Source organism: Oncorhynchus mykiss, chromosome 4 (genome assembly GCF_013265735.2).
Source record: "Oncorhynchus mykiss isolate Arlee chromosome 4, USDA_OmykA_1.1, whole genome shotgun sequence".
In the NCBI taxonomy this organism is placed as follows: Eukaryota; Metazoa; Chordata; class Actinopteri; order Salmoniformes; family Salmonidae; genus Oncorhynchus; species Oncorhynchus mykiss.
This window is the reverse complement of record NC_048568.1, coordinates 9,193,782-9,254,729: the sequence shown is the minus strand read 5'-3', so window position 1 is coordinate 9,254,729 and position 60,948 is coordinate 9,193,782. Positions and strand designations below refer to the sequence as shown.

General features: G+C 42.6%; 3 protein-coding genes across 11 annotated transcripts; 2 read left to right on the top strand and 1 right to left on the bottom strand.

Annotated features, from left to right (window-relative positions):
• The first annotated feature begins 1,273 nt into the window (after positions 1–1,273).
• LOC118964406 (TATA box-binding protein-associated factor RNA polymerase I subunit A-like) lies at positions 1,274–12,021 on the top strand. The gene is given in 10 exon segments (XM_036975456.1): positions 1,274–1,456; positions 1,554–1,667; positions 5,342–5,456; positions 7,380–7,463; positions 7,678–7,799; positions 8,062–8,220; positions 8,763–8,829; positions 9,085–9,208; positions 9,386–9,543; positions 9,811–12,021. Coding segments are annotated over 10 exon segments (1,266 nt in total). The 3' UTR covers positions 9,951–12,021.
• An 891-nt stretch (positions 12,022–12,912) lies between these two features.
• Positions 12,913–42,357, bottom strand: LOC110521039 (transport and Golgi organization protein 1 homolog). Of its 9 annotated transcripts, XM_036975572.1 has the most exons (28): positions 42,202–42,357; positions 41,696–41,932; positions 40,716–40,849; positions 39,021–39,107; positions 36,828–38,887; positions 28,407–28,474; positions 27,806–28,108; positions 27,588–27,721; positions 25,713–25,838; positions 25,567–25,588; positions 25,354–25,442; positions 25,171–25,248; positions 24,931–25,041; positions 24,433–24,501; positions 24,210–24,314; positions 23,970–24,092; positions 23,713–23,794; positions 21,720–21,772; positions 21,506–21,608; positions 21,290–21,428; positions 20,919–21,111; positions 20,666–20,733; positions 19,157–19,245; positions 15,658–15,717; positions 15,509–15,555; positions 15,262–15,318; positions 14,021–14,369; positions 12,913–13,877 (listed from the first exon to the last, which is right to left on the bottom strand). In XM_036975572.1, exons 2-28 carry the CDS (start codon positions 41,814–41,816, stop codon positions 13,612–13,614), a joined length of 5,136 nt encoding a protein of 1,711 aa, XP_036831467.1. In that variant the 5' UTR covers positions 41,817–41,932; positions 42,202–42,357; the 3' UTR covers positions 12,913–13,611. The 9 variants fall into 9 exon arrangements, with proteins under 9 accessions (XP_036831467.1, XP_036831466.1, XP_036831469.1 ...); XM_036975571.1 differs by having other exon boundaries at positions 41,696–42,344; XM_036975574.1 differs by having other exon boundaries at positions 27,806–28,078; positions 41,696–42,344.
• A 6,083-nt stretch (positions 42,358–48,440) lies between these two features.
• LOC110522038 (TATA box-binding protein-associated factor RNA polymerase I subunit A) lies at positions 48,441–54,083 on the top strand. Its single transcript, XM_021600104.2, has 10 exons — positions 48,441–48,713; positions 49,749–49,912; positions 50,010–50,123; positions 50,352–50,550; positions 50,760–50,881; positions 51,145–51,303; positions 51,613–51,679; positions 51,937–52,060; positions 52,238–52,395; positions 52,663–54,083. The coding sequence occupies exons 1-10, from the start codon at positions 48,488–48,490 to the stop codon at positions 52,800–52,802; spliced, it is 1,473 nt and encodes a 490-aa protein (XP_021455779.2). The 5' UTR covers positions 48,441–48,487; the 3' UTR covers positions 52,803–54,083.
• The last annotated feature ends 6,865 nt before the right edge of the window (positions 54,084–60,948 follow it).

Here is a 60,948-nt window from a genome sequence, read left to right as displayed (position 1 = left end):
CTTGCATGGAATAGCCTTCATTTCTTAGAACAAGAACTGACGAGTCTCAGAAGAAAGCCTTTGTTTCTGGCCATTTTGAGCCTGTAATTGCTGATGCTCAAAAATACTCAACTAGTCTAAAGAAGACCAGTTCTGTTGCTTTCTTAATCAGAATAACAGTTTTCAGCTGTGTTAACATAAATGCAGAAGGGTTTGGTTGCTGATAATGGGCCTCTGTACGCCTATGTAGATATTCCATTCAAAATCTGCCATTTCCAGCTACAATAGTCATTTACAACATTAACAATGTCTACACCCTATTTCTGATCAATTTGATGTTATTTTAATGGTTAGAAAAAAGCCTTTTTTCAAAAACAAGGACATTTCTAAGTGACCCCAAACTTTTGAACGGTAGTATGTGTGTGTGTGTGTGTGTGTGTGTGTGTGTGTGTGTGTGTGTGTGTGTGTGTGTGTGTGTGTATATATATATATATTCCTTACTTAGATTTACATATATTTTGTGTATATGTTGTGAAACTGTTAGATATGATTTGTTAGATATTACCGCACTGTCGGAGCTAGAAGCACAAGCATTTCACTACACCCACAATAACATCTGCTGAACACTTGTATGTGACCAATACATTTGATTTGATTAGTGTTGCAGCTAGTACTGAGATGCAGTGCCTTAGACTGCTGCGCCACTCGGGAGCCCTTTCTGCCTATTCTCAATATCTCAAGTATTGCCTTTATTAGTTAAAATTATGTTTGGGGTTTCTTGTGCTGTGTGACCCGTTCCTCACCATATTTACCTTTCACTGCATTTCTCCTCCCCCCTCTGTGTTTGGTGTTTTTGTATCAAATAGTTCAGTCTGACTGTTGCACTGACTTAAATTTGTGCGGTCAGCCTCATCTCCTATTTCATTACATATGGGTGACGACCCAACGGATTGGTCAATTCAACCTATTCCTCAATCTGATTAACAAAAATTAGGCTAAACTCATTTTTAACACTCATTTTAAACATCAGTGCCCGACCTCACGAATGCTCTTGTGGCTGAATGGAAGCAAGTCCCCGCAGCAATGTTCCAACATTAAGTGGAAAGCCTTCCCTGAAGAGTGGAGGCTGTTATGTTTAGCAAAGGGGGGTTACAGCTCCATATTAATGCCTGTGATTTTGGAATGAGATGTTGGACGAGCAGCTGTCCACATACCTTTGGTCATGTAGTGTATGTTAATGCCCAATTTTTATCATTTTCATCTATACATAAGATGCTCTTATTAACCAGTGGCAATGTCTGTTGTTTCATTAGAGACACCCCGTGAGACTGGCTTTCACAAGACCACAAGGAACTGCCTCCAGCACATCAGGGAGGTCTTGCTGCACCATAGATGGCAGGATGCCGCAGAGTACATGGCCAGTTACTCACAGACACTGGAGGATACCACCGCAAACATGCCACAACTCTACGCTGAGGTAGGTCAATCGTTGCACCGACTGAAACTCTCACAAAGGGTAGCTGAGAGGTACTGTATAAATGCTAAGTTTGATTTCTTCAAACTTTGTCTTTCAGATCATTTGGAGGATAGGCACAGAGATACTACACCACCATCCCGACTCGACGCTGGAAGACTACAACAGTTTCTATGAGCGAGTGAAACACTCAGGAGTAAAGCATTACCTGAAGGTAGGTTCCATAATTGACCTCTTGATCTCTACACTATCAGCCCAACTAAAGGACCCTAAGTCAATAGGTGAAAAAATAAGTTAATGTAGGACAGTCAACATGTCCATACTTTTGTTATGAAGCAATTATGACACCTTCAAAAACAAACAAATAGATGGAATGTGTAAACAATGTGTTTGCAATGGAAGTGTATGCCAATGTGCATTTAAGAATTGCTTTGTCGGAAACTATGCAGTTTTTTGTTTTTTTACGTGTTATTTCTTACATTAGTACCCCAGGTCATCTTAGGTTTCATTACATACAGTCGAGAAGAACTACTGAATATAAGATCAGCATCAACTCACCATCAGTACGACCAAGAATATGTTTTTCGCGACGCGGATCCTGTGTTCTGCCTTACAAACAGGACAACGGAGTGGATCCTATGCAGCGACCCAAAAAAACGACTCCGAAAGAGAGGGAAACGAGGCGGTCTTCTGGTCAGACTCCGGAGACGGGCACAGCGCGCACCACTCCCTAGCATTCTTCTTGCCAATGTCCAGTCTCTTGACAACAAGGTTGATGAAATCCGAGCAAGGGTAGCATTCCAGAGGGACATCAGAGACTGTAACGTCCTTTGCTTCACTGAAACATGGCTCACTGGAGAGACGCTATCCGAAGCGGTGCAGCCAACGGGTTTCTCCACACATCGCGCAGACAGAAACAAACATCTTTCTGGTAAGAAGAGGGGCGGGGGCGTATGCCTCATGGCCAACGTGACATGGTGCGATGAAAGAAACATACAGGAACTCAAATCCTTCTGTTCACCTGATTTAGAATTCCTCACAATCAAATGTAGACCGCATTATCTACCAAGAGAATTCTCTTCGATTATAATCACAGCCGTATATATCCCCCCCCAAGCAGACACATCGATGGCTCTGAACGAACTTTATTTAACTCTCTGCAAACTGGAAACAATTTATCCGGAGGCTGCATTCATTGTAGCTGGGGATTTTAACAAGGCTAATCTGAAAACAAGACTCCCCAAATTTTATCAGCATATCGATTGCGCAACCAGGGGAGGAAAGACCTTGGACCATTGTTACTCTAACTTCCGCGACGCATATAAGGCCCTGCCCCGCCCCCCTTTCGGAAAAGCTGACCACGACTCCATTTTGTTGATCCCTGCCTACAGACAGAAACTAAAACAAGAGGCTCCCACGCTGAGGTCTGTCCAACGCTGGTCCGACCAAGCTGACTCCACACTCCAAGACTGCTTCCATCACGTGGACTGGGAGATGTTTCGTATTGCGTCAGATAACAACATTGACAAATACGCTGATTCGGTGTGCGAGTTCATTAGAACGTGCGTTGAAGATGTCGTTCCCATAGCAACGATTAAAACATTCCCTAACCAGAAACCGTGGATTGATGGCAGCATTCGTGTGAAACTGAAAGCGCGAACCACTGCTTTTAATCAGGGCAAGGTGTCTGGTAACATGACCGAATACAAACAGTGCAGCTATTCCCTCCGCAAGGCTATCAAACAAGCTAAGCGCCAGTACAGAGACAAAGTAGAATCTCAATTCAACGGCTCAGACACAAGAGGCATGTGGCAGGGTCTACAGTCAATCACGGACTACAGGAAGAAATCCAGCCCAGTCACGGACCAGGATGTCTTGCTCCCAGGCAGACTAAATAACTTTTTTGCCCGCTTTGAGGACAATACAGTGCCACTGACACGGCCTGCAACGAAAACATGCGGTCTCTCCTTCACTGCAGCCGAGGTGAGTAAGACATTTAAACGTGTTAACCCTCGCAAGGCTGCAGGCCCAGATGGCATCCCCAGCCGCGCCCTCAGAGCATGCGCAGACCAGCTGGCCGGTGTGTTTACGGACATATTCAATCAATCCCTATACCAGTCTGCTGTTCCCACATGCTTCAAGAGGGCCACCATTGTTCCTGTTCCCAAGAAAGCTAAGGTAACTGAGCTAAATGACTACCGCCCCGTAGCACTCACATCCGTCATCATGAAGTGCTTTGAGAGACTAGTCAAGGACCATATCACCTCCACCCTACCTGACACCCTAGACCCACTCCAATTTGCTTACCGCCCAAATAGGTCCACAGACGATGCAATCTCAACCACACTGCACACTGCCCTAACCCATCTGGACAAGAGGAATACCTATGTGAGAATGCTGTTCATCGACTACAGCTCGGCATTCAACACCATAGTACCCTCCAAGCTCGTCATCAAGCTCGAGACCCTGGGTCTCGACCCCGCCCTGTGCAACTGGGTACTGGACTTCCTGACGGGCCGCCCCCAGGTGGTGAGGGTAGGCAACAACATCTCCTCCCCGCTGATCCTCAACACTGGGGCCCCACAAGGGTGCGTTCTGAGCCCTCTCCTGTACTCCCTGTTCACCCACGACTGCGTGGCCACGCACGCCTCCAACTCAATCATCAAGTTTGCGGACGACACAACAGTGGTAGGCTTGATTACCAACAACGATGAGACGGCCTACAGGGAGGAGGTGAGGGCCCTCGAAGTGTGGTGTCAGGAAAACAACCTCACACTCAACGTCAACAAAACTAAGGAGATGATTGTGGACTTCAGGAAACAGCAGAGGGAACACCCCCCTATCCACATCGATGGAACAGTAGTGGAGAGGGTAGCAAGTTTTAAGTTCCTCGGCATACACATCACAGACAAACTGAATTGGTCCACTCACACAGACAGTATCGTGAAGAAGGCGCAGCAGCGCCTCTTCAACCTCAGGAGGCTGAAGAAATTCGGCTTGTCACCAAAAGCACTCACAAACTTCTACAGATGCACAATCGAGAGCATCCTGGCGGGCTGTATCACCGCCTGGTATGGCAACTGCACCGCCCTCAACCGTAAGGCTCTCCAGAGGGTAGTGAGGTCTGCACAACGCATCACCGGGGGCAAACTACCTGCCCTCCAGGACACCTACACCACCCGATGTCACAGGAAGGCCATAAAGATCATCAAGGACATCAACCACCCGAGCCACTGCCTGTTCACCCCGCTATCATCCAGAAGGCGAGGTCAGTACAGGTGCATCAAAGCTGGGACCGAGAGACTGAAAAACAGCTTCTATCTCAAGGCCATCAGACTGTTAAACAGCCACCACTAACACTGAGTGGCTGCTGCCAACACACTGACACTGACTCAACTCCAGCCACTTTAATAATGGGAATTGATGGGAAATGATGTAAATATATCACTAGCCACTTTAAACAATGCTACCTTATATAAATGTTACTTACCCTACATTATTCATCTCATATGCATACGTATATACTGTACTCTATATCATCGACGGTATCCTTATGTAATACATGTATCACTAGCCACTTTATACTATACTATGCCACTTTGTTTACATACTCATCTCATTTGTACATACTGTACCCGATACCATCTACTGTATCTTGCCTATGCTGCTCTGTACCATCACTCATTCATATATCCTTATGTACATATTCTTTATCCCCTTACACTGTGTACAAGACAGTAGTTTTGGAATTGTTAGTTAGATTACTTGTTATTACTGCATTGTCGGAACTAGAAGCACAAGCATTTCGCTACACTCGCATTAACATCTGCTAACCATGTGTATGTGACAAATAAAATTTGATTTGATTTGATTTGATTTGACCTGAAGGTCTGTCTGGAGCACTCGTTCCATCTCCTGGTCAATGGGCAGTTTGAGGATGCCAAGATTCAGCTGTCCATCGCTGAGAGCTGGAGGTATGGCAAGCAGTCAGCCGGTCAGTCCCAGAGGATTAGGCAACGAAAACATGCGGCCTCTCCTTCACTGCAGCCGAGGTGAGTAAGACATTTAAACGTGTTAACCCTCGCAAGGCTGCAGGCCCAGACGGCATCCCCAGCCGCGCCCTCAGAGCATGCGCAGACCAGCTGGCCGGTGTGTTTACGAACATATTCAATCAATCCCTATACCAGTCTGCTGTTCCCACATGCTTCAAGAGGGCCACCATTGTTCCTGTTCCCAAGAAAGATAAGGTAACTGAGCTAAACGACTACCGCCCCGTAGCACTCACTTCCGTCATCATGAAGTGCTTTGAGAGACTAGTCAAGGACCATATCACCTCCACCCTACCTGACACCCTAGACCCACTCCAATTTGCTTACCGCCCAAATAGGTCCACAGACGATGCAATCTCAACCACACTGCACACTGCCCTAACCCATCTGGACAAGAGGAATACCTATGTGAGAATGCTGTTCATTGACTACAGCTCGGCATTCAACACCATAGTACCCTCCAAGCTCGTCATCAAGCTCGAGACCCTGGGTCTTGACCCCGCCCTGTGCAACTGGGTACTGGACTTCCTGACGGGCCGCCCCCAGGTGGTGAGGGTAGGCAACATCATCTCCTCCCCGCTGATCCTCAACACTGGGGCCCCACAAGGGTGCGTTCTGAGCCCTCTCCTGTACTCCCTGTTCACCCACGACTGCGTGGCCACGCACGCCTCCAACTCAATCATCAAGTTTGCGGACGACACAACAGTGGTAGGCTTGATTACCAACAACGACGAGACAGCCTACAGGGAGGAGGTGAGGGCCCTCGGAGTGTGGTGTCAGGAAAATAACCTCACACTCAACGTCAACAAAACTAAGGAGATGATTGTGGACTTCAGGAAACAGCAGAGGGAACACCCCCCTATCCACATCGATGGAACAGTAGTGGAGAGGGTAGCAAGTTTTAAGTTCCTCGGCATACACATCACAGACAAACTGAATTGGTCCACCCACACAGACAGCATCGCGAAGAAGGCGCAGCAGGCCTCTTCAACCTCAGGAGGCTGAAGAAATTTGGCTTGTCACCAAAAGCACTCACAAACTTCTACAGATGCACAATCGAGAGCATCCTGGCGGGCTGTATCACCGCCTGGTACGGCAACTGCTCCGCCCTCAACCGTAAGGCTCTCCAGAGGGTAGTGAGGTCTGCACAACGCATCACCGGGGGCAAACTACCTGCCCTCCAGGACACCTACACCACCCGATGTTACAGGAAGGCCATAAAGATCATCAAGGACATCAACCACCCGAGCCACTGCCTGTTCACCCCGCTATCATCCAGAAGGCGAGGTCAGTACAGGTGCATCAAAGCTGGGACCAAGAGACTGAAAAACAGCTTCTATCTCAAGGCCATCAGACTGTTAAACAGCCACCACTAACATTGAGTGGCTGCTGCCAACACACTGACACTGACTCAACTCCAGCCACTTTAATAATGGGAATTGATGGGAAATGATGTAAATACTGTATATCACTAGCCACTTTAAACAATGCTACCTTATATAATGTTACTTACCCTACATTATTCATCTCATATGCATACGTATATACTGTACTCTATATCATCGACTGTATCCTCATGTAATACATGTATCACTAGCCACTTTAACTATGCCACTTTGTTTACATACTCATCTCATATGTATATACTGTACTCGATACCATCTACTGTATCTTGCCTATGCTGCTCTGTACCATCACTCATTCATATATCCTTATGTACATATTCTTTATCCCCTTACACTGTGTATAAGACAGTAGTTTTGGAATTGTTAGTTAGATTACTTGTTGGTTATTACTGCATTGTCGGAACTAGAAGCACAAGCATTTCGCTACACTCGCATTAACATCTGCTAACCATGTGTATGTGACAAATAAAATTTGATTTGATTTGATCCGGGCCTATAGTGGCTTCCTGGATTACTTAATCTGGTGTGACAAGAAAGCCACTGCATCCAGCACAGGTAAGAGGACACCTGGCAACCCCCAAGTATCCATTTTTCATTGGTTTCAATGACATTGGGATAGTGGAAATCCTTAGGTTACCATCTACTGGCCAGATAATGTAACCGCGTCTTTAGGGACAATTCCAATACATTTCAAAAAGCATGGCCAAATAAAATGTAACCATAACCTGTGGTTGTGCTTTGGCTTAACATGGACTTTAACATATTTTAGATGAGTATGATGCAGCTGTCAACCAAGAAATGCATAGCTACTTCCGACAATCTTCTGTGAACCTGAAGGAGATCATGAAGCTTCCTGGCGTCTGGGATCCTTTTGTTCTGAGTTACATTGATGTAAGTACTGCTTCGTGTTCAGTAGGCATGAAACAAGAACAATTTCCAAACCAAACGGTAACATACTACCTGAATTTGTCCAGTAAAAATACTTGTTTTCATTTTTCCGTTTCAAAACGATTTACTACAATTTGCCCTACTTAACATGGCCCCTGGCATCCCCTTTTTCCATCATTGTTTTACTTTTCCATCATTGAACTACTTTCCCTTATCAGACTACCTATGATGATCTAATGTTTTGACTTGCGCGTGCCAATGGCAGATGCTGGAATTCTACAACGATCACGAGGGAGCTGTGAAGGTTCTAAATGACTATGCCTATGACGACAGTTTCCCACCCAACCCCAATGCCCATGTCTACCTATACCGGTACATGAAGAAACAGAACCACCCACTGAAGAAACTTCTCAAAGTGCTGAAGGTAGTACTGAGGCCATTGTTGTTCTTAACATGGGAATCTAGCTGAAATGTTGGGCACTATTATCATTATTAAAGGCCCAGTGCAGTAAAATATTTTCCTGTGTTTTATATACATTTCCACAGGTTTGAATAATACTGTGAAAATGTATAATGTCCTTTTGGTGTATGAGTTGGTTGAAGAGACGCCTGAAATGTCCGCCTGTTTTTGGTGGGGTGGAGTTTTGGTCTGCCTGGTGACATCACCAGGTGGTCAATTTGTTAATAGACCAATAAGAAAGAGTTCCAAACGTCTCTGCCAATAACAGCTAGTTTTCGGATTTCCCCTCCCCACAAAGACCTCTCCCAGACAGTACTAGCAAAATTCTTGCTTTAGAAATGGTTCTTTGCTAAGAAGCAATTTGTTTCTTTTTGACCATTTCATTTTAAAACAATCACAGTAAGGTGAAATCTCTAGGCTACAGTTAGTCCTGTACTCTGCCCCTCAATAGCCTACTGGTACTGTACTGTTTAATGAGTCCATGTTTTTGATGACATTTGCCTTAGATCCTGCATACATTGGTCCCAAGTCATGAGTTGATGCCAGAATACTGTTCTCTTCTGGTAGAGTCGGGTATGTGAATATAGAATAATAATAACAATATATTGATTTTGAGTGTCTTAAAGGGACAATGGGGTGTAAAATGAGGGGAAACTAGTAATTTTAAAGTCTATCTTGATGTTTTAGTCATTTTTCAATGTTTTTGTGCGTGTTTCTGTCCTCGGGCTTTTTTACGCATTCAGATGAATGTGTTTGGTGGATGTGTTCTTCACATTGATGTTGGTCCTATGAAGGTGTTCATAGTAAAGGATGAGTTTTTTTCCCCAGAGAATGAGGGTGATCTTCAGAAGGCTCTAGGTGTGGTTCTGGATCTCCTGGACTACTCCAGTTGGAGGAGCAACTTGGATGTCTGGAACCATTTGATGAACATCATCAAGAGACTGAGGATGAAGTAAGGATGGCTGCATGAATCCACACTACTCTCTCTCAAAAGGAGGACATTGAAAATGCACTCCCTTTGAATAAATTAAATTCGGCATACATTGCTTGTCTCTTCTCATGGCAAATTGGCAAGTCCTTATGTCATGCTTCATTTGTGCCAATTCCACGGATTTATATTTTCCTTTAGAAAACAATGGCTGAAGATTTTTGCAGAGGAGATGGGGTACAGAAAGGACTGGTGGCTAGCAATACACTTCTCAACATTCCAGGCCAGGAAAGATTCGGCAGAGAATAGAGAGCTACTGGAAGTGAAGAGCTTTGTTGTTGGAGCCTTTTGTCCTCACTGTAAGTAAAGCTACACGGTAACACCTTTTATTTTCTTGAGTATTACTTTCTTTCAGTTGTGTGAAATTAAGATGTCCCCACTTATTATCAGTATTTGCAGCATTGGCACTATGCGGAAAAATATCCAATTAGTTTAAGAATACACGTTTACTTCCTTGAACCACCATGCTTGGCTATCCTTAGGTCTAGTTTTTCCTGGTTCTGATAGTGGAAAAGTGGCAGTATGACATCTTATGTAGTCCAACCCATTGTTGTCTCTTTTGCCAGATGCCTCCATGTACTGCGGTGTTGGTAAGGCAGCCCGAAAAGGAGTGACTTCTGATGCTCGAAAGGCTAAGAGGAATCCTAAACCGCTAAAAAATATAAGAAGGCTCCGGAGAGAAAGGGGACAGCAAAGCCAAGACTGACCTTGAGGAAGCTCCTGGAATGCCACCAGGCACAGTGGCGAGAACAAACATTTAGAAAATGTGTGAAGAGCTTCTACCATTGCCAAGATCGGCAGGCATGACCACCTCATACAGTCATCAGGTCAGACACTCTCCCCTTCCATGACAGGTGTTCCAACTTCATTATTTTTCTTGTCTAGACTGTTCTTGGTTATCTGCATACAGTAGTTGCAGCCGCGATGACCATTCTCCACCTTCAGAAGGCAGGCCTCTCATTGCACTGCAATGTATGATGCGTTAAATTCTGTGATTGTCCACCAGGGAGCACTCAAGCTATGGCTACGTTTTTGAGTTGCTCTGCAGGCTGCTGCTCCGTCGTTTTTAAAAGAAGATGAGGCAGAAATTGAAGCATGTGTTCACTGTGGTAGTTGGTCGGGAATAGGGAGGTTGGGTGTGCTGCAGTATTAAGTCTAGGAGGTAATAAGCTCTGAGGCAGGTGTGGCCTCAACTGAACTTCCGCTGATTCATGGAGAACCCGCCTCCACTCACATCAGCAATACTAAACCCAGCTGGCCCAAATGCCACAACCTCAACTCTGTGATAGGACGGCCCTGGATGACACATATTAACTACAGCGGTGACAACGCACTACTGTATAATGCTGCTTCGTAACCAAGTGGGAGGTGGGAATTTAGCAGTTGTGAAGTCGTAAATACCAGTTGGATGCATTCACGTGCTTTGAAAAGATAATTTGGCTAATGACCAACAAGCTACCTAAACCATAAACTAAAAGCTATCATGCTGGTAAACAAATGAGTGTTAAAAAAACATATTAATAGATTGCTTTTTATAAATAATGATTTGTTGCATTTAATTGCAGAAAAATGCTGTTATCCAGGTCATTTCCTAAGTAGGTGAGGTCAGCATGTGGGAGAAGTGGGAGCTCAGGATGATGTATGAGTTTCCCACTAGTAATTACCAATTGGAGGGCCTTTCAAATATATTTTTCCCAGTTGTATATGGTAAATTCCCACTTGGTTACAAACGCATTTGACCCCTCTGGTGCCAATTAGCGATCACTTTTTTTCTCTCTTCTCTGCATGACGCTCAATGGAAAAGAAGAGTTGAGATAGCAATTGGTACTGTATGTCAAACAACCAGCAGAAAAACAACCAGCCTCGTCTTTATTCTTCCTCTGCCTTTCCCTTTGGGGATGAAAGAGGATCAACATGGTCATTGGTGCTCAAGTGGTGTATTGATGATGTCATATCCTGGTGCAAATTTCAAAATATCTCATTGTGCCCATTTGACACTGCCACAGTGAAAACATATAACTGCCCTGTTCATTTACTTACATCCTTATCACTGATCTAGCGTTATTTAATAGGTAAAAGTAATATATTGGGATATTTGCTTTAATCTATCCTATCACATTATATGTGTGATTACTTCAAGGATGGGAGGAAGGATGCATTTTTTAGCATTCAAAAAGGATTCTGAGATGCTATGTCATCCTGTTATAAAGGGAGTTGAAAAGGATGCTGCATGTAACTGAAGTTGACTTTTACCTTTGTTTTGAATGCTGTTCCCATCAAGGCCACAATGGCTAACCACTATTTAAACATTGTCTCCATTTTATTAACATTTTGATATTTTTTTGTTGTAATGGCACTAACTGAATACACTTATGGTGCTTTCAAGACATCTGGGAACTCTGAAAAAAATTGGTCAAATCATGACGTCAGTGATCTTCGGGTCGGAAAGTCAGAGCTCTAGAAAGGTGCCAGAGTTCCCAACTTGGAAGTCCGAGTTGGATGACTTAAAAGATTTCTCCCAGTCAGAGCTTGTTTTTTTCAGAGTTCCCGGTTGTCTTGAACACACTGAAGTCGGAGATTTCTGAGTTCCCAGTTGTTTTGAACACGGCATTAAGAGACACTAATCAGTGCATATTATTGTGTGTGCTGTCCGACAGGGTTGACGATTGTCAATACAGTGTTGTGCTTTTGGTAACAGGTTGTGAGAAAATGAACATTTATCATTGGACTGACAATTTACACTACTTTCATTTTTAATAAACAAAATGCTGTTTGAATAGTGGTCCTTCTTTACGCTTACTAAAGGAGCGAAACCAAACATGTCAAATTTTCACTGGGCTTGTTTGACATTGCAGGTGACTGCTGACTGATAAACAAATGACCTCGCATCATAAAATAAACAACTCATTATTCGTAGATCAGTTAGTCATAATGAATCACATATTTGATTCTCACGAACATAGCCACTGCCGTGTAAGACTAGCGAATGCTTTGCAGGAGTGCCCATAGTAATTACCAGAATTATCCACTTAAATCAGGAATAAACAGATGGGTATATACTGTAGCAGTTATTGTTAGCATATACAAAGACAGCAAATTCAAGTGTTGGGTGTCGACAAAAAATCCACTTACGTCATCATGATTAACCTTCAGTAGCTCCATTTATGGCGTCATATACTGTAGAAATGTACAATGTCAATACAAACCTAGAACGTGATGACAAACCCTGTTCATTCTACCTGCACTGTTTCTGTAGACTAGAGCAGGGTTTCGCAAACTCGGTCGTGATTCAAATAATCAAAGCTTGATGAGTTGATTAATAGAATCAACTGTGTAGTGCTAGGGCAAAAGGACTGAGTTTGGGAAACCCTGGACTATAGCATAAGACTCAAACGCTTGTATGCCCTTACTTTTCCCTGTGTCATTCACTCAGAACCACTTTCAGTGTACAGTATGGTGACAGGCAGAGCAGTGCCCAGCTACACAATAATTTGACAGCCTCGATAACAGTGTACATCATAACATTCCAGATATGCCAATAATCAGTCAAGTGTTTTGGTAGAGGTAAATAGTCAGTGGGTACAAAGAAAAGTTCTGGGACCTACAGAGAGTAAAACATTTCTAACCAAAGCATGCAATGATATACATTTAATGCAAATAGTCTTTAGTCACGTGCAAAAAAATAATTGCTTATTTTATTTTTATTGATAATAAATAGAAAAAATGTGATGCATTCCTGATGTAACATAACAAAAAGAAACAAATGTGAAACCAATGTAATATGACAGGTGTTCAGTTAGTGGGTGATTTACTGGCCTTTCACATGTAATGCAGCTACCCATACAAAACAAAATGCATTGTCAGACATTTCCTTTCAAATTAAAATGGATCGCAAAAGTTGTCATATGCGTCATATGAACAATAGAAAACTGCAGTATCTTTTACCAGTTTTATTAATAAAATATCATAAGAACAGTAAATTACATCTGACTTTCAACCTTCCCTTTCAGTTCATTCTGAAGAGAGTTTTGGGAAGAGCTCAGATAATATGGTACTTCTGAAATGATTGATCAAGCAACCCAAAAGCTTGGGGTCCATTTATTTTTAATAATAATTTCCACAGGAAACCATGATAACATTGTGAAATGAATACAAAAATCAACATAATAACCTTTAAAAAAAAGCTCAGTCACACAATAGAAATGTTATTGCACAATAGGACCTCTTGCAGAGTAACAAGCCTCAGTACTACTCCTCTTCAAGTCTATTACATTTCAGACAAGAAACATAAGACATTGATTTTCTGATGCTTTAATAGGAACTAACTTTTTAGAAAGTTCTGTTGTTTGCAAGTATATTATATATATTTATTTTCTGTCTGAGTCCTGGGGGGCAGCTGTTGCCTGCTGGGACCTATAGTCTTGCCCCTGGCCCTGGGGGCCAGCGCCGGGCTGGGGGCCCACTGAAGAGTCATGGCCATGTGGGACCTGTGGCTGCACAGGGAAGTCTCTGGGGCCGACATGAGGGTATGGGGCCACCCCAGGGGGCAGGATGGAGTGATCAAGTGGTCCATAGTGCACGTAGGTATGTGGGGGTCCCATGGGTCGGGCCATAGGAGTGCTGCCGGAAACACCTAGGTAGAAGGAAAAATGAACAAACAAATTAAATATAACACTGTAGTACCAACATAACAATAGTATTTCAGTTGTGGTTAGCGATGCGAATAACAAAGACTCAACTTGAGATAAAAGCTGGGGGCCAGAATTCACCACCTACCGAATGGGGGAGGCACCGGTTCATAGTGAGAAGGTGGAGGAAGGTACCGGTTGTGTGGGGAAGGGGGACTGTAAGCACCAGGAGTTGGACGCCGATGTCCGGGTGGTATCAACGGGTGTCCGTTAGGCGGTGGGGGTCCAGGAGGCATCATGCCTGAGTGTCCGTTGTCTGGTCGGTACACGGGAGGCATGAAGGGTGGGGGAGGAGGGATGTGGTGGCGTCCGGGAATGGGACGGTAGCAGAGTCCGGAGGGATGGCTGATGACTGGTCTGAGGGGGCCGGGTCTTGAGTCGGGGGGGGGCCTGACTGGAGAGACCAGCAGGGAGCCAGGACCCTGAGGTCGAGTGTTCTAGAGGAACAACAACAAAAAATATTAAAACAAAGAATAGCAATAGGTCCATTGTACTTGTAGCCCTGCTGCTGGCACCAACAATGAGAGTCCCTTTCATCTGATTCAAACAGTTTCGTTAGGTTAGAACAAAACAAACAATTATGCACTGGTGAGAAAGACAACAATATCCCACAATAATAAGTCAAGTTACACAGTCCCACAAGAATCACACAACCAAGTGCTACACACCGATTCAGAATCAGGACCGTTTCCACAAAGCATTAACCTCAAAACACACACAGCTTTAAATGATAACACATTTGAGATATCCATCATGTAGTTGTGCTGAAGTTATGGCTTTGTAGAACAGTGTCACCAATTCATTCAGTGGGGGTCAGAGGGAGGGTGGGTGTTGTAATATAGGGAAAAAATAAAAAGGAGCTTACAGACGGGCCACGGGGAGCGGCAAAGGTCTTCAGACTTCAATGGGACTAGGGCGGCAAAAGGCAAGCAGTTTTGCAATTGTCGCCGTTCGTGGTACTCACTCCAGTGAGCTGCGGCGTTGGCTCTACGCTCAAGGCTTCAAAATATGCATGGTTGACCATTGAGCAGAGTCCATCTCGCCAACCAACCAATGTTTTAAAATCACAACCGTCGAGCTGACAACAACCGAGACCGCTGGCATCTACACACAGTAGGCAGAAATGTTCAGTTTACCGCAGCCCGTCTGTAAGCTCCTTAAAACAAGCAACCACGCATGTCAGACTCCAGCCAGCAATGTTAAGTCTGACAACCCTGTGAAGCCACTACCCAGCTGACTGCCACTCCAGCCACTGATCCACGGCTGGGGTAAGCATGCTCACACACACATCCACATCCCTGCCACTGCTGCCTCCAACATAATACTCACTGCCTCTGGGTTCTCTGTGGAGGCCTGGGCCTCAGCCTGTGACTCTAGTGGAGCGGTCTGTTTAGTGCAAACACACCCACATGATGGAGGAACAGGGGGGAGAGATGCCCATAAGACCGTAAGGACTCACGGTGTTTCGTTGAAACTTTCCTTCTCTAGTTCCATGTCACTTTTTCCCTCCTGACATTGTTACGTAATAAGGAAGTAAATAACCTGTGGACATTTTCAGTCAATTTGAGACACTTACCGAGCTGCCCAGATCGCTTGGTGAGGATGTACTTGGGGCCATGGTGTCTGTGGAGGATAAAAAGGGCAGAATGATTAGAGATTTAGGATAAGGGCTCGATTAGGGATAATACCACATCAACCCTCATTGACAAAAAATACAATCCCTACCAGGTCTAGAAGCCACTGGGTGTTTGTGGTCAGGAGGGTAACGGCCGCGAGGTCGTGGTCCTGTTGGACAATAAATACACTGTGATACATCAACGTAAAACGTCAAATCTTCTAGAATGCTAACCTTGGCTCTCCTGGTTGTCATTAGGCACCTGACTCAAGACCACGTTACTGGTTCATGCTACCATCTATTTATAGCAAAGTCTGGTCTATTTGCAGTCCGAGGAAAATGTTTGGTCATGTCATGGTAGGATATTATTCTTCCAGAACTAGAAGTACCAGTACCAGAATATTTGAGATTCTTCAAAGAAGCCACCCTTTGCCTTGATGACAGCTTTGCACACTTTTAGCATTCTCTCAACCAGCTTCATGAGGTAGTCACCTGGACTGCATTTCAATTAACAGGTGTGCCTTGTTAAAAGTTCATTTGTGTAATTTCTTTCCTTCTTAATGCATTTGAGCCAATCAGTTGTGTTGTGACAAGGTAGGGTGTTATAAAGATGGTATTTTACCAAATAGGGCTAAGTCCATATTATGGCAAGAACAGCTCAAATAAGCAAAAAGAAACAGTCCATTACTTTAAGACATGAAGATCAGTCAATCTGGAAAATTTCAAGAACTTTTAAAGTTTCTTTAAGTGCAGTCGCAAAAACCATCAAGCTCTATTATCCAACAGACACATCTCAACATCAACTGTTCAGAGGAGACCACGTGAAGCAGGCCTTCATGGTCGAATTGCTGCAAAGAAACCACTAAAAGGACACCAATAAGAAGAGACTTGCTTGGGCCAATGAACAAGAGCAATGGAGATGAGACTGACAGAAATCTGTCCTTTGGTCTGAAGAGTACAAATGTGAGAGTTTTTGGTTCCAACCTTCGTGTCTTTTTGAGACGCAGAGTAGGTGAACGGATGATCTCCATATGTGTGGTTCCCACCGTGGAGCATGGAGGTGGTGTGGTGTGATAGTGCTTTGCTGGTGACACGGTCACCGATTTATTTAGAATTCAAGGGACACTTAACCAGCATGGCTACCACAGCAGTGGTACGGCATCCCATCTGGTTTGCGCTTAGTGGGACTATCATTTGTTTTTCAACAGGACAATGACCCAACACACATCCAGGCTGTGTAAGAGCTATTTGACCAAGGAGAGTGATGGAGTGCTGCATCAGATGGCCTGGCCTCCACAATCACCCGACCTCAACCCAATTGAGATGGTTTGGGATGAGTTTGACCCCAGAGTGTAGGAAAAGCAGCCAACAATAGACTGTTGGAAAAGCATTTCAGGTGAAGCTGGTTGAGAGAATGCCAAGAGTGTGCAAAGGTGTCAAAGGTCAAAGGGAGGCTACTTCAAAAATCTCAAATATATTTTGATTTGTTCAACACTTTTGGTTATTACATGATTCAATGTGTTGTTTCATAGTTTTGATGTCTTCACTATGATTCTACAATGTATAAAATAGTAAAAATAAAAACCCTAGAATGAGTAGGTGTCCAAACTTCTGACTGGTACTGTGTGTATGTGTATATACAGTTAGGTTGGAGTCATTAAAACTCGTTTTTCAACCACTCCACAAATTTCTTGCTTACAAACTATAGTTTTGGCAAGTCGGTTAGGATTAAGTTCATCTCTAGGAGACAGAATGCGTCTCCTTCCTGAGCAGTATAACGGCTGCGTGGTTCGAGTACAGGCTCAAAATGGCCAGCATCCCGGAGTCTCCTCTTCACTCTTGAGACTGGTGTTTTGCGGGTACTATTTAATGAAGTTGCCAGTTCTTCAACATGTGAGGCGTCTGTTTCTCAAACTAGACACTAATGTACTTGTTCTCTTGCTCAGTTGTGAACCGGGGCCTCCCACTCCTTTCTATTCTGGTTAGAGCCAGTTTGCGCTGTTCTGTGAAGGGAGTAGTACACTGCGTTGTGCGAGATATTCAGTGTCTTGACAATTTCTCACAAGGAATAGCCTTCATTTCTCAGAACAAGAATAGACTGGCGAGAGTCAGAAGAAAGTGCTTCGTTTCTGGCCATTTTGAGCCTGTAATCGAACCCACAGATGCTGATGCTCCAGATACTCAACTAGTCTAAAAGGAGGCCAATTTTATTGCTTCCTTAATCAGAACAACAGTTTTCAGCTGTGCTAACATACTTGCAAAGGGGTTTTCTAAAGATCAATTAGCCTTTTAAAATTATACACTTGGATTAGCTAACACAACGTGCCATTGGAACACAGGAGTGATGGTTGCTGATAATGGGCCTCTGTACGCCTATGTAGATATTCCATAAAAAATAAAAAATAAACTTTCCAGCTACAATAGTCATTTACAACATTAATGTAGACACTGTATTTCTGGTCAATTTGATGTTATTTTAAATGGACAAAAAGAAATGCTTTTCTTTCAAAAACAAGGACATTTCTAAGTGACCCCAAACTTTTGAACGGTAGTGTATATTTTAAACATAATGTATGGAATGCAGTAATCCCACAAGGGAAAGCAAAGGCTGAAGCTTTTGTAACCTAACGAGTTCCACACACAACAGCTGAACACAACAAAAACTCCACCATAATACTGAAAGAGCAAGAGGCATGCAAGAGTGGTTATTCCAAATTGTGAAAGCAAACGGGGGCATAGGAGCATTCTGGGTCGTCTGGACACGCAAACACAGGTGAGACAGATGGTAGTAGAGGGAGAAAAGATGGCAGTGAAAGAGACAGGAAAGAATGTCTTTGAAAATCAGAGAGGACGTAATCAGAAGACAAACATTAGGAAGAGGAAAAGGTCAGAGGTGGGTACCAGTAAGGAGCAGGATGAGAGCAGTAGGAAGAAAAATAAGTGAATTATTGAAACACCACAGCGGAGCTAAAGACAGGGAAAAGGAAAGGTGAAAAAGAAAGCGGGGAGTCAGGGCATACAAGGGTGAACAAGGGGGGTTTGATTGGCTGAGGGATGGTACTGCTCAGCCAATCAGCAGGGCCAAGGCTGTCCGGGCCGGGGGTTCAGGAGACTCCCGATAGGGCTCGTTCCTTCACCCCACAGGGGGGGCACCCGTGAACTTCTATCATGAGAGGAGGGGGAAGGGGCACCTCCACTCACAGGTGAGGGCCCGTACTAATCACCTGTTTAGCAAAACCATTTAACAAAACACTGTCAGTCTCTCCACATTGGACCAGCTGCAAGGAATACAAATCAAAACCTCAGGAAAACGTGCATTTCAGAGGGTGGAAGTCAAACAGCAGATGGGGTATCAGACAGTCAAAAAGTCCAAGATCTAATTTGAAACGCAGTCACAGCTGATATCCAACCGACAAGACAATGGAAATGTCCAGGAACGTTACAGAACGTTCAGATAGAAATATGATTCTCTGTCCTCAAGAATAGTGTCATATCAGCCCTATTCATTTCATTTCTATCTGCAAGATATGTTCTGACAATTTTGCCTTACTGAATGCAGACGTGCCAGTCGCCAGCACTAAATAACGTGAACTGAGGATTGGTTCTTACCTTGTCGGAGAGGCATGGGAGCCATCCCAAGGGTGGGCTTGAACAGAGGCCTACTGAGCTCATTCAGCTTGCTGGACATGGAAGTCAGTCTAGGGTGAAAAAAAGAGACCAGGCATTTAGATTCTCAATACTGTACCTCCAAATCTAGACTAATACAGCTTGCAAAACTGTGACCAAAACACTTGCATTTGTGGCCCTTCGACTTGGCAGTGCAACCTTTGGTTCACAATGCTTCTCTTTTTACTTTACTATTATGACTCATTCAAAAAGTAAATGTGATATTGACCAAAAATTAACCAAATGAAAGGATTTGCCTGTCTCCATTTTGGGTGAGCAATAGGTGAGGTGCGCATTCTAATTAGCACAACCATATGACCGCTGCTTAAAATGCAATTTGGAAAAAGGCCATTTGCAAAGCAGCTACTGTTGTTCTAGTTACAGAGAGGAGAGTCACAGCTTTCTGTGAGTATACAATGACATTTCTCAGCTCTCAATATGGAGCTCATGGCACCACTTAACAACCGGAGTAGGCTATGTAGTACATGGTTTTGATGCGCCGGTGGAGTGCACCATTTGCAGTGAATAGGGCTACATCCAGTAGCCTGGACGGGCCTAGTGCTGGAAATCTTTTGTAAGACATTACATTTGCTAATAAATTAGCTACCTAGTAATATTAACATATTTAGAGTTAGCAATCTAGATAAGTGTGTTGAGTTTCCACTTCCTCAGGTGGTGAATAATATAGCCTAGGTCAAGCTGTGTAGGCAGACATATTGGATCCTAATTGGACAGGTTTCACATCAAAATACCAATCATGCATTCCCTGGATGTGTTAGAAGAAATATCTTACTTTTTGAATCCTAGAATACCATCTCAGTTCGCTTGTCACTGGAGAAAAAAAATATTCTACTGGCTACTGTTGATAGTGAACAAAAAAGAAAGCTACAAAGACAACTAGCACTCGTCTTGGCTAGCCTACTGTAGACATATTGAACTCTCCTTCAAAAAGCAGTCTGTCTTGATTAAGGGACAACATACTATTTTTAAATGTAAAATAATATTTTACAGGCTTACTTTAGAAAATACATTTCCGCAATTCTAACAAACAGAGCAATGTCTTACATTGCAAAATTATATCATACAGCTTTTTAATATATCATTAATTAATAACCAAATGTAGCCTATTACTAGCTGAATAGAGAGAGAAAGCATGCATCTCAATGGATTTATAAACTTCCACTGACAAAAAAGTCACATTGCACCCTGAGTAAATCTATCCAAATCAATGTTAGAACTCAAGGGCATGCTAATGTAAAGATGGCTAGTCATTATTAGCCTGGTTCTGTATGGAATGCAGGTACATTATGGGACACAGGTCAGGTCATTATATCCGTGCAGTGGCGAAAAATGTATGCAACCAAATCATGTGCTGGTGCCATCAACTAAATAAGCCTTGAGCCCTGCATTGGTATAGCCCAATTGAGTCTGTTGTATTAGTGTTGCACTCACAAGTTATGAAGGTGAATGTTTTCCTTCTTCTCGTTGAACATAGCTCGCTCTGCGGCGCGTGCAATCGCCTAGAGAGAAGGAATAGACATTTAAAATCTCCTGTTTTGGACTAAATTCACCTTACAAATGACTGGCCAAACAGAATACTTAAAAAAATTTCCTGATCCTAATGTATGTGCCATCGATGGGGGTTGAGAAATGAGACATGTTGTTTCTTTAACAAATGGACAAAAAAAAGTTGTATTGTACAAACCCAGTTCTCGTGAGATTTCTGCTCCTGCTTAATGATCTGGGCTTTGTAGGACTTCTCGGTCCGTTTCAGCTTATCCTGGATCTCTTTAACGCGCTGCCTACACACCTTGACCTCCTCCTCTAGGGCCTTGCTGTCCACCTTCGTCAGCCGGTCTTCTTTGTTGGGGCGCTCAAACTCCTCCTTGGTCAGCTTCCTGTAAGGCGACACACAAATTAAATCAAACTCTACTTTAAGTCCATTTGAAAACCTCAAACCTCACAGTAAAAGAATACAGTAAAAGACAATGATTTTTTTTTATGCTGTGGAACCATGGAGAACAAACCCTACTATAGTATTAATGCATGAACTGCACCACTTCTGATTCTACTTACTGCTGCAAAGCGTTCTCCTTCTGCTGGTACATCTCAGTCATGATGTCATTCTTCTGCTGCAGGGTCTTGTACTGGTTCTCCAGGTGGTTCTTGTCACTTTTCACCAACAAGATGTCATGCTCCAGCTTCTGAAATTGCTCTGTGGCGAAAACAAGTTGACAGTGTTGAGAGAGAAAAGGTAGTGATGCATATCAAATTCTAGTTGCTGGGACATACCTTCCAGCTCTTTCCTGGACTTCTCTTCGTTCAGCAGCTTGGTCATGAAGCGATCACGCTCTTCCTCCACAACAGACAGAGTGGTCTGGACCTGTGGAAAGTTCTGCCAACAGTTAGTGCAAGAGTTGACACACTTCTTGGTTCTGAGCACAAGTTTTACCTGCCTTCAGGTACACAGAAATCTGGGTCTGTTCAAGAAAGAACTCAGTCTTACCCGAGAGACGACCATCATTTGCTTAACGCGGTTTTGGATGATGGTCTGCTTGTCTGAAACAAATAATAGTAAACACAGTGACACGTTTCAGGAAAGTAGGCGTATGTACCGTGTCAATAATTCACAGGAGAGGCATTTGAATGTATAACTATCAAAATGCGTTTTCTTTTTTGCAAAATGCCTTCTGGTATGTGAACTTCCATGTGCCTTAATAACAAACTTGTATACCATCCGTAAATACGAGTAAAAATGGTAAACTACGAGCCGAGTTAGTTTAGCCACAGAAAAAGGAAGGAACCTTCCCTCTAGTCTTGATTGGCTGAGATTATGGATGAGCTGGACGCGCCATGAAACGAGTTCGGATTGGTCTGCCATGTAGCACGCTTTGGTCTATAACATGAGCTTCTCAGTATGTGTAAGTAATCCTTTCTAACGCAGCTTTTTTGAAAAGATGCTCTCCACTTTTAGGAGGACCAAGTTTTGAAATCAGTGGACTGTCCGGTGGAAGCAGAGTATGATAGCTAAGTAGATGGAGAAAATTCTGTGGTTTGATTGCAAATATGCAGAGGCAGTCGAAAATAGAACACATTGAAGGCCGTTGTATTCTGGAGACAGGTGTTTTATACATCTTCAAATTAAGGGAAACTATTTTCAGATATAAGTTTCTAATTGTCAGAAAGTCGTTTTCTCATTGCAAAATAAAGCATATTGTTAGCTAGCTAACGTTAGCTGGCTGGATCGCCAGCTAATGTTAAGTGATTGATCTGTGTAATAATATTATTCATATCGCAGACGCATTTGCATTTCTAGTTATAGCCTAATGTTAGCTAGCTAGGTTAACATTGAACTAGTTGGTTAGTTTTAGCTACCAGGGGATTCATTCAAGGTAGTAACGTTATGAGTTTGGATTATGGTTAATTGTTTAGCTAGCTAAACAAAAGTCTCCACTATGCAAGTAACCAGATTTTATTTGATATGTGTGTGATCACCAGAGACGGTAATATGTGAAGAACATGACCTGCATAAAAGTCCAAATTAGGATATAACGTTAGGCCAACGAGACACTGTCCAAGTACTAAAATTCTCCAGTAGAATACCCTGCTTTTACTTCGTCACACGAATATCCGTAAGCTATTTTCTTAATTTGTATATAATGATTTTGTTGTGAGTTTATTTTCCTGTAATAATGAATACTAATTAGCTAAAGTTAAGACCTTGTCAGGTATATGATATGGTCATTATTTGAACTGGCTAGCCAACTAACAAGCTAGAAACAAACCAAACCAATGTTTAGAAATGTTCTTGGTTTGCTAGATTGACATATACAAAATTCCATTTTTAAATGGTTGGGTTTATTGGTGTTAAAATACACCAATTATTCTATTTTGGACCACCAGGCTGCTGATGTCATGCGGCCTGTCGTTTTTGTGATTCGATTTTCTCTTCATAATAGAATGTTCATGTCACCGCGACAACTGTCTACAGACATGTCGATAGACGTAGTGTAAACCAGCCTTTAGTCTTGAAATCTTTGGTTGTTTAGTACACGACCTCACATGTGAATCCTTAAAGAGATGGGTGGGGCTAAGGTTAAAGAGGGTGTGAACAATGCTGAATGGGTATAGACAAAGAAGAGCTCTCCAATATGAGTTACAAGCTTATTAACTTTCAAAGCAGAATTACTTTCCCATTGTTCCTCAACTGTAGTGTATGAAATACCATTTTGTTGCTCCAAGTCTCTACCTTAATCCAATGTAAAAAACGATTTAAAATGTTGCTACATAAGACCAAATCACATGACGGTATCCTAATCAGAGAAGGCTGGTGGGAGGAGCTATAGGAGGACCGTCTCACTATAATGGCGTAAACGGAATGGAGTCAAGCACACTGTTTCCATGTTTTTCATTCCATTCCAGCCATTCCACGGAGCCCGTCCTCCTATAGCTCCTCCCACCAGCCTCCTCTGATTAGGACACAGTGTCAGGTGACTTACCGTTAAAGGCTTCCCCGTTAGCCACAACTCCACCTTTCAGGTCATCGCAGGCCTCCAGGTCTCCTAGCAGGTCAGACAGAACCTGCCAGAGAGGTTGAGAAGCACCAATTGAGACACTTTTCCCCTGGAATCAGTCAAGAAGTATTTTTTTTGGAACATAATAAAGGTGACATGTTTCTTTGTCATCAAGGTGTATTTGAGAAGGTGTGAACAGGAATTGATGTGTGTAACAATATCGTAACGTGTAAAAAACAAACCTCAACGTTGTGGTCCTTTTGAACGAGGGAATCCTCCAGGTCTTTCTGAGACTTGTAGTAGACTTTGATCCGCTCTCTTGTCTCCCTGTGCTTCTCCTCCCACAACTTGGCAGCATGGTGCAGCTGTAACAAGGAAATGAGGTCATAAGGACGGTGCTATGCAGGCCTTGCATGGCCAATGAGTCCTACACAATGTCTTGAGGCTTAAATTGTGAATCGTTGTTCCATATTGGTACTCACCGAGAGGTTCTCCTCCTTCAGGGTGGCAATATCCTTCTCCAGAACCTGGTGCTGGACATTCCGGGCATCTTCACGGAGCTTGACTTCATCCATCAGAATGGTAGACTACAGATTCAATGATAAGGATAATTAAAAGGAAATAAACACTTTACATTTGATTGTTGCAATGTTAATATATTTGACATATTTTCATTGGGCATGTTCACGTATATGACATATATACCTTGGAGAGTGCGTCCTGGGTCTTCTTGCTGTGCTTCAACTTCTCAATGGTTTTGTCCATTTCGGACATCTATGGGCAAAGATAATGATAAGCATAATGACAACCATCTTTCTCTGTGCTCATCAACGAGCCATCCTATTTAGGATAGTAGCTGGCTAATAGTAGCTGCCTATGCTATCTACATCACGAAAGCAACTGCTCTCTAGGGTGTCTCTTTCTCTCTGTGACTGCCCGCACAAATCCAGGTAGCTGTAATGGATTGTGGTCATTTTAGTCAATTACCACATTTTCTGCACCAAACTATGTTGAATATTTATTTGCCTGTTGAAAACTACAACGTCCCAAAGTTTGTGCTTGATTTGATTTCTCTCTAGAGAAACGGCACATTGAGCTCACACAATAAACTAAATTAATGGGATTCAAATAATTGAACCGACGTCAGAGAATTGGTTGTTCTGAAACATTTTAATTACAGCCAAATCGCTCAATACTACTCACCATATCTTCATGTTTCGCAGTGTTGGCCCGCTCTTTGTCAAAGGATATGGCGAGTAAGTGATTTTCCTCATCCAGGAGCTCATTTTGTCTCTCCATCTCTTGCACAATATTCTATTGGATAGAAAAAGAAAATGCGTAGTCAATTTAAACACTATGGAGAAGAAAACAATTATAATAAAACATTAAATAATTGTCAGCATGACAATGACATGTGATCAAGATAATATTTCTCAGAGACACCTCCAAATCCTGGATCTTCTCCAGAGATAAAGTGGCAGATTTTTCAGACAGCTTTTGATTTTCTTTAAGTTCTTCGCCCTAAGGGGAACCCAGTAGAAATATACTGTCAAAACATTATGTCCCTTAATTCACATTGAACTCAAAATTCTGGATCTTAGTCAGTGAAAAGTCTCTGCAACTTACCCGTTGCTGCAGTTCAGCGACCTTTTGGAGTATCTCCTTCTTCTCTTGTTCAAGCATTTTCATCCTGTCCACCAGCTCTTTTTCAGTAGCTAATAAAATACATGACGAGAATATGAAATCAGACATGGTTTACACGTGACAAGGACAACAGCCTGTAAGCAATATGAATGAGGATTCACTATGCACCCTAAATAGCCAGAGAGAAGAACTTACTTAGATATGACTTGCTTTTGACCTGTGAGGAGGAAAACAAAAAAGTGGCAGCAAACAGCCTCCTCAATGGTAGCATACAATACATCATAGAATAACATAAAGCAATCAGAAATTATGAAAGCGGTAACTGTGCAACAACGACTTACAGATAGAATGCTCCTCCAGAAGAGGAAGCCGATGACCCCGGCACCTGCAGTGACCAGCACGGGTTCACAGAACACGCTGTAGAAGTCTGGACCTGACTTCCAGTGCTCTGGCAGGCTGGTGACCATCTGGGGAGAGACAGGTCCAATCAGTATTACGACAGCACATGTCAGGCTTAGCAAATAAGTTGGGTAATAGTTGGCCTGAGATGACAGAAGAAAATAAGTGATGTTAAAAACATTGAACTAAACCATCAGGCATTCCAATGTTCCGTTTAAAAGCATGGCTAATGGATATCCCAATGAGCACCCTCTAGGTCAATGTAAAGAGGCATATCTTCAGATCAAATCAAGGTGGGTTTAGAAATAGACATAGACTATAACCTAGTTGTTGATCAAAATCAATAGAGAGAAGATTTGCCTTGACCTTATGTAATCAATTGGGATTGGATTGGCCTGGGGTCCTAACACTGTCCATCCATGGTGACCTTTGCACAATACAGAACTTCCATCGCAGTCTCTCAGTGAAATTCAGGGAATAGCTAAATGAATCACCACAGAGTGGATCTAACTAACAAGCCTTAGGCCTATGTGGATTTAGAGTGCAAAAGATTGCATCATGTAGCCTTTCACCCTGTAAAATGGCCAATAAACAAAACAGATGATTACATAACATATCACTAGACATGAGCCATGTGTAGATTTGAATGGCATGTAACCTCAGGTGATAGTTATGTAAGGGGAAGCTGTCAGAGCAAAATTCAATAACTTGAAGGCACCTCTCGATCTGACACCCAGATACAGGAAGAACAGATACTGCTAGTCTGGAAAGTGAGCCATTTTTTTTAATGAGGAAGAGGACAGGCAACTTCCACTTCGAAAAAAATCGAAACTAAGAGCAATCAAGTGACCCATTCTAGGCTGCAACTATTTGGGAAATGCATTAGGTATTGTTGGACAAAATCATTCCCCAAGACAATGAAGTTGCTAACAAGATTCAGTTTCAAATGTAGCTAGCCAGCCAGCCATATGGCGGCCTAAGACTTGACTTGCCAGCTAGCTACATTGTAGCCAACAACTTGCATATTGAAGTACAAGACAGTACAAGACAGACAGTTGATCAAATTCTGTCATCAGGGGCAAAGTGGGTAATGGGGTTGTTTCTTCCGAATCCATCGCTACTGTACGTTACTTTGACAGTTGAGCTGGCTATCAAGTTAGTTTGGCTTGTGACTTGCAATGCAAGTCGTTTGCGTAAACCCGAAAATCCTAATTTCACCAACTGATCAACGTTGTCAACTACTGGAGAGGATCCTTCATCGTGGTTCTATTTACCCAGGAGAGGACAATATGTACCTATCTTTCTAGCTACTATAACCTAAGCTTGAAGGTTAGCTTGCCAATGCTGGCTCTGCTTCGCCAACAACATGTCTACTAGCCTCCTTTTAGAGTTCTGAACGCGATTACTCTACGCAAAGCCTGGTAAAACGAGCGGCGGGATCATTTATATCCCACTCAATAAGCAAAACACCGGCTGTGGACACTTAACTTCAGCCTACACTTCACTAGAACACGTCTACAAAAAAATGGGAAAGGATCACTGAACCTGGGCTGCATTCAGTACGTTTTTACGTTCTGGAACGTTTAATTTAACGGAAACGGTGCTGTACTCAACTACCAGTTGAAAAAAAGGGGAAGGGTTGGGTAACGCTGTCAGCATGGCAAATGCCCCCCCAAATAAAAATAATACATGCATTGTCCCAGCAATAATAAAATAAGTATGAATACTTGAGTCCTAAGCACTACATGCAGGCAATTAGTCAATTACAATGGAAAGGAAAGCCCATTCACAAGAGAGAAATACATGAAGTAACTTACCATAACACCATATATTCCAAGATACTCATAAAACAGGGTGATGAGATGACCAGATAAAATTAGCACTGATACGAATGATGAACCACTCTGCTCATCTTCATGGAAATCAGTGACAGGAGGTGACTCCAGAGATCCTGGAAATACAGCACAAGCAAATTAGGTTAATGCATACAGTTTACATCTCACCACAATTTCAAAAGTAGGGAAATATAATGAACCTGAGGGAGGGTGATCCATGTCTACGCTAAGTCCCATGTCCAAGGTATTTTCCAAAATAGTTTGAGGGCCCCTCTGGATTTCTTCTGGAGTTTTAGAGCTTGCCTGATTGTCTTTGTTTCTGTTCAAGTACCCACTATCCTCCTCAATGCCCATATCTGGTATCTTGTGACCATCATAGGCAGGCTTCTCAGGTGCCTTAGTCTCTTCACCCGTCTCTGTCACAGTGAGGTTGTCCTTGTCTATGTCCTCCACAGACTGCGGGAATGTCTTCTCTTCCTCCGCATCATCAGACATATCCACATCTTTTGAAACATTCAGAGAGGTGCAAACAGTGAGTAAATGTTCATGCATTACAATCTAACTGTCATTGTCAGGAAGTGTATTTGTTCTGTCAACAGATTACTATTTACTTTGTTGTACTTCTTGGGCATTTCTTAAATACAGCTTATTCTGCAAACCAAATCTCCAGGCATTATTATCACGTCATTAGCAATGTAATGAGACTTTCCAAATATTTATTTAACAAAAGGTTTTAATCCTCCTATCCTCCTATTTAATCCTCCTCTGACATGAACATAAACTGAAAAAAATATATATTACCTGTGTCAGGGTGTAGTTGACTGCCCACTGCCATGGGAGCACTGTTTCTGGCCGTTGAGTACTTCTGACTCAGGGTGAACACCAATTCCTGGAAGTCGTCCAAGATGGAAGCTTCCTCAACAAACTCACCAGCCTCCTGCTGCAGGTCAGCGTTCTCCTGGGCATCCAGCATCCTCTCAATCTCATCCAGGATTGGGGTTTCAGAGGCTTCCAAAATGGCTTCCAGCACCTTTTCAATGTCCTTACTGGTGTTTGTCTGGGACAGCCAGGCAGCCTTCAGCTCCAGGTCAGAAAACAGGAACTCCACCCTAAAGAGATTCTGAAGACCTAGAATCTTTTGGAGGCGCTCCATATCCTCCTCCTTGAAGTGGTCTCGCAATAGTGTCAGCCTCAACACATTGTCACTGTATTCCGTCTCCTTGTTTGGAAGGGGATCCAGAACTGTATCTTTAAGTGAGGGTGTGTGGCTTTCAGCATCATTTTCAGTCTCATGCACCTCAGGTTCTATGTCAATAGCCTCGTCGTGTTGGACCACATCCAACACATCACTGGATACAACATCGGTTTGTGTATAATTATTGGGTTGCTCTGACCCAAATTCAGATAGACTTTCTGTGTCATTTTCATCAGTGTGCTCAGTTTTGGATGAAGACAATACCGCATTTTCATCCTCTAGCAACTCTTCCTCAATCTCTTCCCCCACTAGGTGTATTGAATCATCCTCCTCTATGGGGAGTTCAAGATGGCTCTCTTTCACCATTGTGTTTTTACTTGGATCTGGGATCTTCTGGTATGGTTCTCGCAATAGTCTGAAAAGCTCTGTACCACCCTGTTTAAATGTATTCTCTACTTGTGAGAAATCTATTGACTCCTCTTTTTGTATGGGGAGTTCTTCAACAGCTTGTTTCTGCTCTAATTCGTTAATTTTACTATCAAAGTCTGAGAGCATGTCTGTCTGTGAGAGCTGTTTAGGGACTGGGCTGTCATCTACTGTAAGATTCTCTGCTAAAGCCTCAGTGTGTCCTGCCTCATCAGCAGGAGGTGTTGAAGGTTCAATGTCAGCTTCTTCAGATTCATCCTCAAACTGCAACATCTGAGAATCCTCATCAGGTACTTTGACAGCATCCTCACTGAAATTAGAGTCCGCAGGTTGCTCAAAGATTAGCTCAGAGGAAGTAGAACAGCCAAATGACTCCTTGGGTTCTTCAATTTTGGGAGGCTGCTCTGGTGTAGTCTCACTTTCGTCATCCTCCTCATCTTCCTCTGAACTGGCAACATGAGCTATTCTTTCCCCACCACTGACAACGTTAAAAACTGTATCACCAAATGCAGACCACAGGTTATTGTCCTTGGAGTCCTGTTTCTGTGTATGAGGTACCTCTGATAGACTGTCTTCCTCATCTGTATGATCAGATTCCAGAATGTTCTCGTGTTCCAAATTAGAACTTTCTTCAGAAAAAGCCAGCAATGGAGTTTCCCTGAGATGATAATCACTTTCCTCATCCTGCTGATATTCAGTCTTGTCACTTTCCTCATCATTGGAAGTGACAGCATCAAAAGTTATTCCAAGTGTGCTTTTTAACTCCGGAATAGGTCTGCCTTCTGAAAAACCATCAGGTGCATTTTCTAACTCAGGATCATCTTTGGATAGAGGTTCTGAGGGGGTTTCTTTGATCTCACCTTCCTCTGGTTCAACAACACTGTACGGCACAGAGTCCTCTGTCCTCTGCTGATCTTTCTGAAGGTAATCTTTGATCCTCTCAGCTGTGGTCTCAAGTACAGTGTTATATTCCACTCCCTTTGTGTCAAGAGTTTCAGGGTGAGGCAGAGAGGACTCTAAAGCCTCAAAATGTCTCAGATCATCATTATCTAGAACCTCTACAACCTTATCAATGTCCTCAGGAACATCCCTATCAATCTCATAATTTTCTAACAATGTCACTTCAGGTGGAGGCTCATCCACTTCCACCGTGGTGCTCTCAGCACTTTTGTTAAGGTAAAAAGTCTCTGTGGTTACTTGCACAGATTCCTCCTCGTCTGTTAACAATAAAGAGGAACCTAACAGTGAATCAATGTCATAACTGTCAAACTTATCGTGTCCAGTGTCAAAGCAAACAAAGTCGGTTTCCTGAAAAGAAAAAGAAAACATTGTTTGAGTCATACTACCTATTTCAGAAAGAAGTTCAGTCATTCCAGATAATGTTTTAAGCGATGATGCATTGGCAGTAGTGAACTAGGCCTACATCTATTTATTGACTTACCTCAGCAGGAATCTCCAATTCTTTTTCAGTGTATATGTGATTCATTACGAGTTGGTCCTTATTGAAGTAACCAAAGCGGTTACCAACCTATTGTAAGAAATGGAAACAAAACAGAGAATGAAACATGTTAACAAAACAGAAAAAGCTTCAACATTCCTTCTAGACTGCAATGTTATCACATAAAGTACCAGTAAGAAAGTTTGGACACACCTATTCATTCAAGAGTTTTTCTTTATTTTCTACATTGTAGAATAATAGTGAAGACATCAAAACTATGAAATAACACATATGGAATAATGTAGTAACCCCCAAAAAGTGTACAAAAAATATCTAAATATATTTGATATTCTTCAAAGTAGCCCAAATCAAATTAAATTTTATTTGTCACATACACTTGTTTAGCAGATGTTATTGCAGGTGTCGCAAAATGCTTGTGGTGTTGTTGAACCAGGAATGCTTTTCCAACAGTCTTGAAGGAGTTCCCACATATGTTGAGCTCTTGTTGGCTGCTTTTCCTTCACTCTGCGGTCCAATTCATCCCAAACCATCTCAAATTGGGTTGAGGTCGGGAGATTGTGGAGGCCAGGTCATCTGATGCAGCACTCCATCACTCAAAAAAAAAAAACACACAAAAAGCCCAAAACAGCCTGGAGGTGTGTTGGGTCATTGTCCTGCTGAGAAACAAATAATAGTCCCACTAAGCACAAACCACATGGGTTGGCGTATCACTGCAGAATGCTGTGGTAGCCATGCCAGTTAAGTGAGCCTTGAATTCTAAATAAATCACAGACAGTGTCACCAGCATAGCACCCCCACACCTCTTCCATGCTTCACGGTGGGAACCACACAAGTCGAGATAATTTGTTCACCTACTCTGCATCTCACAAAGACACGGCAGTTGGAACCAAAACTCTCAAATTTGTACTCATCAGACCAAAGGACAGATTTCCACCAGTCTAAATGTCCATTGCTCATGTGTCTAGGTCCAAGCAAGTCTCTTATTATTATTATTAGGGTCCTTCAGTAGTGGTTTCTTTGCAGCAATTCAACAATGAAGGCCCGATTCACACAGTCTCCTCTGATCAGTTGATGTTGGGCTATGTCTGTTACTTGAACTCTGTGAAGCATTTACTTGGGCTTCAATATGAGGTGCAGTTAACTCTAATGAACTTATCCTCTGCAGCAGAGGTAGCACTGGGTCTTCCTTTCTTGTGGCAGTCCTCATAAGAGCCAGTTTCATCATAGGACTTGATGGTTTTTGCGACTGCACTGTTCTTGCCATAATATGGACTTGGTATTTTACCAAATCTTCTGTATACCACCCGAACCTTGTCACAACACAACTGGCTCAAACGCATTAAGAAGGAAATAAATTCCACAAATAAAATTTTAATAAGGCACACCTGTTAATTGAAATGCATTCCAGGTGACTACCTCATGAAGCTGGTTGACAGAATGCCAAGTGTGTGCAAAGCAGTCATCAAGACATTGGATTCTTTGAAGAATCTAAAATATATTTTGATTTGTTTAACACTTTTTTGGTTGCTACATGATTCCATGTGTTTTCCAAAGTGTTGATGTCTTCACTATTATGCTACAATGTAGAAAATAGTACAAATAAAGTAAAACCATTGAATAAGTAGATGTGTCCAAACGTTTGACAGGTGCTGTAATGAAATATTAACTCATACTTACACTCCCTGCCCATATATTTGTCCTTTGGCTTGAGAGTTTATAGTAGACATATATAGTCTCTCCTTTTTTAAATGGCAGAAACCGACAGTCTGGTCCGGTGAAATCGCTAAAAGCTTTCCCCCGGCACAAGAGCACTGTGGAGAGGAATGATTCAAAGATCAGTTGTTTCACCCCTACCAAAGATTTCAGCCCATTACCTCAGCGTCCACCCTTTGTGCCCCATGCACAATCAGAGCGTGAATAGAATACAAATCACTAAAGTAAGCCTTGTTTTATCTGCTTCTCTTTTTACAGAGCCATAGTATTCAAAAGGAAAGCCAAGCATTAAGGGTAAATAGAATATTGTTTTTGTCTTGATAAGGTAGATGTAAAAAGAGAAGAACTTGCAAGCAGAGGGGTGCAATAGCTAGCTTTATAGCTAACCAGGCCTATTACCATCTTGCAATTTGCTTCCTAAGCCAACAGAATTTGATATATTTATGGTCCATTTAGTAAGTAACTATAGAGGTTGATTACAATCAAGCACATCTCTTATTGTGTGTAGCTAGCTAGTGGCAGTCGCCAGATCAACTGGCAAGTTGTCATGTAGCTAGTTAGTCAACTAGTAATCCGGGTCAACAGCATCAATGTAAATATAAGTTTAAACCGTCCCCTCGCACAGTACCCGGGCGCGAACCAGGGACCCTCTGCACACATCAACAGTCACCCTCGCATCGTTACCCATCGCTCCACAAACGCCGCGGCCCTTGCAGAGCAAGGGGAACTACTACTTCAATGTTTCAGAGCAAGTGGCGTCACTGATTGAAACGCTATTTAGCGCCCACGCTAACTAAGCTAGCCGTTTCACATCCGTTACATTAGGTTATTATGTATTGGTATTTACAACTTCCCTTTGAAATGACAACACCGGTCAAGCTAGCTAGCTATGGAAAGATGGAAGCATCCTGAAAGTTCGCTTGAGTTCAGCGCCAAGTACTTACTACTGCATTCCTCGTCTGCACAGCTTTTGAAGTCGGAGAATCTCCCTTCGACTGCGGCTTTGGATATGAAATTATGAATACATAAAATAAAAATGTATACGTAAGAAACATTTACAGCCATGTTGGTAATTGGGCTGGCTGGTTCTGCTGGAGCATGAGCAGATGAAGCCTACACGTCGGAAAATCCAAGGCTGGAACAATTCGTAGGATGTTGATCGTAGAGGCAAATATCAAAATCTGGGCAGATAATGTCAAAAATAAGAGCAAGGACATGAAACCAGAACGCAGAATAAAAGCTTCTTATTGCGTCACAATACAAGTTCTGATTCGGGTTTATCACGTATTTGTTGGATAGAACTAAACCGTCCACAAGTTTACTGACAAGTGAACGCAAAATCCCATTTGATTTGACGATCTGACTACCGCAGATTTATTATGATACATCAAAAGCACATGTTGATTGTTTTGGTACCCAGTGCCTGAAAAACAGAGAGGATGTGACTCACATTTTCAGGGTGGGCTATAAACTACATTTATATTAACCTGTAAAAGTCAGAATTGATCAAATAAATGTTAATACAAATGCCTAGTTGCTGGACGAAGCTACGGGTTGGCGATCCAGTTGTTTTTGTTTCACCCGTTATCAAAATAGTAGCCACTCCCACCCGACTAGACTACAATCACCCCATTAAACCTGAGGACATAATTTTACTCATATTTGGGAGGACCCTCAATGACCGTAATGATCCAAGCTGCATGTCATTGCCAATGAAATGACAAAAAAAAGCATTGCAACAAATTACAGGCCAATACCAAAGACAATTTATTTAATTCCATTTTTTGATTTAACATTTATCTAGGCAAGTCAGTTAAAAAAATAGTTTCTTATTTACAATTACGGCCTACCCCGGATAAACCCGGACAACGCTGGGCCAATTGTGCGCTTCCCTATGGGACTCCCAATCACAGCTGGTTGTGATACAACCTGGAATCAAACCAGGGTCTGTGTAGACAGAAGCTGTTTTTCAGTCTCTCGATCTCAAGGCCATCAGACTGCGAAACATCACTAGCACATCAGAGGCGGCTGCCTATAGACAAAGATTTGGAATCACTGCCAATTTTAGAAATGGATCACTGCCACTTGAATAATGTTTCCGTATCTAGCATTACTCATCTCATCACGAACCAGCTCGAAGTTCGTAACAAAAAGGAGACAAGGTGGAGATAAGGAATAACAAAATATATTTATTAACTGAAGTAAACTAAATACAATTAACAATGGTGAGTGTTTGTGTGCATAAAGGTGATAATGAAGAGTGTTGAAAGGTACCAAAGCAACCAAATGGCCACAAAAATGCCACAACCAAAATCTATAAGTGTGCATGCATGGAGGGTCTCCCCAATGAATGGGGAATTGGTGCATTTATCCGGGGACACACCCGGGCCCAGGTGTGTCCCATGTCACTGACGACCCTCCCAGCTCAGCCCGCCAACATCCTAATAAGGAAAACAAGAGCAAAGCGAAAGAATACGGCAGACAGAGCAGGAGGGTCGTCACAATATGTAAAAACTGCACTCCACACTATTCTACGGTATCTTAGGTCACTTTTCAATTGTGTTTACATATTGCATCACACCATCTCATATGTATATACTGTATTGTATTCTATAAATCAAATAAAATGTTATTTGTCACATGCGCTGAATACAACAGGTGTAGTAGACCTTACAGTGAAATGCTTACTTACAAGCCCCTAACCAACAATGTAGTTTAAAAAATATGAATAAGAAATAAAAGGAACAAGTAATTAAAGAGCAGCAGTAAAATTACAGTAGTGAGACTATATACAGGGGTACCGGTACTGAGTCAATGTGCGGGGGCACTGGTTAGTCGAGGTAATATGTACATGTAGGTAGAGTTATTAAAGTGACTATGCACAGATAATAACAGAGTAGCAGCGGTGTAAGAGGGGGGTGGGGGGCAATCCAAAAAGTCTGGGTAGCCATTTGATTAGATGTTCAGAAGTCTTATGGCTTGGGGTTAGAAGCTGTTTAGAAGCCACTTGGACCTAGACTTGGCGCTCCGGTACCGCTTGCCGTGCGGTAGCTGAGAGAACAGTCTATGACTAGGGTGGCTGGAGTCGGACAATTTTTATGGCCTTCCTCTGACACCGCCTGGTATAGAGGTTCCGGATGGCAGAAAGCTTGGCTCCAGTGATGTACTAAGCCGTACGCACTACCCTCTGTAGTGCTTTGCAGTCGGAGGCCGAGCAGTTGCCATACATGGCAGTGATGCAACCAGTCAAGATGCTCTCGATGGTGCAGCTGTAGAACCTTTTGAGGATCTGAGGACCCATGACAAATCTTTTCAGTCCCCTGAGGGGGAATAGGTTATGTTGTGGCCTCTTCATAACTGTCTTGGTGTGCTTGGACCATGTTAGTTGGTTGGTGATGTGGACACCAAGGAACTTGAAGCTCTCAACCTGCTCCACCACTACAGCCCAGTAGATGTTAATTGGGGCGTGCTCAATCCTCTTTTTCCTGTAGTCCACAATCTCCTTTGTCTTGATCACATTGAGGGAGAGGTTGTTGTCCTGAAACCACACGGCCAGGTCTCTGACCTCCTCCCTATATAGGCTGTCTCGTTGTTGTCGGTGATCAGACCTACCACTGTTGTGTCATCTGCAAACTTAATGATGGTGTTGGAGTCATGCAGTCATGAGTGAACAGGGAGTAGAGGAGGCATCCCTGAGTCGCCTCATCACTGTTGACGTTGAGACTGGTGTTTTGCGGATACTATTTAATGAAGCTGCCAGGTGAGGACTTGTGAGGCGTCTGTTTCTCTAACTAGACACTAATGTACTTGTCCTCTTGCTCAATTGTGCACTGCAGCCTCCCACTCCTCTTTCTATTCTGGTTAGAGGCAGTTTGGTCTGTTCTGTGAAGGGAGTAGTACACTGCGTTGTACGAAATCTTCAGTTTCTTGACAATTTTCTTGCATGGAATAGCCTTCACTTCTTAGAACAAGAACTGACGAGTCTCAGAAGAAAGCCTTTGTTTCTGGCCATTTTGAGCCTGTAATTGCTGATGCTCAAAAATACCTAACTAGTCTAAAGAAGGCCACTTCTGTTGCTTTCTTAATCAGAATAACAGTTTTCAGCTGTGTTAACATAAATGCAGAAGGGTTTGGTTGCTGATAATGGGCCTCTGTACGCCTATGTAGATATTCCATTCAACATCTGCCATTTCCAGCTACAATAGTCATTTACAACATTAACAATGTCTACACCCTATTTCTGATCAATTTGATGTTATTTTAATGGTTAAAAAAAAGCCTTTTTTCAAAAACAAGGACCTTTCTAAGTGACCCCAAACTTTTGAACGGTAGAATGTGTGTGTGTGTGTGTGTGTGTGTGTGTGTGTGTGTGTGTGTATACAGTGCCTTGCGAAAGTATTCGGCCCCCTTGAACTTTGCGACCTTTTGCCTCAGGGTGAACACCAATTCCTGGAAGTCGTCCAAGATGGAAGCTTCCTCAACAAACTCACCAGCCTCCTGCTGCAGGTCAGCGTTCTCCTGGGCATCCAGCATCCTCTCAATCTCATCCAGGATTGGGGTTTCAGAGGCTTCCAAAATGGCTTCCAGCACCTTTTCAATGTCCTTACTGGTGTTTGTCTGGGACAGCCAGGCAGCCTTCAGCTCCAGGTCAGAAAACAGGAACTCCACCCTAAAGAGATTCTGAAGACCTAGAATCTTTTGGAGGCGCTCCATATCCTCCTCCTTGAAGTGGTCTCGCAATAGTGTCAGCCTCAACACATTGTCACTGTATTCCGTCTCCTTGTTTGGAAGGGGATCCAGAACTGTATCTTTAAGTGAGGGTGTGTGGCTTTCAGCATCATTTTCAGTCTCATGCACCTCAGGTTCTATGTCAATAGCCTCGTCGTGTTGGACCACATCCAACACATCACTGGATACAACATCGGTTTGTGTATAATTATTGGGTTGCTCTGACCCAAATTCAGATAGACTTTCTGTGTCATTTTCATCAGTGTGCTCAGTTTTGGATGAAGACAATACCGCATTTTCATCCTCTAGCAACTCTTCCTCAATCTCTTCCCCCACTAGGTGTATTGAATCATCCTCCTCTATGGGGAGTTCAAGATGGCTCTCTTTCACCATTGTGTTTTTACTTGGATCTGGGATCTTCTGGTATGGTTCTCGCAATAGTCTGAAAAGCTCTGTACCACCCTGTTTAAATGTATTCTCTACTTGTGAGAAATCTATTGACTCCTCTTTTTGTATGGGGAGTTCTTCAACAGCTTGTTTCTGCTCTAATTCGTTAATTTTACTATCAAAGTCTGAGAGCATGTCTGTCTGTGAGAGCTGTTTAGGGACTGGGCTGTCATCTACTGTAAGATTCTCTGCTAAAGCCTCAGTGTGTCCTGCCTCATCAGCAGGAGGTGTTGAAGGTTCAATGTCAGCTTCTTCAGATTCATCCTCAAACTGCAACATCTGAGAATCCTCATCAGGTACTTTGACAGCATCCTCACTGAAATTAGAGTCCGCAGGTTGCTCAAAGATTAGCTCAGAGGAAGTAGAACAGCCAAATGACTCCTTGGGTTCTTCAATTTTGGGAGGCTGCTCTGGTGTAGTCTCACTTTCGTCATCCTCCTCATCTTCCTCTGAACTGGCAACATGAGCTATTCTTTCCCCACCACTGACAACGTTAAAAACTGTATCACCAAATGCAGACCACAGGTTATTGTCCTTGGAGTCCTGTTTCTGTGTATGAGGTACCTCTGATAGACTGTCTTCCTCATCTGTATGATCAGATTCCAGAATGTTCTCGTGTTCCAAATTAGAACTTTCTTCAGAAAAAGCCAGCAATGGAGTTTCCCTGAGATGATAATCACTTTCCTCATCCTGCTGATATTCAGTCTTGTCACTTTCCTCATCATTGGAAGTGACAGCATCAAAAGTTATTCCAAGTGTGCTTTTTAACTCCGGAATAGGTCTGCCTTCTGAAAAACCATCAGGTGCATTTTCTAACTCAGGATCATCTTTGGATAGAGGTTCTGAGGGGGTTTCTTTGATCTCACCTTCCTCTGGTTCAACAACACTGTACGGCACAGAGTCCTCTGTCCTCTGCTGATCTTTCTGAAGGTAATCTTTGATCCTCTCAGCTGTGGTCTCAAGTACAGTGTTATATTCCACTCCCTTTGTGTCAAGAGTTTCAGGGTGAGGCAGAGAGGACTCTAAAGCCTCAAAATGTCTCAGATCATCATTATCTAGAACCTCTACAACCTTATCAATGTCCTCAGGAACATCCCTATCAATCTCATAATTTTCTAACAATGTCACTTCAGGTGGAGGCTCATCCACTTCCACCGTGGTGCTCTCAGCACTTTTGTTAAGGTAAAAAGTCTCTGTGGTTACTTGCACAGATTCCTCCTCGTCTGTTAACAATAAAGAGGAACCTAACAGTGAATCAATGTCATAACTGTCAAACTTATCGTGTCCAGTGTCAAAGCAAACAAAGTCGGTTTCCTGAAAAGAAAAAGAAAACATTGTTTGAGTCATACTACCTATTTCAGAAAGAAGTTCAGTCATTCCAGATAATGTTTTAAGCGATGATGCATTGGCAGTAGTGAACTAGGCCTACATCTATTTATTGACTTACCTCAGCAGGAATCTCCAATTCTTTTTCAGTGTATATGTGATTCATTACGAGTTGGTCCTTATTGAAGTAACCAAAGCGGTTACCAACCTATTGTAAGAAATGGAAACAAAACAGAGAATGAAACATGTTAACAAAACAGAAAAAGCTTCAACATTCCTTCTAGACTGCAATGTTATCACATAAAGTACCAGTAAGAAAGTTTGGACACACCTATTCATTCAAGAGTTTTTCTTTATTTTCTACATTGTAGAATAATAGTGAAGACATCAAAACTATGAAATAACACATATGGAATAATGTAGTAACCCCCAAAAAGTGTACAAAAAATATCTAAATATATTTGATATTCTTCAAAGTAGCCCAAATCAAATTAAATTTTATTTGTCACATACACTTGTTTAGCAGATGTTATTGCAGGTGTCGCAAAATGCTTGTGGTGTTGTTGAACCAGGAATGCTTTTCCAACAGTCTTGAAGGAGTTCCCACATATGTTGAGCTCTTGTTGGCTGCTTTTCCTTCACTCTGCGGTCCAATTCATCCCAAACCATCTCAAATTGGGTTGAGGTCGGGAGATTGTGGAGGCCAGGTCATCTGATGCAGCACTCCATCACTCAAAAAAAAAAAACACACAAAAAGCCCAAAACAGCCTGGAGGTGTGTTGGGTCATTGTCCTGCTGAGAAACAAATAATAGTCCCACTAAGCACAAACCACATGGGTTGGCGTATCACTGCAGAATGCTGTGGTAGCCATGCCAGTTAAGTGAGCCTTGAATTCTAAATAAATCACAGACAGTGTCACCAGCATAGCACCCCCACACCTCTTCCATGCTTCACGGTGGGAACCACACAAGTCGAGATAATTTGTTCACCTACTCTGCATCTCACAAAGACACGGCAGTTGGAACCAAAACTCTCAAATTTGTACTCATCAGACCAAAGGACAGATTTCCACCAGTCTAAATGTCCATTGCTCATGTGTCTAGGTCCAAGCAAGTCTCTTATTATTATTATTAGGGTCCTTCAGTAGTGGTTTCTTTGCAGCAATTCAACAATGAAGGCCCGATTCACACAGTCTCCTCTGATCAGTTGATGTTGGGCTATGTCTGTTACTTGAACTCTGTGAAGCATTTACTTGGGCTTCAATATGAGGTGCAGTTAACTCTAATGAACTTATCCTCTGCAGCAGAGGTAGCACTGGGTCTTCCTTTCTTGTGGCAGTCCTCATAAGAGCCAGTTTCATCATAGGACTTGATGGTTTTTGCGACTGCACTGTTCTTGCCATAATATGGACTTGGTATTTTACCAAATCTTCTGTATACCACCCGAACCTTGTCACAACACAACTGGCTCAAACGCATTAAGAAGGAAATAAATTCCACAAATAAAATTTTAATAAGGCACACCTGTTAATTGAAATGCATTCCAGGTGACTACCTCATGAAGCTGGTTGACAGAATGCCAAGTGTGTGCAAAGCAGTCATCAAGACATTGGATTCTTTGAAGAATCTAAAATATATTTTGATTTGTTTAACACTTTTTTGGTTGCTACATGATTCCATGTGTTTTCCAAAGTGTTGATGTCTTCACTATTATGCTACAATGTAGAAAATAGTACAAATAAAGTAAAACCATTGAATAAGTAGATGTGTCCAAACGTTTGACAGGTGCTGTAATGAAATATTAACTCATACTTACACTCCCTGCCCATATATTTGTCCTTTGGCTTGAGAGTTTATAGTAGACATATATAGTCTCTCCTTTTTTAAATGGCAGAAACCGACAGTCTGGTCCGGTGAAATCGCTAAAAGCTTTCCCCCGGCACAAGAGCACTGTGGAGAGGAATGATTCAAAGATCAGTTGTTTCACCCCTACCAAAGATTTCAGCCCATTACCTCAGCGTCCACCCTTTGTGCCCCATGCACAATCAGAGCGTGAATAGAATACAAATCACTAAAGTAAGCCTTGTTTTATCTGCTTCTCTTTTTACAGAGCCATAGTATTCAAAAGGAAAGCCAAGCATTAAGGGTAAATAGAATATTGTTTTTGTCTTGATAAGGTAGATGTAAAAAGAGAAGAACTTGCAAGCAGAGGGGTGCAATAGCTAGCTTTATAGCTAACCAGGCCTATTACCATCTTGCAATTTGCTTCCTAAGCCAACAGAATTTGATATATTTATGGTCCATTTAGTAAGTAACTATAGAGGTTGATTACAATCAAGCACATCTCTTATTGTGTGTAGCTAGCTAGTGGCAGTCGCCAGATCAACTGGCAAGTTGTCATGTAGCTAGTTAGTCAACTAGTAATCCGGGTCAACAGCATCAATGTAAATATAAGTTTAAACCGTCCCCTCGCACAGTACCCGGGCGCGAACCAGGGACCCTCTGCACACATCAACAGTCACCCTCGCATCGTTACCCATCGCTCCACAAACGCCGCGGCCCTTGCAGAGCAAGGGGAACTACTACTTCAATGTTTCAGAGCAAGTGGCGTCACTGATTGAAACGCTATTTAGCGCCCACGCTAACTAAGCTAGCCGTTTCACATCCGTTACATTAGGTTATTATGTATTGGTATTTACAACTTCCCTTTGAAATGACAACACCGGTCAAGCTAGCTAGCTATGGAAAGATGGAAGCATCCTGAAAGTTCGCTTGAGTTCAGCGCCAAGTACTTACTACTGCATTCCTCGTCTGCACAGCTTTTGAAGTCGGAGAATCTCCCTTCGACTGCGGCTTTGGATATGAAATTATGAATACATAAAATAAAAATGTATACGTAAGAAACATTTACAGCCATGTTGGTAATTGGGCTGGCTGGTTCTGCTGGAGCATGAGCAGATGAAGCCTACACGTCGGAAAATCCAAGGCTGGAACAATTCGTAGGATGTTGATCGTAGAGGCAAATATCAAAATCTGGGCAGATAATGTCAAAAATAAGAGCAAGGACATGAAACCAGAACGCAGAATAAAAGCTTCTTATTGCGTCACAATACAAGTTCTGATTCGGGTTTATCACGTATTTGTTGGATAGAACTAAACCGTCCACAAGTTTACTGACAAGTGAACGCAAAATCCCATTTGATTTGACGATCTGACTACCGCAGATTTATTATGATACATCAAAAGCACATGTTGATTGTTTTGGTACCCAGTGCCTGAAAAACAGAGAGGATGTGACTCACATTTTCAGGGTGGGCTATAAACTACATTTATATTAACCTGTAAAAGTCAGAATTGATCAAATAAATGTTAATACAAATGCCTAGTTGCTGGACGAAGCTACGGGTTGGCGATCCAGTTGTTTTTGTTTCACCCGTTATCAAAATAGTAGCCACTCCCACCCGACTAGACTACAATCACCCCATTAAACCTGAGGACATAATTTTACTCATATTTGGGAGGACCCTCAATGACCGTAATGATCCAAGCTGCATGTCATTGCCAATGAAATGACAAAAAAAAGCATTGCAACAAATTACAGGCCAATACCAAAGACAATTTATTTAATTCCATTTTTTGATTTAACATTTATCTAGGCAAGTCAGTTAAAAAAATAGTTTCTTATTTACAATTACGGCCTACCCCGGATAAACCCGGACAACGCTGGGCCAATTGTGCGCTTCCCTATGGGACTCCCAATCACAGCTGGTTGTGATACAACCTGGAATCAAACCAGGGTCTGTGTAGACAGAAGCTGTTTTTCAGTCTCTCGATCTCAAGGCCATCAGACTGCGAAACATCACTAGCACATCAGAGGCGGCTGCCTATAGACAAAGATTTGGAATCACTGCCAATTTTAGAAATGGATCACTGCCACTTGAATAATGTTTCCGTATCTAGCATTACTCATCTCATCACGAACCAGCTCGAAGTTCGTAACAAAAAGGAGACAAGGTGGAGATAAGGAATAACAAAATATATTTATTAACTGAAGTAAACTAAATACAATTAACAATGGTGAGTGTTTGTGTGCATAAAGGTGATAATGAAGAGTGTTGAAAGGTACCAAAGCAACCAAATGGCCACAAAAATGCCACAACCAAAATCTATAAGTGTGCATGCATGGAGGGTCTCCCCAATGAATGGGGAATTGGTGCATTTATCCGGGGACACACCCGGGCCCAGGTGTGTCCCATGTCACTGACGACCCTCCCAGCTCAGCCCGCCAACATCCTAATAAGGAAAACAAGAGCAAAGCGAAAGAATACGGCAGACAGAGCAGGAGGGTCGTCACAATATGTAAAAACTGCACTCCACACTATTCTACGGTATCTTAGGTCACTTTTCAATTGTGTTTACATATTGCATCACACCATCTCATATGTATATACTGTATTGTATTCTATAAATCAAATAAAATGTTATTTGTCACATGCGCTGAATACAACAGGTGTAGTAGACCTTACAGTGAAATGCTTACTTACAAGCCCCTAACCAACAATGTAGTTTAAAAAATATGAATAAGAAATAAAAGGAACAAGTAATTAAAGAGCAGCAGTAAAATTACAGTAGTGAGACTATATACAGGGGTACCGGTACTGAGTCAATGTGCGGGGGCACTGGTTAGTCGAGGTAATATGTACATGTAGGTAGAGTTATTAAAGTGACTATGCACAGATAATAACAGAGTAGCAGCGGTGTAAGAGGGGGGTGGGGGGCAATCCAAAAAGTCTGGGTAGCCATTTGATTAGATGTTCAGAAGTCTTATGGCTTGGGGTTAGAAGCTGTTTAGAAGCCACTTGGACCTAGACTTGGCGCTCCGGTACCGCTTGCCGTGCGGTAGCTGAGAGAACAGTCTATGACTAGGGTGGCTGGAGTCGGACAATTTTTATGGCCTTCCTCTGACACCGCCTGGTATAGAGGTTCCGGATGGCAGAAAGCTTGGCTCCAGTGATGTACTAAGCCGTACGCACTACCCTCTGTAGTGCTTTGCAGTCGGAGGCCGAGCAGTTGCCATACATGGCAGTGATGCAACCAGTCAAGATGCTCTCGATGGTGCAGCTGTAGAACCTTTTGAGGATCTGAGGACCCATGACAAATCTTTTCAGTCCCCTGAGGGGGAATAGGTTATGTTGTGGCCTCTTCATAACTGTCTTGGTGTGCTTGGACCATGTTAGTTGGTTGGTGATGTGGACACCAAGGAACTTGAAGCTCTCAACCTGCTCCACCACTACAGCCCAGTAGATGTTAATTGGGGCGTGCTCAATCCTCTTTTTCCTGTAGTCCACAATCTCCTTTGTCTTGATCACATTGAGGGAGAGGTTGTTGTCCTGAAACCACACGGCCAGGTCTCTGACCTCCTCCCTATATAGGCTGTCTCGTTGTTGTCGGTGATCAGACCTACCACTGTTGTGTCATCTGCAAACTTAATGATGGTGTTGGAGTCATGCAGTCATGAGTGAACAGGGAGTAGAGGAGGCATCCCTGAGTCGCCTCATCACTGTTGACGTTGAGACTGGTGTTTTGCGGATACTATTTAATGAAGCTGCCAGGTGAGGACTTGTGAGGCGTCTGTTTCTCTAACTAGACACTAATGTACTTGTCCTCTTGCTCAATTGTGCACTGCAGCCTCCCACTCCTCTTTCTATTCTGGTTAGAGGCAGTTTGGTCTGTTCTGTGAAGGGAGTAGTACACTGCGTTGTACGAAATCTTCAGTTTCTTGACAATTTTCTTGCATGGAATAGCCTTCACTTCTTAGAACAAGAACTGACGAGTCTCAGAAGAAAGCCTTTGTTTCTGGCCATTTTGAGCCTGTAATTGCTGATGCTCAAAAATACCTAACTAGTCTAAAGAAGGCCACTTCTGTTGCTTTCTTAATCAGAATAACAGTTTTCAGCTGTGTTAACATAAATGCAGAAGGGTTTGGTTGCTGATAATGGGCCTCTGTACGCCTATGTAGATATTCCATTCAACATCTGCCATTTCCAGCTACAATAGTCATTTACAACATTAACAATGTCTACACCCTATTTCTGATCAATTTGATGTTATTTTAATGGTTAAAAAAAAGCCTTTTTTCAAAAACAAGGACCTTTCTAAGTGACCCCAAACTTTTGAACGGTAGAATGTGTGTGTGTGTGTGTGTGTGTGTGTGTGTGTGTGTGTGTATACAGTGCCTTGCGAAAGTATTCGGCCCCCTTGAACTTTGCGACCTTTTGCCACATTTCAGGCTTCAAACATAAAGATATAAAACGGTATTTTTTTGTGAAGAATCAACAACAAGTGGGACACAATCATGAAGTGGAACTACATTTATTGGATATTTCAAACTTTTTTAACAAATCAAAAACAGAAAAATGGGTCGTGCAAAATTATTCAGCCCCCTTAAGTTAATACTTTGTAGCGCCACCTTTTGCTGCGATTACAGCTGTAAGTCGCTTGGGGTATGTCTATCAGTTTTGCACATCAAGAGACTGAATTTTTTTCCCATTCCTCCTTGCAAAACAGCTCGAGCTCAGTGAGGTTGGATGGAGAGCATTTGTGAACAGCAGTTTTCAGTTCTTTCCACAGATTCTCGATTGGATTCAGGTCTGGACTTTGACTTGGCCATTCTAACACCTGGATATGTTTATTTTTGAACCATTCCATTGTAGATTTTGCTTTATGTTTTGGATCATTGTCTTGTTGGAAGACAAAACCTCCGTCCCAGTCTCAGGTCTTTTGCAGACTCCATCAGGTTTTCTTCCAGAATGGTCCTGTATCTGGCTCCATCCATCTTCCCATCAATTTTAACCATCTTCCCTGTCCCTGCTGAAGAAAAGCAGGCCCAAACCATGATGCTGCCACCACCATGTTTGACAGTGGGGATGGTGTGTTCAGGTTGATGAGCTGTGTTGCTTTTACGCCAAACATAACGTTTTGCATTGTTGCCAAAAAGTTAAACTTTGATTTCATCTGACCAGAGCACCTTCTTCCACATGTTTGGTGTGTCTCCCAGGTGGCTTGTGGCAAACTTTAAACAACACTTTTTATGGATATCTTTAAGAAATGGCTTTCTTTTTGCCACTCTTCCATAAAGGCCAGATTTGTGCAATATACAACTGATTGTTGTCCTATGGACAGAGTCTCCCACCTCAGCTGTAGATCTCTGCAGTTCATCCAGAGTGATCATGGGCCTCTTGGCTGCATCTCTGATCAGTCTTCTCCTTGTATGAGCTGAAAGTTTAGAGGGACGGCCAGGTCTTGGTAGATTTGCAGTGGTCTGATACTCCTTCCATTTCAATATTATCGCTTGCACAGTGCTCCTTGGGATGTTTAAAGCTTGGGAAATCTTTTTGTATCCAAATCCGGCTTTAAACTTCTTCACAACAGTATCTCGGACCTGCCTGGTGTGTTCCTTGTTCTTCATGATGCTCTCTGCGCTTTTAACGGACCTCTGAGACTATCACAGTGCAGGTGCATTTATACGGAGACTTGATTACACACAGGTGGATTGTATTTATCATCATTAGTCATTTAGGTCAACATTGGATCATTCAGAGATCCTCACTGAACTTCTGGAGAGAGTTTGCTGCACTGAAAGTAAAGGGGCTGAATAATTTTGCACGCCCAATTTTTCAGTTTTTGCTTTGTTAAAAAAGTTTGAAATATCCAATAAATGTTGTTCCACTTCATGATTGTGTCCCACTTGTTGTTGATTCTTCACAAAAAAATACAGTTTTATATCTTTATGTTTGAAGCCTGAAATGTGGCAAAAGGTCGCAAAGTTCAAGGGGGCCGAATACTTTCGCAAGGCACTGTATATATATTCCTTACTTAGATTTACATATATTTTGTGTATATGTTGTGAAACTGTTAGATATGATTTGTTAGATATTACCGCACTGTCGGAGCTAGAAGCACAAGCATTTCACTACACCCACAATAACATCTGCTGAACACTTGTATGTGACCAATACATTTGATTTGATTAGTGATGCAGCTAGTACTGAGATGCAGTGCCTTAGACTGCTGCGCCACTCGGGAGCCCTTTCTGCCTATTCTCAATATCTCAAGTATTGCCTTTATTAGTTAAAATTATGTTTGGGGTTTCTTGTGCTGTGTGACACATTCCTCACCATATTTACCTTTCACTGCATTTCTCCTCCCCCCTCTGTGTTTGGTGTTTTTGTATCAATTAGTTCAGTCTGACTGTTGCACTGACTTAAATTTGTGCGGTCATCATCATCTCCTATTTCATTACATATGGGTGACGACCCAACGGATTGGTCAATTCAACCTATTCCTCAATCTGATTAACAAAAATGAGGCTAAACTTGAGGCTGAGGCTGATTAACAAAACCTCTATTCTTGTCCCACATATTCCTAAGATTTTTGACACTACGTTTATTAGTGACAATTGTTTTTCCAATTGGCCATTGCAAGGTTTTGGCAACTTCCTCACAAAATTGGAAACCACATTTTTCATTATGCTGCATAGTGGAATGTATTGCCATTGAAATATGATGACAATCCCAAAATGCATTTATGTCCCCCCCACCACAAAATTTGAGTCTTAACTTTCTGATCATTCACAACATCCGTGCCACCCCCATACAATTTATGCTTCAGATTTGGTGGTTCAACAGCCTTATTTTAATTTATCATCCGTTGTGTAAAATTATTCTGATCTATGCATTTATCAGTACTGTCAATTCCACAGTTAACCCTCATCACCCCAGACAACAGCGTCACTATCAGTACAGTCAACTCCTACTTTAGCACTAGGTCCACCCTTTACCAGTTCTTCCACCAACACCAGACCTCTGCAGCGTGCTCCCTTCCCTAATTTATTATATTTTATTCCAGTATATTGTTGTTAAATCATTATTATATAGGTTAGGTCTATGGATAGTACAGCCTATAATTGTCTGTGAAACAGGTAGGCCTACCTCTTATTTATTAAATAGGCTCGAACACAAAGCCCTCTTGTTATAAAGACAAATTAAAATGAAGACCCTAGTGAGTAATCCCAACCCCACTTCATTTCAGCATTTAGAATAGTTTTTTCAATGTAAGCCAATATGTAATTTATAGGCCTATAGCGCAGGGCTAGGCAACCATGGTCCTGGAGTGCCCCAGACACTTCATGTTTTTGATTTACCAACCTGGAACAGCGGGTGTGTTGAATTTATGCAATCATTGAACTGATCAATTAGCTCAGTTGGTCAGATGTGGTGCCTAGTTGGAACAAAATCCTGTAGTTCTTCCTGCACTCCAGGAACAGAGTTGCCTATCCCAGCTACAGAGCCCCAAAGTGGCGATGTCATAATACCCAAACAGGGAAATGGTTCCAATCGTTTTTCCACCATTCATTTTTCCCCTTAAGGAATTTTAGAAACACTTAATAAGGGCTGTGTTTCGTGTCATGAATAAATATAGGTTAATGCCACTTTTCTACTATTACGTGGGCGACTTTTATTTTGAAAAACGACTTCCTTGACCCGGAAGTACTTTTTTTGTGTCGCTGATAAGACGCTGTTATCGTGCATGGTGTTTGGCGCAAATTCACACTTTTTGCTAAACAACCTACATCAAATATATGCTAACGAAAATAGGTCGAACTTAAAACGTTGGGTCATGGATGATCTGGAGTCAGAACTGAGGGTGCCCGGTGAAGAACGGGGCGAAAATGAGTCTTCAGATGACGATGAATCAATCAACATAAAACGAATCAAGAAGCCAAACCTTCCCCTGGCGCCTCCTTTATTTAAAGGTAATTTATGAAATGCAGTGTGTAGAAGAATATGTGAACCCTTGAGTAAGCTAAACCAGCTAGTTAGCTAGTTCAAGCTGCTGTTTACACAAAAGTATGTGGACACCCCTTCAAATTAGTAGATTTGGCTATTTCAGCCACACCATCACAGGTGTATAAAATCGAATACACAGCCATGCAATCGCCATAGAATCCCATTGGCAAAAGAATGGTCTTACTGAAGAGCTCAGTGACTTTCAACGTGGCACCATCATAGGATGCCACCTTTCCAACAAGTCAAGTTTCTGCTCGCTGTCATTGAACTCTGGAGCAGTGGAAAACATTTATCTGGAGTGATGAATCACGCTTTAACCATCTAGCAGTCCGACGAATGAATCTGGGTTTGGCGAATGCCAGGAGAACACTACCTGCCCGAATGCATAGTGCCAACTGTAAAGTGTAGGAATAATGGTCTTGGGCTGTTTTTCATGCTTTGGGGTAGGCCCTGTAGTTCCAGTGAAGAGATCTTAGCGCTACAGCATACAATGACATTCTAGACGATTCTGTGCTTGCAACTTTGTGGCAACAGTTTTGGAGAAAGGCTCTTTCCTGTTTCAGCATGTCAATTCCCCTGTGCACAAAGTCCATACAGAAATGGTTTGTTAAGATCGATGTGGACTAACTTGACTGGCTAGCACAGAGCCCAGACCTCAACCCCCATTGGGATGAATTGGAACGCCGACTGCCAGCCAGGCCTAATCGCCCAACATCAGTGCCCGACCTCACGAATGCTCTTGTGGCTGAATGGAAGCAAGTCCCCGCAGCAATGTTCCAACATTAAGTGGAAAGCCTTCCCTGAAGAGTGGAGGCTGTTATGTTTAGCAAAGGGGGGTTACAGCTCCATATTAATGCCTGTGATTTTGGAATGAGATGTTGGACGAGCAGCTGTCCACATACCTTTGGTCATGTAGTGTATGTTAATGCCCGATTTTCATCATTTTCATCTATACATAAGATGCTCTTATTAACCAGTGGCAATGTCTGTTGTTTCGTTAGAGACACCCCGTGAGACTGGCTTTCACAAGACCACAAGGAACTGCCTCCAGCACATCAGGGAGGTCTTGCTGCACCATAGATGGCAGGATGCCGCAGAGTACATGGCCAGTTACTCACAGACACTGGAGGATACCACCGCAAACATGCCACAACTCTACGCTGAGGTAGGTCAATCGTTGCACTGACTGAAACTCTCACAAAGGGTAGCTGAGAGGTACTGTATAAATGCTAAGTTTGATTTCTTCAAACTTTGTCTTTCAGATCATTTGGAGGATAGGCACAGAGATACTACACCACCATCCCAACTCGACGCTGGAAGACTACAACAGTTTCTATGAGCGAGTGAAACACTCAGGAGTAAAGCATTACCTGAAGGTAGGTTCCATAATTGACCTCTTGATCTCTACACTATCAGCCCAACTAAAGGACCCTAAGTCAATAGGTGAAAAAATAAGTTAATATAGGACAGTCAACATGTCTATACTTTTGTTATGAAGCAATTATGACACCTTCAAAAACAAACAAATAGATGGAATGTGTAAACAATGTGTTTGCAATGGAAGTCTATGCCAATGTGCATTGAATAATTGGTTTGTCCTGAAGGTCTGTCTGGAGCACTCGTTCCATCTCCTGGTCAATGGGCAGTTTGAGGATGCCAAGCTTCAGCTGTCCATCGCTGAGAGCTGGAGGTATGGCAAGCAGTCAGCCGGTCAGTCCCAGAGGATTAGGCTGATCCAGGCCTATAGTGGCTTCCTGGATTACTTCATCTGGTGTGACAAGAAAGCCACTGCATCCAGCACAGGTAAGAGGACACCTGGCAACCCCCAAGTATCCATTTTTCATTGGTTTCAATGACATTGGGATAGTGGAAATCCTTATGTTATGTCACCATCTACTGGCCAGATAATGTAACTGCGTCTTTAGGGACAATTCCAATTCATTTCAAAAAGCATGGCCAAATAAAATGTAGCCATAACCTGTGGTTGTGCTTTGGCTTAACATGAACTTTAGATGAGTATGATGCAGCTGTCAACCAAGAAATGCATAGCTACTTCCGACAATCTTCTGTGAACCTGAAGGAGATCATGAAGCTTCCTGGCGTCTGGGATCCTTTTGTTCTGAGTTACATTGATGTAAGTACTGCTTCGTGTTCAGTAGGCATGAAACAAGAACAATTTCCAAACCAAACGGTAACATACTACCTGAATTTGTCCAGTAAAAATACTTGTTTTCATTTTTCCGTTTCAAAACGATTTACTACAATTTGCCCTACTTAACATGGCCCCTGGCATCCCCTTTTTTCCATCATTGTATTACTTTTCCATCATTGAACTACTTTCCCTTATCAGACTACCTATGATGATCTAATGTTTTGACTTGCGTGTGCCAATGGCAGATGCTGGAATTCTACAACGATCACGAGGGAGCTGTGAAGGTTCTAAATGACTATGCCTATGACGACAGTTTCCCACCCAACCCCAATGCCCATGTCTACCTATACCGGTACATGAAGAAACAGAACCACCCACTGAAGAAACTTCTCAAAGTGCTGAAGGTAGTACTGAGGCCATTGCTGTTCTTAACAGGGGAATCTAGCTGAAATGTTGGGCACTATTATCATTATTAAAGGCCCAGTGCAGTAAAATATTTTCCTGTGTTTTGTATACATTTCCACAGCAAAATTCTTGCTTTAGAAATGGTTCTTTGCTAAGAAGCAATTTGTTTCTTTTTGACCATTTCATTTTAAAACAATCACAGTAAGGTGAAATCTCTAGGATACAGTTAGTCCTGTACTCTGCCCCTCAATAGCCTACTGGTACTGTACTGTTTAATGAGTCCATGTTTTCGATTACATTTGCCTTAGATCCTGCATACATTGGTCCCAAGTCATGAGTTGATGCCGGAATACTGTTCTCTTCTGGTACAGTCGGGTATGTGAATATAGAATAATAATAACAATATATTGATTTTGAGTGTCTTAAAGGGACAATGGGGTGTAAAATGAGGGGAAACTAGTCATTTTAAAGTCTATCTTGATGTTTTAGTCATTTTTCAATGTTTTCGTGTGTGTTTCTGTCCTCGGTGGCTTTTTTACGCATTCAGATGAATGTGTTTGGTGGATGTGTTCTTCACATTGATGTTGGTCCTATGAAGGTGTTCATAGTAAAGGATGAGTTTTTTTCCCCAGAGAATGAGGGTGATCTTCAGAAGGCTCTAGGTGTGGTTCTGGATCTCCTGGACTACTCCAGTTGGAGGAGCAACTTGGATGTCTGGAACCATTTGATGAACATCATCAAGAGACTGAGGATGAAGTAAGGATGGCTGCATGAATCCACACTACTCTCTCTCAAAAGGAGGACATTGAAAATGCACTCCCTTTGAAGAAATTAAATTCGGCATACATTGCGTATCTCTTCTCATGGCAAATTGGCAAGTCCTTATGTCATGCTTCATTTGTGCCAATTCCACGGATTTATATTTTCCTTTAGAAAACAATGGCTGAAGATTTTTGCAGAGGAGATGGGGTACAGAAAGGACTGGTGGCTAGCAATACACTTCTCAACATTCCAGGCCAGGAAAGATTCGGCAGAGAATAGAGAGCTACTGGAAGTGAAGAGCTTTGTTGTTGGAGCCTTTTGTCCTCACTGTAAGTAAAGCTACACGGTAACACCTTTTATTTTCTTGAGTATTACTTTCTTTCAGTTGTGTGAAATTAAGATGTCCCCACTTATTATCAGTATTTGCAGCATTGGCACTATGCGGAAAAATATCCAATTAGTTTAAGAATACACGTTTACTTCCTTGAACCACCATGCTTGGCTATCCTTAGGTCTAGTTTTTCCAGGTTCTGATAGTGGAAAAGTGGCAGAATGACATCTTATGTAGTCTAACCCATTGTTGTCTCTTTTGCCAGATGCCTCCATGTACTCCGGTGTTGGTAAGGCAGCCCGAAAAGGAGTAACTTCTGAGGCTCGAAAGGCTAAGAGGAATCCTAAACCGCTAAAAAATATAAGAAGGCTCAGGAGAGAAAAGGGACAGCAAAGCCAAGACTGACCTTGAGGAAGCTCCTGGAATGCCACCAGGCACAGTGGCGAGAACAAACATTTTGAAAATTTGTGAAGAGCTTCTACCATTGCCAAGATCGGCAGGCATGACCACCTCATACAGTCATCAGGTCAGACTCTCTCCCCTTCCATGACAGGTGGTCCAACTTCATTATTTTTCTTGTCTAGAATGTTCTTGGTTATCTGCATACAGTAGTTGCAGCCACGATGACCATTCCCCACCTTCAAAAGGCAGGCCTCTCTCATTGCACTGCAATGTATAATGCGTCAAATTCTGTGGTTGTCCACCAGGGAGCACTCAAGCTATGGCTACGTTTTTGAGTTGCTCTGCAGGCTGCTGCTCCGTCGTTTTTAAAAGAAGCTGAGGCAGAAATTGAAGAATGTGTTCACTGTGGTAGTTGGTCGGGAATAGGGAGGTTGGGTGTGCTGCAGTATTAAGTCTAGGAGGTAATAAGCTCTGAGGCAGGTGTGGCCTCAACTGAACTCCCGCTGATTCATGGATAACCCAGCTGCATTTAGGTGGAGGCGACGTGTTGGAATTGCTAAAACATTTGGCGACGCCAAAGAGCAGCATCATGGCAACAGACGCAAAGGATAGTGCAGCGATACAGAGGGGGGGAAAAAATGAGAATTTTTGTAACTTGCTGTTGAGATTCTTCAGTCACGTTCACGTGACACGACAGACACCCTTGATAAAACTCTGTGCCTTCGCTCTGGAGTCCTCTGTCTGATGACATCACATGAGTGATATCCCTGGTTGGAAGCAGCCTTGGGTCCCTGAGGTAAAATAGAGGGAGAGCACACACACCCTTGGCTCCTTCCACACCTATCCATCACACACACACACACACACTGGCGGAACGCAAATCTGATTACTTTACACCCCTCCAGCCTCTTGATGCAGGATAACAGAGCTCAATTTCACAGGCCAAGGGTTCGCAGGCTGCCAGGGAACAGTGGGCCCAGCTTTATCATGATTAAGGACTACTCATGTTTATCAGAACCTGTGAAGCCTTCTGTTCCTGAACAACTAACTGTGGTTTTTGGTCAGTACTATGTAAAGTCAGGAAGTTACATGATCAAATACTCTGCACTGTAAAGTGAATGACTTGGTTGTTTCAATTTGAGCTCTTGTACCTGATTCAGTTTTGTAGTCTCTGTGGTATGGTGATTGTGGCTGCTATATTTTGTACCATTTGTCACTGATTAAACACTGTTGATTGGGTGGCTGAATAGCTCTAAATGAATGAAGTTGTTTGTGATGAATTAATCTGTGAAGCCTAAGTGTTTTTGTTTCACCCATGGCACTTTAGTTTGATTTATATTAGTTTGTTTTCAATGCCCGCCACAGGAGTCGCTAGTGCGCGATGGGACAAGAGCATCCCCTAACCTGGACGATGCTGGGCCAATTGTGCGCCGCCCCATGGGTCTGCCGGTCGCGGCCGGCTGCGACAGAGTCTGGACTCAAACCAGGATCTCTAGTGGCACAGCTAGCACTGTGATGCAGTGCCTTTGACCACTCAGGAGGCCTTAACTATTATTTATCTAATCTTGTATCTCAATGGGCATAGTCTTAAAGTAGTGACATGAGTCAAATCAAATGTTTTTTTCTTTGAGGTATTATGTTCAGGCATTCATCAGTCTTGCCCTATTTTCCTTTATGCCCATTTCTCTCCTTTTTCTCAAAAGGTGTCTTAGTTGAACTCCTCATGCATACATGCACATTTCACACATCTGCCATCATTCTGTATTTGCAGGGCATCATTGGCTCTGAAAGCATCTGCCTCGTAACACTACTTGAGCTTAGGTAAAAGAGCCCAAGTGAATGGGTTTGAGTTGGGGTCACGTCAGGCATTCTTCCACGCCACCTCCACACGTCCAGAGAGTGGACCCAGCTGAGGCCCCAAATTCTGGGGCTTCTTTTCTGTCTGTCCACCCTGGTGTGGTGCCACAACTAAGTGCTCGCTCACAACTTTGCATTGACCTGGCTGCGAACGCTCTCATCAATCAACCATAAGATACTTTGCACTTAGCTCAGAGAGGAGAGTGTCTTGGCTGGGAGGTGCTGCATTTCCTCTGCATTACAAGTGGCCTATATCATCTTTATCCTCCACTTGGGTCTCAGGTACCCCCAAAGCCCCTGCCACACCTCACTCCTATATCTTGTATTTCATTTAGGCTACTTGAATAATGTACTGTTCATTTTTATGTCACCTTGTTTTTCTCTTCTGTGGGACTTGAGTATGCTGCCCTTACACATGCTCTAGAGTCTACTCAGTCATTCTCATGGGCTCTTGCACTGTGCCTTAGTCTAACATCTCAGGGGCTTGCCCCATATTGGGCCCCATGCCAATTTTAATAAGCTTAAGTGCTTGTAATGATTCTGTTGTAGCAGCTCACCTTAACGATGGCCATGCATGCAGTCGGTGTGTGCTTCCCAAATGGCACTCTATTCCCAATGTAGTGCACTACTTTTGGGAGTGCACTATAGGGAATAGGGTGCCATTTGGGATGCTATTCAGTTGACCAGGGGATGTGGCTCTATGCTTCTATCTGCTCTGCAGTCATTACATAACTAGAGCCCAGAGCACTAGGCAAGGCTAGTTAGCCAAACCACAGAGCAGCTGCTCTGGGGAGAGAAGGCAGAGAGGGGGGGGTGTGTCATCTGAGAATTCAACCTCACAGGGAGCAATTAAGGGAAGATGGAAAGAACTGTTGTAATGATTGTTGATGGTTGCCATGGACACTGGACAATCATTTTTGGCTAAATTTGTATATATTTGCATTTTTTCTGCAGATTAATATTCTGTGTATCTTAATTATATCCTAAAAATGTAAATCAGTTTAAATGGGAATGAGGCCGCTGGTCATGGCTCCTTATGGAGGGGTCAGGCAACAACAGTGAAGTCAGACAATTTTGTTGCACGCTGCCATGGCTTGGGACGGTTGATTGATAATGATGAAAGCCAGGAGAATTGTGCTACATGTATTAATAACTATACTGACCTCAGGCCTAGAGTGATGGTCTATAGTGCTTGTAAAAATCTACCTTCGGGCCTCCCGAGTGGCACAGCAGTCTAAGGCACTACTTTGCAGTGCTATAGGCGCCGCCACCCGCTGCGAATGGGAGACCCATGAGGCTGCGCACAATTGGCCCAGAGTCGTCCTTGTTAGGGGATGGTTTGGCCGACGGGATGTCCTTGTCCCATCGCGCTCTAGCGACTCCTTGTGACGGCCCGGGAGCATCCGTGCTGACTTCGGGTGCCAACTGTACAGTGTTTCCTCCGACACATTGGTGCGGCTGGTTTCCGGGGTTAAGCGTGCTGTGTGTCAAGAAGCAGTGCAGTTTGGCGGGGTTGTGTTTCGGAGGGTGCATGGCTTTCGACCTTCACCTCTCTAGAGTCCGTATGGGAGTTCCCGAGATGGGACAAGACTGTAACTACCGATTGGAATATCACGAAAAAGGGGGTAAAATGTACTGAAGAAAAATAATCTACAGTTGAAGTTGGGAGTTTACATACTTGTAGTCAGTAAAAAAAAATTCAACCACTCCACACTTTTTTTTGGCAAGTCGGTTAGGACATCTACTTGCGTGACTCAAGTCATTTTTTGTTTACAGGCAGATTATTTCACTTATAATTCACTGTATCACAATTCCAGTGGGTCAGAAGTTTACATACACTAAATTGACTGTGCCTTTTTAAACAGCTTGGAAAATTCCAGAAAATGTCATTGCTTTAGAAGCTTCTGATAGGCTTATTGAGAACATTTGAGTCAATTGGAGGTGTACCTGTGGATGTATTTCAAGGCCTACCTTCAAACTCAGTGCCTCTTTGCTTGACATCATGGGAAAATCAAAAGAAATCAGCCAAGACCTCAGAAAAACAATTGTAGATCTCCAAGTATGGTTCATCCCGTGGAAGGAATTTCCAAACGCCTGAAGGTACCACGTTCATCTGTACAAACAATAGTACACAAGTAGAAACACCATGGGACCACGCAGCCTTCATATCACTCAGGAGAGAGCTGCGATCCGTCTCCTAGAGATGAATGTAATTTGGTGTGAAAAGTGCAAATCAATCCCAGAACAGCAGCAAAGGACCTTGTGAAAATCCTGGAAGAAACGGGTACAAAAGTATCTATATCCACAGTAAAACGAGTCCTATATCGACATAACCTGAAAGGCCGCTCAGCAAGGAAGAAGCCACTGCTCCAAAACTGCCTTAAAAAAAGCCAGACTATGATTTGCAACTGCACATGGGGACAAAGATTGTACTTTTTGGAGAAATGTCTAATGAAACAAAAATAGAACTGTTTGGCCATAATGACCATCCTTATGTTTGGAGGAAAAAGAGGGAGGCTTGCAAGCCCCCGTAAAGAACGGGGGTGGCAGCATCATGTTGTGGGGATGCTTTTCTGCAGGAGGGACTGGTGCACTTCACAAAATATTTGGCATCATGAGGCAGGAAATTTATGTGGATATATTGAAACAACATCTCAAGACATCGCCTTGGTTGCAAGTGGGTCTTCCAAATAGACAATGACCCCAAGCATACTTCCAAAGTTGTGGCAAAATGATTTAAGGACAACAAAGTCAAGGTATTGGAGTGGCTATAACAAAGCCCTGACCTCAATCATATAGAACATTTGTTGGCAGAGCTGAAAAAGCGTGTGCGAGCAAGGAGGCCTACAAACCTGATTCCAGTTACACCAGCTCTGTCAGGAGGAATGGGCCAAATTTCACCCAACTTATTGTGGGAAGCTTGTGGAAGAATACCTGAAACGTTTGACCCAAGTTAAACAACTTAAATAAAATGCTGCCATATACTAATTGAGTGCATGTAAACTTCTGATCCACTGGGAATGTGATGAAAGATATAAAATCTGAAATAAATCATTCTCGACCTTTATTCAGACATTTCACATTCTTAAAATAAAGTGGTGATCCTAACTGCCATAAAATGTAATATTTACTAGGATTAAATGTTAGGAATTGTGAAAAACTGAGTTTAAATGTATTTGGCTAAGGTGTATGTAAACCTCCGACTTCAACTGTACCTTTAGCGAAATCAATGATTTAGATAAAATAAATAAACTGATTATCAGATTGCCTGTAAATGGTTGTCATACAATTACGGTGTCACACAATTATTATTATTACTGCTGGCTAATGCACATAGTCAAACGGTAGGCGTCAAAAAGAGTACTAACTACAAAGTCTACGGGTAAACTCTTCTCTTGAAGAAAGACCTGGGTTGGTTGGTTTCTGTTTTGTCCCTGGCTGTAGCCAGGCAGTTATGCTGTATGTACATGCATTCTCATGCCTGGAAACTGTCTTATTTTTGAAAAAGTAAAGGAAATCCTTTATTATAGTATAATATAACCAGGGTAGAATAGTTTAACCTATTATATAACTAGGGTCCAAAAACAGGTAATGTAGGAGACATTCCTCTAGTCTATCCCTGTGGTCATAATATTATATATATATATATATATATATATATATATAAAATTACAGCACTGTTTTGGCTTCTGATTGGTCCCTGGTGGCCGTACTGGTTGTTGGTGTTCTATATCCATGTAAGTTCCTCCTGACCTTCTCCACAAGCTGACCTCTGACCTTATCAACAGCCTCTGTGGTCCCGAGAGAGAGAGAGCACTAACACCTGTTTGTGAGAGGAGACATGACGGTGAGTCACATTGAGGGAAATAGGACACTAAACCCACACTGTTAGCATGCCATATTACAATTAGTAGGGGCATGTTATCTCTTGAGTTATTGAAGAACAAGCCTATATGACTTACTTGACTTAAACCTTTTTGCTCCCTAGGGAGCGTCAGTCATCTACAGGTCATACATGCACCTTAATACATTTTTCCTGTAACCTAACATTGACAAAATTGTATCTGGGAATATACTGCAAAGCTGGGTGGACACCATCTTTTATGAACTCCCCCTAAAATCCCCAGTTCCAGTCCTTGTCTGTGCTTGGTGATTTTTCTGCAGCTGAAATGCCAAAATGAGTGCCCGGTACGCATGACCAAATGCATTAAGGAAGTGGAGCAACCGTTCAACTGAGTGCAAAAGTCCCAGCCCCCCAGGGTGCGTGCGTGCGTGCGTGTGTGTGTGTTTATGTGACATAAACACAGTGGGGCTTTCATAAGGTCTGGCCTGGTTCATAAGAGTGAACACATCAGTGAGCACATCAACCTTCTCTTTCAAACAACTGACTTCTGGTCTCTGGGTGTAACTGGTGCACAATTAATTTAATTTGAACTATATTCTCTCTCTTTCACACACACATGGCCATAAGTGTGCGTGCAAACACACACACTCTCCATGACTCTCTCTCCCCCTCTGTAGTCATGGTCTGCAATGTTCCTTTTGCACGACAGCGAGATTGCTGACCCCTTGATGAGTAACTCAGTCATGAGTTGGAAGTCTCAGTCTGAATTCTGAAATGTTCCATGTTTTCGGTCTGAGGTCATGTCTAGATACAGGATCTGAGCAAATACATTCATTCTGGCTCTGATTTCAGTGTGAATGTGCCCTGTACGTGTCTTTATACATGCTATAGACATACAGTGGGGCAAAAAAGTATTTTGTCAGCCACCAATTGTGCAAGTTCTCCCACTTAAAAAGATGAGAGGCCTTTCATCATAGGTACACTTCAACTATGACAGAATGAGAGAAATTAGAAAAAAAATCCAGAAAATCTCATTGTAGGATTTTAAATGAATTTATTTGCAAATTATGGTGGAAAATAAGTATTTGGTCAATAACAAAAGTTTATCTCAATACTTTGTTATATACCCTTTGTTGGCAATGACAGAGGTCAAATGTTTTCTGTAAGTCTTCACAAGGTTTTCACACACTGTTGCTGGTATTTTGTCCCATTCTTCCATGCAGATCTCCTCTAGAGCAGTGATGTTTTGGGGCTGTTGCTGGGCAACACGGACTTTCAACTCCTTCCAAAGATTTGCTATTGGGTTGAGATCTGGAGACTGGCTAGGCCACTCCAGGACCTTGAAGTGCTTCTTACGAAGCCACTCCTTTCGTTGCCCGGGCGGTGTGTTTGGGATCATTGTCATGCTGAAAGACCCAGCCATGTTTCATCTTCAATGCCCTTGCTGATGGAAGGAGGTTTTTACTCAAAATCTCACGATATATGGCCCCATTCATTCTTTCCTTTACACGGATCAGTCGTCCTGGTCCCTTTGCAGAAAAACAGCCCCAAAGCATGATGTTTCCACCCCCATGCTTCACAGTACGTATGGTGTTCTTTGGATGCAACTTGGCATTCTTTGTCATTCAAACACTACGAGTTGAGTTTTTACCAAAAAGTTATATTTTGGTTTCATCTGACCATATGACATTCTCCCAATCTTCTTCTGGATCATCCAAATGCTCTCTAGCAAACTTCAGACGGGCCTGGACATGTACTGCTGCTTAAGCAGGGGGACACGTCTGGCACTGCAGGATTGAGTCCCTAGTGGCGTAGTGTGTTACTGATGGTAGGCTTTGTTACTTTGGTCCCAGCTCTCTGCATGTCATTCACTAGGTCCCCCCGTGTGGTTCTGGGATTTTTGCTCACCGTTTTTGTGATAATTTTGACCCCACGGGGTGAGATCTTGCGTGGAGCCCCAGATCAAGGGAGATTATCAGTGGTCTTGTATGTCTTCCATTTCCTAATAATTGCTCCCACAGTTGATTTCTTCAAACCAAGCTGCTTACCTATTGCAGATTCAGTCTTCCCAGCCTGGTGCAGGTCTACAATTTTGTTTCTGGTGTCCTTTGACAGCTCTTTGGTCTTGGCCATAGTGGAGTTTGGAGTGTGACTGTTTGAGGTTGTGGACAGGTGTCTTTTATACTGATAACAAGTTCAAACAGGTGCCATTAATACAGGTAACGAGTGGAGGACAGAGGAGCCTCTTAAAGAAGACGTTACAGTTCTGTGAGAGCCAGAAATCTTGCTTGTTTGTAGGTGACCAAATACTTATTTTCCACCATAATTTGCAAATAAATTCATTAAAAATCCTACAATGTGATTTTCTGGATTTTTTTTCTCTCATTTTGTCTGTCATAGTTGAAGTGTACCTATGATGAAAATTACAGGCCTCATGTTTTTAAGTGG

What these genes read in the sequence shown, in the direction of transcription:
- LOC110521039 (XM_036975572.1), bottom strand. Translation starts at nt 41,816, where the DNA reads ATGGCTGTAAATGTTTCTTACGTATACATTTTTATTTTATGTATTCAT. An exon ending in CAAATATATGGGCAGGGAGT is followed by an intron (nt 39,108 to 40,715) that starts GTAAGTATGAGT and finishes TTCTTACAATAG; the next exon opens with GTTGGTAACCGCTTTGGTTA. An exon ending in TCCCATGCCTCTCCGACAAG is followed by an intron (nt 15,718 to 19,156) that starts GTAAGAACCAAT and finishes ATTGTCCAACAG; the next exon opens with GACCACGACCTCGCGGCCGT.
- LOC110522038 (XM_021600104.2), top strand. Translation starts at nt 48,488, where the DNA reads ATGGTGTTTGGCGCAAATTCACACTTTTTGCTAAACAACCTACATCAA. An exon ending in GGCGCCTCCTTTATTTAAAG is followed by an intron (nt 48,714 to 49,748) that starts GTAATTTATGAA and finishes TTGTTTCGTTAG; the next exon opens with AGACACCCCGTGAGACTGGC. An exon ending in TGCCACAACTCTACGCTGAG is followed by an intron (nt 49,913 to 50,009) that starts GTAGGTCAATCG and finishes TTTGTCTTTCAG; the next exon opens with ATCATTTGGAGGATAGGCAC.